At 37.4% G+C, this 72,089-nt stretch overlaps 4 protein-coding genes and 2 long non-coding RNA genes across 11 annotated transcripts in view; 3 read left to right on the forward strand and 3 right to left on the reverse strand.

The window, feature by feature from the left end:
* The first annotated feature begins 6,256 nt into the window (after positions 1 to 6,256).
* On the forward strand, positions 6,257 to 11,364 carry LOC133660658 (uncharacterized). Of its 2 annotated transcripts, XM_062064232.1 has the most exons (9): positions 6,257 to 6,321; positions 6,409 to 6,483; positions 6,551 to 6,922; positions 6,999 to 7,025; positions 7,102 to 7,146; positions 7,219 to 7,327; positions 9,940 to 10,014; positions 10,087 to 10,168; positions 10,244 to 11,364. In XM_062064232.1, exons 2-9 carry the CDS (start codon positions 6,411 to 6,413, stop codon positions 10,328 to 10,330), a joined length of 870 nt encoding a protein of 289 aa, XP_061920216.1. In that variant the 5' UTR covers positions 6,257 to 6,321; positions 6,409 to 6,410; the 3' UTR covers positions 10,331 to 11,364. The 2 variants fall into 2 exon arrangements, with proteins under 2 accessions (XP_061920216.1, XP_061920215.1); XM_062064231.1 differs by having other exon boundaries at positions 6,278 to 6,483.
* A 14,483-nt stretch (positions 11,365 to 25,847) lies between these two features.
* On the reverse strand, positions 25,848 to 47,493 carry LOC133660082 (sialic acid-binding Ig-like lectin 14). 2 transcript variants are annotated; one of them, XM_062063196.1, is made up of 10 exons: positions 47,430 to 47,493; positions 46,991 to 47,353; positions 37,507 to 37,794; positions 30,701 to 30,952; positions 29,500 to 29,754; positions 29,312 to 29,408; positions 27,865 to 27,990; positions 26,383 to 26,460; positions 26,210 to 26,273; positions 25,848 to 26,127 (listed from the first exon to the last, which is right to left on the reverse strand). In XM_062063196.1, the coding sequence occupies exons 1-10, from the start codon at positions 47,479 to 47,481 to the stop codon at positions 26,083 to 26,085; spliced, it is 1,620 nt and encodes a 539-aa protein (XP_061919180.1). In that variant the 5' UTR covers positions 47,482 to 47,493; the 3' UTR covers positions 25,848 to 26,082. The 2 variants fall into 2 exon arrangements, with proteins under 2 accessions (XP_061919180.1, XP_061919181.1); XM_062063197.1 differs by lacking the exon at positions 27,865 to 27,990.
* On the forward strand, positions 28,400 to 31,677 carry LOC133660083 (uncharacterized). Its single transcript, XR_009827770.1, has 3 exons — positions 28,400 to 28,726; positions 29,503 to 29,597; positions 31,290 to 31,677. It is a non-coding gene; the product is annotated as an uncharacterized LOC133660083 (long non-coding RNA).
* A 6,784-nt stretch (positions 47,494 to 54,277) lies between the features above and the next one.
* Positions 54,278 to 63,172, forward strand: LOC133660659 (myelin-associated glycoprotein-like). Of its 3 annotated transcripts, none has more exons than XM_062064233.1 (12): positions 54,278 to 54,354; positions 54,511 to 54,573; positions 56,356 to 56,748; positions 58,500 to 58,796; positions 61,264 to 61,363; positions 61,436 to 61,468; positions 61,540 to 61,572; positions 61,639 to 61,680; positions 62,385 to 62,423; positions 62,487 to 62,552; positions 62,629 to 62,662; positions 62,738 to 63,172. In XM_062064233.1, exons 2-12 carry the CDS (start codon positions 54,546 to 54,548, stop codon positions 62,798 to 62,800), a joined length of 1,128 nt encoding a protein of 375 aa, XP_061920217.1. In that variant the 5' UTR covers positions 54,278 to 54,354; positions 54,511 to 54,545; the 3' UTR covers positions 62,801 to 63,172. The 3 variants fall into 3 exon arrangements, with proteins under 3 accessions (XP_061920217.1, XP_061920219.1, XP_061920220.1); XM_062064235.1 differs by having other exon boundaries at positions 62,635 to 62,662; positions 62,738 to 63,167; XM_062064236.1 differs by lacking the exon at positions 62,385 to 62,423 and having other exon boundaries at positions 62,635 to 62,662; positions 62,738 to 63,170.
* Positions 61,154 to 63,344, reverse strand: LOC133660660 (uncharacterized). The gene is made up of 3 exons (XR_009827861.1): positions 62,741 to 63,344; positions 62,485 to 62,545; positions 61,154 to 61,343 (listed from the first exon to the last, which is right to left on the reverse strand). It is a non-coding gene; the product is annotated as an uncharacterized LOC133660660 (long non-coding RNA).
* Positions 63,345 to 64,808: 1,464 nt separating this feature from the next.
* Positions 64,809 to 72,089, reverse strand: part of LOC133660661 (urokinase plasminogen activator surface receptor-like) — an 18,300-nt gene continuing 11,019 nt past the window's right edge. The window contains exons 4-5 of one of the 2 annotated variants that reach the window (XM_062064237.1): positions 66,209 to 66,319; positions 64,809 to 66,147 (exon numbers count right to left, since the gene is read on the reverse strand). In XM_062064237.1, the coding sequence (XP_061920221.1) occupies positions 65,948 to 66,147; positions 66,209 to 66,319 (311 nt within the window). In that variant the 3' untranslated portion in view covers positions 64,809 to 65,947. The remainder of the gene's footprint in view (positions 66,148 to 66,208; positions 66,320 to 72,089) is intronic. The other variant, XM_062064238.1, reaches the window with a different exon arrangement.

The following is a 72,089-nucleotide window of genomic DNA, read 5'->3' on the forward strand; positions in this document are numbered from 1 at the left end:
CTTCAACTATTTATTTTTTGAGCCAAGGCACAGAAAACAGAAAACATTAAAAAACGAAACTCAGTTGACAATAAAAAGTTGTCGTCGCAATTGTTAATAATAATAATAATAATAGATTTTATTTATAAAAATCACTTTACGTTGAGCAAACAACCTCAAAGTGCCACAGTGTAAAAATAAATACATTAATTAATTTAAAAAAATATATAGTAATAATAATAATAATAATAATAAAATGTAATAAAAATAAATAAAATATAAAACTAGAAACAGCCCAATTGCTAGAACCAGCATGCATATCTATGAAAATCTATAAAAAGGCTTTTTTTAAAAGATGGGTTTTTAAGCCTTTTTTAAAAGCATCCACAGTCTGAGGTGCCCTCAGGTGGTCAGGGAGAGCGTTCCACAGACTGGGAGCAGCGGAGCAGAAAGCCCGATCTCCCATAGTTCGTAGCTTTGTCCTTGGAGGTTGGAGGAGGTTAGCCTGTTTGGAGCGGAGGTGTCGTGTGGAGGATTTGGGGGTGAGCAGTTCTTTAAGGTAGACGGGGGCATATCCATGGAGGCACTGGTGAGTTAGTAGGGAGATTTTGAATTCAATCCTGAGTGGAACAGGAAGCCAGGGAAGGGATTTGAGAGTTTGTGTGATGTGGTCATATTTCCGCACTCTCATCAGGATCCTCGCAGCACTATTTTGTATGTACTGCAGCTTCTGAATGTTCTTGCTGGGGATCCCGACAAGAAGTGCGTTGCAGTAAGTTGGATACAACTTTAAACCATAACCAACCATACATCAATATAACTCTTGTCTCAAAGTAGGTGTACTGTCACGACCTGACACATCATGCCGTGACTTATTTAGATTTTTTTTGCTGTTTTCCTGTGCGTAGTGTTTTAGTTCTTGTCTTGCGCTCCTATTTTAGTGGCTTTTTCCTGTTTTTTTGGTATTTTCCAGTAGCAGTTTCATGTCTTCCTTTGAGCGATATTTCCCACATCTACTTTGGTTTAGCAATCAAGAATATTTCAGTTGTTTTTATCCTTCTTTGTGGGGACATTGATTGTCATGCCATGTTCGGATGCACTTTGTGGACACCGTCTTTGCTCCACTGTAAGTCTTTGCTGTCGTCCAGCATTCTGTTTTTGTTTACTTTGTAGCCAATTCAGTTTTAGTTTCTTTTTGCATAGCCTTCCCTAAGCTTAAATGCCTTTTCTTAGTGGCACTGGCCTTTTGTTTATTTTTGGTTTAAGCATAAGATACCTTTTTACCTGCACACTGCCTCCCGCTGTTTCCGACATCTACAAAGCAATTAGCTACCGGCTGCCACCTACTGATATGGAAGAGTATTACACGGTTACTCTGCCGAGCTCTAAACAGCACTGACACTCAACAACGGCACATAATTTGCAGACTATAATTACTGGTTTCCAAAAAATATTTTTAACCCAAATAGGTAAAATTAGATAATCTCCCACGGTACACCAGACTGTATCTCACGCAGGGACGTGCACATGATTATAGAGGTGCAGGGGCTCAAAGTCAGAAAAGGGCGGGACATTTTTTTTGGTCCTTTACACAATATGGAAATTAATGTAAAATTAAATTTGCTAATAGGAAGCTAACTACTTAGCTGTGTGTCCTTTGTAGGTAAAAGTGATTGCCATTTCTTTTGTGTCAACAAATTATTGTCATAATGAGTTAATTTACATTATCATAGGCTTGGAAGACATGAAAAGCAACAAAACACTGGTTTATTATTAGGCTATTTATTGTTAAAGATAAGCACTTTAATATTGAACATTGAACAGTGCAACGTGAAAAAATACAAAAATAAATACCCAAATGGAAAAAACTTCAAAGTGAAAATCTGTCCTTCTTCCCTTAACTTGATGAAAACACCATCAAGTTGTAACTTTAAACAACTGAAACGCAATACAGGGCCAAAAATATGGACCAGGGGCCAGTAGAGGGCTGTAGGATGGAGGCCACCCATACCCAAATATGCTCCTCAATGTAAATTCAGGGCTTCCATGAAATGCCGTGAAATCAGTGCACAATCAGTAGCCAAACCTTCTGGGGGCCTTAAAGCAGCAACCTTCTGGGGGACATGTCCCTGTAGATGTTGATCACATCATTGTGATTTATTACTACATCTTTTTCAATGGAGAGGAGAAGGAGATCAGACAGCCTTCAAAGGTCTCTGCCTCTCTCTCAGGTGTGACACTTTCTGAGGTCTGTGGTCTTTCTTGAATTCTGGTGCTAGTACTTGGTTTTAGCCATGCATTAAGAGGTCTTCTACCCTTAGCTGCTTCCTGGCGCTCCTTCTCCTTCCTTTTCTGTATCCTTTCTTTTTTTGGCATTGTACTGCAGGCATAATCAACATGAATCAAGTTTAAATATAGATGGTAATATTCCTAACAGATAACCTACATCTTAAATCCCCAGAGTGCTGAAATTATTATTATTATTATTATTATTAATAATAATAATTATAATTATTATTATTATTATTATCATTATCATTATCATTATCATTATCATTATCATTATTATTATTCTTATTATTGTTATTATTATCATTATTATCATTATTATTATTATTATTATGTTGTTAACCCACACAGTAATAGCAAAGTCACAATAAACTTTATATCTAAACCTCTACTGTGAGAGAAATGTGATCTGCCGAAAACACAGTGCGTTTTATTTTGAAAATTAACTCGGTGTTTTATTTTGTATTTTGTACACTACTTCCTGTCCCGCACGATCCGCTCTGCTCTGTGCGGAATTGATGTGCCGTGCTCAATTGATGCGCCGTGCTCCGACGTCCGGCAAAAACAGAAGCTGACACATTGAATAATAGAATAATACAGCGTTTTTCTGAAATATTACCCATATTAGATGCTGAATAGGTGGACGGCGACTAGACCATAACTCACAGGTTCAAGTTGCTCCACTGTCACGTCTCCTCAGGGGCGCAGTAACTTGGCTCTCTCTCCTCTCACTTACTCACTCACTCGCCCTCTCTCTCTCTCTATCTGGCGGAAGCGGCAACCCGGTATTACAAGAAAACGGGGAGTTTTTGTACCGCCGTTTTTTTTGTTGGTTTTTTTTTTACATTCCTGACAGGAATTTATTAATGTTGTTTAAAAAAAACAAAAAAAACACACACACAGGCAGAGGGCACTTTTTAAGACGAGGCAAAAAAGGGCAGGGGCTCAAGCACCCATAGGGCCCTATGTGTGCACGTGCCTGATCTCACGGCACTCTAGTGGTTGAAAAAGATTGAGTTACATTATTTGCATGATGTGCTAAATCTTTCACAAGACACTTGTTGAAAAGCCTGGATATTCAATATTTTACAAAACTGAATTTGTCACGACCATGGACATAGCTTCGGCGACGTGACCCCAAGATGCAGCATATTGATTGATTGATTGATTGAGACTTTTATTAGTAGGTTGCACAGTGAAGTACATATTCCGTACTATTGACCACTAAATGGTAACACCCGAATAAGTTTTTCAACTTGTTTAAGTCGGGGTCCACTTAAATTGATTCATGATACAGATATATACTATCATATATACTACCATCATAATACAGTCATCACACAAGATAATCACATTGAATTATTTACATTATTTACAATCAGGGGTGTGGAGGGGGTGGGGGGTAGGATATGGACAGCAAGTAGTGGACATATAGAGAGAGAGAAAGAAAGAGAGCGAGAGAGAGAGAGATGACAGGCTGGTGGTGAGTAAACATGACATTTAATATAAACAGAAACCCACTCATATAATGAGTGGAGAAAGAACAAAAAATAGTGAATTAAGCGATATGGGCACAAGACCCTGAACTTCTTTTGGAACACAAGAAGCACTCAAAACATGAGGCGGTGCGCACAGCAAACGGACTGAAATAGGAGACTGATTGGTAAAGGGGTACAGGTGGGGCAATCGTTTGCCAGGCAACGACAGGTGTGGGCCCCAGCACTCAGGGGACAGACGGGGGAAGTGAAACTACAAAATAAGAGTACTGGACAGGAACTTAAACACCACACAAACAGGGGAAACACCTATAGAAGTTCAAAACAGTTACAAGGGTGTGACAGAATGATTGTCTATTTATTATTTTTCTTCATTAACATAGTAAACGTTTACATAATTTTAATTACATTGAACATGAAATACAAACTTCCCTCAAACTTGTGAATGCGACATTTACATTTGTTTTATTAATTACCTATTTCATAGGGGTGTGTGAAAAAATTGATTTGAATTCAAATCGCCATTCTCACGTTGTACGATTCAGTATCGATTCTCATTTTTCAAAAATCGATTTTTATTTTTATTTTATTTTTTGTATTTTTTATTTTATTTTATTTTTTATCAATCCAAGAAAACAATACACAGCAATACCATAACAATGCAATCCAATTCCAAAACCAAACCCGACCCAGAACAGCAATAAATAGAGCAATTGAGAGGAGACACAAACACGACACAGAACAATCCAAAAGTAGTGAAACAAAAATTTATATTATCAACAACAGTATCAATATTAGTTACATTTTCAACATAGCAGTGATTAAAAATCCCTCATTGACATTATCATTAGACATTTATAAAAAATAAAAATAAAAAATAAATAAAAATGAACAATAGTGTCACAGTGGCTTACACTTGCATCGCATCTCATAAGCTTGACAACACACTGTGTCCAATATTTTCACAAAGATCAAATAAGTCATATTTTTGGTTCATTTAATAGTTAAAACAAATTTACATTATTGCAATCAGTTGATAAAACATTGTCCTTTACAATTATAAAAGCTGTTTACAAAAATCTACTACTCTGCTTGCATGTCAGCAGACTGGGGTAGATCCTGCTGAAATCCAATGTAATTAATGAATAGAGGAATCGTTTTGAATCGGAAAAATATTGCTTTTGAATCGAGAATCGCGTTGAATCGAAAAAAAAATCGATTCATAATCGAATAGTGACCCCAAGAATCGATATTGAATCGAATCGTGGGACACCCAAAGATTCGCAGCCCTACTATTTCATATTCTATTTTGCAACATATTACAATATTGACAAGTTTTTTAAAAATTATTTCTTAATTAAAATTTTCAATTTTCATTATATAGTTTTAAAATCGACAAATAAAAACAATTACAAGACTTACTATTTTTCTACATTTCTAATTATGTTATTAATTTATTCCCATTATTTTATGTTACACTGTAAAAAAAATTCTGTAAAAAAACGGTCATCTACTGGCAGCTACGGCTGCCAAACGAAAACCATAAAATTAAAGTAAAACATTGTAAACCAAATAATGATCAAAAACATTATAATTACAGAAATTTTCATGAAACGTTTTACGGAAAAATATTGTAATATTACATGAATTTGAAAGTAATTTAAGAAAACAGAAAATGCTATATATAATTAATTTGGTATTTTTCTGTAAAAAAAATAGAAAGATACATAGTTTGTCATGCGCCTTGCATGGCAGCTCCCGCCATCAGTGTGTGAATGTGTGTGTGAATGGGTAAATGTGGAAATACTGTCAAAGCGCTTTGAGTACCTTGAAGGTAGAAAAGCGCTATACAAGTATAACCCATTTATCATTATTTATTTATTACTGGCATATTACTTAAAATAACAGGCGGATTGTTTATTTACAGATAATGTCATCAATTCTACAGTTTTATAAACTATTTAAAAAAAAAAAGAAAAATTACAGTAGAAATTTAGAGTAAATTAACCATAAAAATAGGATTTTTTTTACAGTGTACATTATATTATATTATATCCTTTCCTATCGTGTTATATTATATTGAATTGTATCATACCGTACCGTGTCGTGTCTGTCCTATCCATCTGATCCTATCCTACCCTGACCTGTCCTGTTGTATCCTACCTTATCCTATCCCATCCACTCCTCTAATATCCCATCTTGTCCTGTCCTGTCCCATATTCTATCCTATCTTTGTTAACTTTGGTTGCTTGTTTATACTACCAAATAAGGTTGCATGTTCAAAAATGTGCTGCAGCAGAAACAAACTTCCCATTAAATAAAAACATGTCCGTTGTTTTGACAGTATTGACACATTGTGGAATTCCTATCTATTATTATAGAGAACATCTGCCCTTAACCTTAAAAAGAAAGTGAATGTTTGCTGAACTGTTCCAACTTCCTTATTTCTTCATTCACCACTGCAAAGCAACAGGAAACACCCAAGAATTTAATTTGACTGTTAGGATCTAGCAACACTAACCTCTCCTGGCTCCTCTCTGCAAGTTGGCATTTATTGGTAGGAAGCTAGTATTTGTTGCAAAGTTAAATAAGAAAAATTGTTTTGGTGTAAAAGTAGTGCTCAGTTTGTTCACTTTAACTAAAGGAATGTCTTCAATGGATCATCTGCAACCTTTGATTGAGCTCGCTCTCATTCTGATCCTGGTGTCTAATTCAAAAGGTTTGTGGTGTTTGTTTTGGATTCATTAATGGTGCGCCTACTATCAAATTGTTTTTGTGCTTTCTAGGTGAAACATGGGGTGTGAAAGTCAATAGAAGCTTCACGGTAGAGAATAACAAAATTGTGACCATACCATGCACATTCAGCGTACCGCCACAGGAATACCACGAAAACCTCCAGCTTTTCTGGAAAGTACCACTAAAAAGTACTTTTAATACCTACGACAGGGACGTCAATGCATTTATTTTTCACCCCAATCGCACATTTGTGCTTGAGAAATACAGAGGAAAGACGCAGCTGCTCCCACAGGGAAACAGCAAGAGTTGCACCCTCAGAATCTCAGATTTTATGGACAATCGACTGCATATTTACCTAAGAGTTATTGGAAAGACCAACAACTACACTTTTTATAACAACATGGTCACTATATCACAGTCTGGTAAGTATTAAGGTACAATACTGTCATCGTGGCTTAAAATGTCCTTCAGTGAATTTCCCTACCATTTCTCTCGTAGGCCAAGGAGTCCTAATTGGTAAACCAGGTAAGATTATATGTTGTTTTTAGAACGATGCAACAAAATCATCACTAGGATAGCTTGAAATGTAATTTTTTTGTAGCGAATGTTCTGCCGTCACCCACGACTGCCTTGGAAGGAACAGCACGTAAGTGTATCCATCTGTGTTGGCCTAAAGAATGCATTTGTGACTACTTTATAATGATTACTTTCTTGACAGAACCAATGATATCAGAAACATTGTACCTTGCCATCTTTGTACCAATCGCTGTACTTCTCATCCTTGTTGCAACTGCTGTCGGATTTGTGGTTTGGAGAAAACACACAAGGTGAGCTTACACTGCAGAACAATATTGTTTCATTACACATCAAAGTAAAAAAAAACTTTTTTATGACCATCGGAAGTTTTTAATCGGATCGAATGGCTCTGACTTATGGGGTACCCAGGGGTCAGTTCTGGGACCCCTTTTGATCGGCCTGTATATGCTAACTTTGGGTGTAATTCTACACAAGTTGAATGTTGACTTACTATAGTTATGCAGGCGACACAGTTACCGTAATTTCTGGGCTATATAGCGCCCCTAATTGTAAGCCGCAGCCACCTAATTTTTGAACACATTTGATTTTGTACCATATATTGAGCCGCACACGTCTATAAGCTGCAGGTGTACACATTGAAACATAAAATAGTCCCACAGGTGCTTGTGTTCATTCACAAACTTAATGTGTTCTTTTTTAATGGCTGGGTCGATCTCTTTTGGTTTAGTAGTGGATAATACGCATAACGCGCTAAATGGCTGACTGAATGATCGTGTAAGTGCGTTTAACCTAATGTGAACAATTCCATTGGTCCACCGTGACCCGTTTGGCGATTTAATTGGTCTGATGTGACGAAAAATCCATAAATTAGCAGCAGCGTTCAAAGTGTGGAAAAAAACTAGCGGCTTACAGACCGGAATTACAGTACATTTAGCATTAACCCAATATGACTACAGTTCAATAGATGTATTTAGAACCAATAAATAACTGCATGAACCAAAATATTCAATTAAACCACAACAAAACTGAGGTAATTGTTTTTGGCAGCAAGGAAAAGGGATTGCTATTAGTAAATACCTAGAGCCCCTGTCTTTAACAGTCAAAGACCAAGTCTCAAACTTTCACCAACACAATTGTCTTGCTGTTAAAGAACATATTCTCACATCCCAAACAGACCAGCTGAAGCTCATCCATGTTTTGACTCCAGTAGATTTGACTATTGCAATGGTCTTGTAATGACAGTTATCATTTTGTAATATTTCCTGTCCAGCACTCTTATTTTTCCTTTAACTTCCTGTTTGATTCCATTTGCCACGACTACTCTGGTCTGAACGCTGGCTCCCTCACTTGTTCCCTAATTGGCAATCAGGATGCTTTTTAAGCCAACCCAGTCCTTTACAAGGAGCTCGATCATTTTGGCTAATTGCTTGATTTTTGTGCCTGCAATTTTGTTTTGCTTTTTGCTTTCTACCTACTTTCTACTATTTTTGTTTTATCATTACATACATTTTTATCTGCATTTTACCTGCCGTCTCTGCATTCCAGGGTCATTACCAACAACACCCACTATCAGACCGTGACAGGTTTCCTGACAGGATTCCGTCAAAAATCAATAAACAGCTGAAGCTCTTTTAGAACAGTGCAGCTTGTGTTCATGCCAGAACAAAGAGACCTGAGCAGATTAATCAAACTCTAAAGACTTTACACTGGCTCCCAGTCAGCTATATAATAAAGACTTTAAAGTTGCACAACTGGTCTGTATGTCCCTAAATGGTTTATGTCTGGAATACATCCAATAAATGCTTATGGATTATAAACCCAGTAGGACTCTGAGCTCTGCAGGCTCAGGTCAGATAGTATACAGTAATCCCTTGTTTATCATTGTTAATTGGTTCCAGACATAGCCACGATAAATTCATTTCTGAGAAGTTGGAATCATTAATGATAAATCAAATATTTTCATAGCTAGACCATAAAAAAAATGTTTAAGACAAAATAAAGTTGTCAACATTATGAGTGTCATGACCTTCCATGACATATTTTGACTTTTGTTTATTTTCCTTTGCTTGTTGTTATTTCAAGTCTAGAGCTCTTGTTTTCTTGTTTCCACTTCTCTGGCCTGAAAGCTGCCTGTCTCACCTGTCGCTAATTGGAAATCAGGACACACCTGTCCCTGGTTGCCAATCAGGATGCTTAATACTTCTCTGGACAGGGCATGGTCATCTTTCATTGTTTAGTGGCTATGCTAGAGAGGTATTTGTCTTCTGCGCACTCTCTGGCAGCACTAGTTTTTATTTTGGTGCTAATAAAAAAACTTTTTACATTGACGCTGCCTGCCATCTCTGCATCTGGAGGTCACGTTACAAGCGACGCTACCAGCTCGTCACAATGAGAGCCCTCTAGACATCAGAAAACACCCTTTTGTCACTTATACACTCTTTTAATCCATGTAATAATGCTGCCTGAGGCTGAACCAATCAGTGGCCCTGATACTGAACAGCCTGCTCTGATTGGTTTGGCCTCCTCTAGTGGCCAATAATATTTATTTTTGTATATTTAGCCATTTCTATGCTAGAAAATGCTAGAAAAAAATAAAAAGATGATCTTAAAATATATATATTTGAAGTACAATGTGGCAAGGGAACACTGAATATGTATTTTAGCACAGCTTTACCGACACTGTATTGGTTGTTTTGTGTTCTTACTGTAAAGGGCAAATAATAACAAAGCATTTTTTCTGCGCAAATTGTCCCAGCACAGTTATGATTTAACCCCTAATTGTCGAAACCTTAAAGAAACGTTATTAGTGTAACTTTAAACACCAATTAGAAAAGTATCTGGATCAAAACCAAAATAGGGCAAAATGAAAGGTGGAATGAAAGTACATTGTATTGTTTTCCAGGTCAGCGCCTTTAGTGAGGGAATGCTCTGGATATTATGCAAACTTCAGCAGAGCATCATCAAACCAAACCACAAGGTATGTGCATTGGCAGAAAAAGAAAAAAAAAAGGTGTATGTGAAGTTTTGTAACTCGATTTTCTTTTTCCAGAGAAGAAAATTGCAAAAAAAGCAAAAACGAAAAGCTTCCAGACATGCAGGTTACGGAAGAACCTGTGTACATTAACATGCAGGTAGGACACTTCCTACCTTCAACATTAACGTCTAATTGTCCCGAACTAAAGCTAACATTACTTGTGTCTTTTCAGCACCCAACATATCAACTGGACTCAAGTGTGGATCGAGAAGGGGGTCACAGAGATAGTGTATATGCAAATGTCGACCATTCTGCGTAGCGTAAAGGTTGCAAATTTAGACTTATTGCCAGCAATCCAGAATGTGCAACTTCCCAGACAGCGCTAACAAAGTTTTTGTTGTTGTTGTTGTTTTTTATTGACATTGATGATTTTGTTAAAAAGGTCTTATAGGAGACAAAGATTGGAGCTACAGTCGACACGCATATATCGCTGTTAAAGGGGAACTGCACTTTAAAAAAAAATATGCCCATCATTGACGATCCCTATGTAAGACAAGAACATATATGTTTTTCTTTTTTTATGCATTCTAACTAGTAAATAAATGCGATCAAAAGTCAGCTTACAATGGAGCCCATGGGAATTTCTATATTCTGGCTATAAAGCGCTTTAAAATGTCCAAACACCTCCATTAAGGTTTTATATGCATGATTTAAGTATATATGTAATGTAGTAACGGGCACATTCATAATAATACGTAATATTTACGTATTTTGCCTATCTTAAGCTTACGGCGGCGCATTATTTTCACGAACGCGTCACAACGTTTGCTTTTTCCTTCAACAACAACATTGATTTCTGCTCACCGCAGACTTTATGAGAGCCAACAAACATAATAAAACATCACTTACTGTATAACGTCTGCTGTCATTAGGATGCCGACTGTGAGGATGTTGGCATATTCTTATTTAGATGAAGAATGAATAAAAATCCTCGCGAATGAAAGGGGGGTGGAATCAAGCATCTTTTTGTGTCGTTCTTGCCATTTCCGTGTCTGAATTGACTGTCGAAGTTGACCAACTTCTTGGATTATGTCTTCATACTTTTGCTATACAGGTGAGAGGTACGATTTATAATTCGGAATAAACCTTCATGAGCTCCGAGACGAGAAAGCAGCTCACTTGTTTATACAGCAGCATAGGGAAGTTAGCTCTCTGTGACAATGAGCCGCTAAAAATAGGTTCTTAACGCTCACGCTTATAATAGCAATATCGCTAATACTTAATTACTATATAGGTTACGAAATGTAAATGGCGTATTGTTGGCGGTTTTTGGACGGTTATTTACAGGGTTGTATGGGCAGAATAGACTTCATTGTAAGTAGAGATGTCCGATAATATCGGCCTGCCGATATTATCGGCCGATAAATGCTTTAAAATGTAATATCGGAAATTATCTGTATCGTTTTTTTTATTATCGGTATCGGTTTTTATTTTTATTTATTTTATTTTTTTACTAAATCAACATAAAAAACACAAGATACACTTACAATTAGTGCACCAACCCAAAAAACCTCTCTCCCCCATTTACACTCATTCACACAAAAGGGTTGTTTCTTTCTGTAATTAATATTGTGGTTCCTACATTATATATCAATATATATCAATACAGTCTGTAGGGATACAGTCCGTAAGCACACATGATTGTGCGTGCTGCTGGTCCACTAATAGTACTAACCTTTAACAGCTAATTTTACTAATTTTCATTAATAACTAGTTTCTATGTAACTGCTTTTATATTGTTTTACTTTCTTTTTTATTCAAGAAAATGTTTTTCATTTATTTATCTTATTTTTTTTATTTTTTATTTTTTTAAAGGACCTTATCTTCACCATACCTGGTTGTCCAAATTAGGCATAATAATGTGTTAATTCCACGACTGTATATATCGGTATCGGTATCGGTCGATATCGGTATCGGTAATTAAAGAGTTGGACAATATCGAAATATCGGATATATGCAAAAAGCCATTATCGGACATCCCTAATTATAAGTGGACTTTTATTTACGTTTATCTAAAGGTTAGAATTTTTTTTTTTTTTTTTTTAAACCTAAAACTTGTTCTTGTCACTCATAAAGATTGTGAATTATAGGCAAAATTCACCCCAAAAAGTGCAGTTCCCCTTTAATTTGTTTTGGACATGGCCTGCAATATATTGTCTGCAAAGAAGGAATCACTAAACATAAATCAAATGATTTCACAGCTAGAGCATAAAAAAACAGTTTACTACCTTCTAAATACATTTTTCAACATTATGTGTGCCCTCTGTACAACACCCTTTAGTCATCTTTCATTACAGTATTTCAATCCACAATAGTAATGTTGCCAATCAGTGACCACGATCCTGATTAATTGATCTGATTGGTTTGGTCTCCTCTGGGGGCCAATACTACTGTAATATTGGTTATATAGATTAGTGGTCCCCAACCACCGGGCCACGGCCCGGTACCAGTCCGCGGACCGATTGGTACCAGGCCGCACAAGAAATAATTTTAAAAAAATATATATATATATATATATATATCCATCCATCCATCCATTTCCTACCGCTTATTCCCTTCGGGGTCGCGGGGGGCGCTGGAGCCTATCTCAGCTACAATCGGGCGGAAGGCGGGGTACACCCTGGACAAGTCGCCACCTCATCACAGGGCCAACACAGATAGACAAACAACATTCACACTCACATTCACACACTAGGGCCAATTTAGTGTTGCCAATCAACCTATCCCCAGGTGCATGTCTTTGGAGGTGGGAGGAAGCCGGAGTACCCGGAGGGAACCCACGCAGTCACGGGGAGAACATGCAAACTCCACACAGAAAGATCCCGAGGCCGGGATTGAACTCACGACTACTCAGGACCTTCGTATTGTGAGGCAGACGCACTAACCCCTCTGCCACCGTGTTGCCATATATATATATATTTTTTAAATTAAATCAACATAAAAAACACAATACATACATTATATGTCAATATAGATCAATACAGTCTGCAGGGATACAGTCCGTATGCACACATGATTGTATTTCTTTATGGGGAAAAATAAATAAATAAATAAAACCCCCACCCCCGGTCCGTGGGACAATTTTTCAAGCAGCTACAAAAAGGTTGGGGACCACTGATATAGATGATATACGCTGCGATGAGGTAGCGACTTGTCCTGGGTGTACCCCGCCTACCGCCCGAATGCAGCTGAGATAGGCTCCAGCAACCCCAAAAGGGACAAGCGGTAGAAAATGGATGGATGGATGGATGGATAGATGATATACGATATCGCCCAAAACAAATGTAAAGTATTGAAACAACAAAAGAATAAGTGTTTTTTTACATTTAAGCAGCCTTTGTAACTAGGGCCATTACTAGGATTTGAGAAATATCGAGGTCAATACATGGTGGTCCGAGAGGAACTTTGAAAGGCTGAAATCACGGGTTTTTCCCAGCATCATTAAAATAATTTTACCTTGAGCAACACAATGAACAATCCACTTTTTTAAATTATTATGCTGAAGTTAAGCGTATTAAACAATTTCAACATCATTAAATCATAAATTTGGTGACTTTACGTCAATTCCGACATAAACTTCTGCTTTGAAGTACATGGTAAATGGGTTATACTTGTACAACGCTTTCCTACCTTCAAGGTACTCAAAGCGCTTTGACACTATTTCCACATTCACTCATTCACACACACTGATGGCGGGAGCTGCCATGCAAGGGCCTAACCACGACCCATCAGGAGCAAGGGTGAAGTGTCTTGCTCAAGGACACAACGGACATGACGAGGTTGGCAGAAGGAGGGGATTGAACCAGGAACCCTCAGGTTGCTGGCACGGCCACTCTCCCAACCGCGCCACGCCGTCCCAGTCACGCGCGCCACAAGTGCCACTGGAAGAATCGGGAGAAATGTATCTTAATATTCTCATCAGTGACAGCGAATGACCTGTCCAGGAATACGACCCCACGGATAGCGAAGCTCTATGCACAGCGCGTGTTCTGCGTGTAGAGCAGGTTGGCACCTGGCTGACATGACAGCATTATACCCACACCAATTCACATCAATTTAAATATCAACATTAGTGACATCAGCATAATTTAATGTTAACGTTATGTTGACAGCACATTTCGGATCGGATGATGTTTAAATTAAAAGTGGACTTCATTGTATTACGTTGTTGTCTGGAGTTGTAGCGGCTTCAGCGGTGCATGACCAAAGATCGTATATTGGGAAAGGATGATCTACCGCATTGTGATGTACACAATGTCCCACACAAAGTATTTTTGCTATCAGTCATATCATCTTCTTTAAAAAAAATACAGAGGACATGACCTCGGTGTCCTCAATGGTAATTGTGTCCATGTTTGTAACCCATTCTGAAATGGGTCTATTATCATTTACATACCAAACAATATGTTGTGATATACAGTATATTGTCTTTGCAGGAGGCTGCGATATACAGTATATCGTGGTATAGAGTTTAAGCCATATTGGCCAATCCCTACTGTAGTATTGATATTTTTGGTTTGACTACTCATATCTATGCTTGAAAATTCTTAATTGAGAACCCAAACATTTTAGAATATATATATATAGATATATATATATACTGTATATATATATATATATATATATATATATATATATATATATATATATATATATATATATATATATCAATCAATCAATCAATGTTTATTTATATAGCTCTAAATCACAAGTGTCTCAAAGGGCTGTACAAGCCACAACGACATCCTCGGTACAGAGCCCACATACGGGCAAGGAAAACTCACCCCAGTGGGACGTCAATGTGAATGACTATGAGAAACCTTGGAGAGGACCGCATATGTGGGTAATCCCCCCCTCTAGGGGAGACCGAAAGCAATGGATGTCGAGTGGGTCTGACATAATATTGTGAAAGTCTAACACATCAGCGAGAGTCCAGTCCATAGTGGGGCAAGCAGGAACCATCCCGAGTGGAGACGGGTCAGCAGCGTAGAGATGTCCCCATCTGATGAACAGGCTAGCGGTCCACCCCGGGTTTGGAGCAGAGTAGAAAAGAAAAGAAAAGAAACGGCAGATCAACTGGTCTAAACAGGGAGTCTATTTAAAGGCTAGAGTATACAAATGAGTTTTAAGATGAGACTTATATATATATATATATATATATATATATATATATATATATATATATATATATATATATATATATATATATATATATATATATATATATATATATATATATATATATATATATATATATATATATATATATATATATATATAAATGCTGGAGGGACTTGTTCGCACTAGTTTTCTACAAGGATAGTTTGTCATTTTTATTGGCCTGCAATAGATATGCAATAAAATATATATTTGTTGACGAGATACAATAATGACTTCAATTGGAAATAATGTGTGTTTTATTCTCAAAATGGAACAGTGGAAATAATGGTATCAAAGTGCCTGTTTCACCATTGTTTGCCTTGTGTTTACTGAATTAAAGTGTTAGAATCTACACATGTATTGGTACAAGACAGACCTCTGACTTGGTCATTATGAATTGATCAATATATGACAACCAAAAATGAGTCCAACACATGTAGATAATGTATACTGTACTCTAATAATAAAAAAATTAAACATTTGGCTTTCCTATTGTATAACTCATAAATGATATATTGTGATAGTTCTAGCCTGTCCTTTGCCACAAACAAGCTTAGTCTGCAGTTGTTGGGGTCTGTAAAACCGTCAAAAGTGGAAAGTTATGAGTTTATAGGAAGAAAAGAAGCAATATTGGGAGTCATCTTCTTGTCTTTCTTGTCTTGCACAATGTAGTAGGTTTGCCAACTTACTTCCTGTGTTGTGAGCACACTTCTGCTCCTTTCTTTACTTCAGATGAAAAAATATTGATGCGTAAATATATTTATTTAAGGACCAACTGGATAATTAAAGTCAAAAACTGGATTTAAAAATACTTTATGGACCATGTAGTAGCTGACTAGGAGTTTGTGGTTGACAAAAACATGGACTAAAATAACACATTCAAGATTTCATTTAACAACAGGGGTTGCAAGTAGGAGAATGAATAAATGAAAAGAAGACAAAATCATGAAATGAATAAAAAGTTTCCCTATAACTCTTTGATGTAATTAGGGGTTTGCTAGGAAAGAAAAGACACTACCATACAACATGAAAAGTGATTTTATGTTTTTGTTTTCGCCAAAGGGTGGTGCTACCCTCAATAACCTATGTTTTGTTCATGTCTCTGACTAGAACTTGACATTCAGTGGAATGCTTGTATTTTGAAAAAGTGAAGTGACTCAGAATGTGCTCACACTGAGTCAGTTTTATCAAACTCCGCCTAACCCCGCTTGGCTGCACTCACCAATGTTTCACTTTGTGATATGAAACTCGATTATTGCAGCTTCCTTGACCCCGAGACTTATTTGGATTGTTGTGGTTATTTGGATTAAACAATTGAGTATAATGGCCAAGAAAGAAAATAGTAAGACAAGAGAATGTTACTCGGCAGTGATTATAAAGCGTAAGTAACAGTGGGGTTAGCAACGAGCTGACACAGCTAAAAAAAAGAGTGAATGTGATTGTTTGATAGTCTGCATTAGGGCTGGGCATCGAGCATCAAGCATCGATGGCAACCTGGCTAACATTCCGATTGGAATCGTTCAAATTTTTTCATTGCCATTCCTAGTTTCAATGCTTGACTACAAGAAATAGCTGCCGAACAATGAAAAATAAATAGTCGCTGCCAACGAAGAAGAAAAATCCGCCACCATCGAAGAATAAATATTATTAAAATTATAGGGGATCCATATCACAGAAGAAAACCATACTACAATGCTAAAAACAAATAAAAGAAATACAAGCAGAAAAATATATATAAAATAAATCAAACTTGTATTAAAAAAAAAACACTCCACAATATTGCTCGCCAATGGTTCCACAGACTGGATAAAAGTCTGACAGAACTGCGAGTTGGGTTAGTCAGACCCAACAGACATAATGCCTTTATTTCTTTTACAGAAAAGAGCAATTTGTGTTCTTTTTAAAGTAGGATATAGAGACCACACAAATCCACTCTTCATTAAGGCAGGATTATTAAAACTAAAAGACATTATAGAATTGCATACCCTATTAGTGATGTTTAAAGATAGAAATAAAGTTCTTCAGAAGGACTTACAAAAGTTATTCGTGTTCACATCTGAAGATGAGAATCACAGAAGGCCGTATGATTTTAAACATCCAAGAGCGCTAACAAATTTGAAACAAATGTGCTTGTCTGTTGCTGGTGTGAAAGCATGGAATTCTCTGAAGAAAGACTTAAAAAGTTGCAAGAATATTTTTGAATTTAAAAACAGTTACAAAAAGAGACAACTGGCATTATATCAAACTGATTTTTTTCTTTTCTTTTTTTTCTTTTTCTTTTTTAATGAATTTATTAATCAATCAACAAAACAATACACAACAACACCACAACAATGCAATACAATTCCAAACCCAAACCCGTCCCAGCAACACTAAGAACAATAATAAACAGAGCAATTGAGAGCAATTGAGGACACACACACCTGACATGGAACAATCCAAATGTATTGAAACAAAAATGAACATTATCGACAACCGCATCAATATTAGTAACAATTTCAAAATAGCAGTGATTAAAAATCCCTCATTGATATTATCATTAAAAACATTAATACAAAATAATAAAAATTAGAAATGAACAATAGTGTCACAGTGGCTTACACTTGCATCACATCTCATAAGCTTTACAACACACTGTGTCCAATATTTTCCACAAAGATATAATAAGTCATATTTTGGTTGATTTAATAGTTGAAACAAATTTAAATAATGAATCCCATATTCCAATATATGACTCATTATTGTCTAAACTAAATGCAGTTTGTTCTACTGATATCATCTCCATAGCTTGTGTGTACCAGTCAGTATTAAAGATTAAAGATTGAAGTACCAATGATTGTCACACACACACTAGATGTGGTGTCCATCCCCTTAGGGAGCAGTGGGCAGCAGCGGCGCCGCACCCGGGAATCATTTTGGTGATTTAACCCCCAACTCCAACCCTTGATGCTGAGTGCCAAGCAGGGAGGAAACGGGTCCCATTTTATGAGTTGGACTATCAACATCTATCCATTTTTTAAATATTACCCTTTTTGTTATTATGCATATTGAAAGAAAAGCATTTTTACTCTTTGATGACACGTTACTAAATTGATGTAGATCCCCAAGAATACAAGTTTGCAGTGTCATTGGGATGTTTATATTTAGGAATGTGATTGCTTCTTTTGTTGTTTTCAACCATAACTCTTTTATTCTCTGACATTCCCACAATAAATAAACAAGAGTTCCCTCAGCTGCCCGACACTTCATACATAACTTGCTATCTACTACACCAATTTTAAACAGCTGAGAAGATGTAAAATACAATCTATTCAATATCTTAAATTGAGTCAGCTTATCTTTAATGCTTCTAAAGGGCTTATTGGCATTTTTCCAAATATCATTCCATGATATGTCTCTTTCATCTAAAATGTCTAAGTCCATCATCCATTTCCAAACACATGCATCATTTGCATTTCTAGTGTGGTGTTAATTTATTCTTCCATAAAATAGTTTAATTAATTTCTTAATTGTATCTTGATTAAAAAGTGCATCTTCCAGTTCATGGCTATTTAAGGACATACTTTCAGAGGATATGCATTTATTTACAGCGTGTTTTAAAGAGATAAAATGTAAAAAATGATTTCTGGGTACATTATATTGATCAACTAAATCATTGAACGGTTTAAAAGAGTTTTTGTTAATAATATGATGAGGTTTAGTAATACTACTGTCTTTCCATGTTGTCCATTTAACCACATTTTTATTAATGATAATATTAGGATTGTACCAAAGCGGTTTTACAGATGTCATTGGGTTGATTCCTAGTATTTTCTGGCACAGTTTTAGAATGTTAAAGGTGGCTTCTATTGGGCTCTGCCTCAATTCATTAGGTATTTTTTTAATATAATATAATCTCCCCACATCAATGTCCAAATTCATTAACATATTTTTTTCTATGTTGATCCAGTCCTTATCTGCAGAAAAATGGAATAAGTGGCTTGCTTGTTCACAATCGAAGGAGATATCATAATGTAAGAAATTTGGTAATAGTAGTCCTCCTTTATCTTGTGTACAAAACAACCTTAAGTATGAACATCTGGCCTTCTTTCCACACCATATAAAATGTGATATTATTGTATGTATTTTCTTAAACCAACTTTTATTAATTAGGACAGGCATAATTTTCAGTATATAATTAACTGCTGGCAGCATACTCATTTTTACAATGTTCACCCGACCCCAAAGTGATATTTGGAGACGTGACCAGCGTTCCATTTTGGATTCTATCTTATTTTTTTAATGTTTAAGATTTAGATCTCTACTTGCATAAAGGTTTGGTGTAATATGTAGTCCTAGATATATGATGTATGCCTCTTTCCATTTAATTTTGGAGTTCTGAACCTGTGATTTCTTACAGTGTTTAAGTGGTAATATTTCACATTTGTCCCAATTGACTTTATACCCTGATAAACAGCCATATTCAGTGATGACATTATTGATATAGTGAAGAGAGGAGTTAACATGTGACAGGTAGAGAATTATGTCGTCACAATACATTGATAGCTTATTATACTGAGAGCCAATTTTTATACCATGAATATTATTTTCACTTCTTATTTTTGCAGCTAAGGGTTCAATAACCAAATTAAATAATAATCCAGATGCAGGACATCCCTGTTTTACTCCTCTTTTTAACGAAAAAGGTTCTGAAATATGATTACTGGTTTTGACTGATGCCATGGGTCTTGTATAAAGCATCTTAATCCATTGTATAAAACTATCTCCAAATCCAAATTTTCGTAATGTGCAAAACATTACCAGTTTATGCGGTCAAATGCATTCCCCGCATCAACAGTACATACTGCTGTGGGATAAGGGAGACTTCTAGCATAGTAAATAACATTGAACAATTTCCTTGTATTGTCTGAAGATTGTCGACCTACCATGAAGCCAGTTTGGTCATTATGAATTAATTTTCCTATTACATTTGATAATCGTGTGGCTAAGATTTTTGCCAAGATTTTATCTTCCATATTGGCTAGGGATAAAGGACGATAATTACTGCAATTCAATGGGTCTTTATCTTTTTTATGTATCAATGAGATTTGAGAAAAATTGAAGGTTGGAGAAAACAATTGTTTATTAAATGAAGATTGGTACATTTGTAATAATAGAGGAGACAAATATTCACTGAATATTTGATACAATTCTGTATTGTAGCCATTAGGGCCAGAAGATTTATTTTTTGCAAATTAATTTATAGCTTTTTGAATTTCCATTAATTGTATAGGTTCCTCCAGTGATTTTGTTGTCATGCTCTGATAAGGATGGCAGTTGTATTGCGTTTAAATATGATTGCATAGTCTCTATGCTACAATCTTTCTCAGGCTTATATAAATTTGTATAAAATGTTCTAAACATTTCATTGATTTGCTTGGGATCAACAGAAATACTACCATCTGAAAGTTTAATATTAGATATATGATTTCTAGTCATCTGCTTCTTTAATCTTAACGCAAGGAGCTTTCCAGCTTCCTCGCCGTATTCATGAAACTTTAATTTTGCCCTATTAATTTTATATTCAACCTTCTGCTTTATTATATTATCATATTCCATTATTTGTTTGCAAAGTTTGATCCATGTTTCCTGGTTATACTGTTTGGACAATGTGTCCTGCAATTGTTTGATTCCATTCAAAAATTCATTTTCTTCAGCACGTTGTTTTTTATTCTTAAAGCTTGCAATCCTAATAAGTTCTCCTCTTACACAACATTTAAGTGCTTCCCATATTGTGGAGATGTCAGAGACAGAATCCTGGTTATTTTTAATAAAATCTGAAATAAATTATTTAATTTGTAATTTATTTTCCTCACTATCTAATAAGGAAATATTAATTTTCCATTGTTTGAATTGGAAAGCGACAGGAGGAAAGCTTACGTCGATTTGAATTGGACTATGATCAGAAATAATTATTGGGTGAATTTTAGCCTGCACGTTTTCTACAATTGCCTTAGGAACAAAGAACATATCAATTCTTGAAAATGACTGATGTCTGTTTGAATAGAAAGTGAAATCTTTCTCATATGGATTTAAAGGCCTACTGAAACCCACTACTACCGACCACGCAGTCTGATAGTTTATATATCAATGATGAAATCTTAACATTGCAACACATGCCAATACGGCCGGGTTAACTTATAAAGTGCAATTTTAAATTTCCCACTAAACTTCCGGTTGAAAACGTCTTTGTATGATGACGTATGCGAGTGACGTCACTAGTTAAACGGAAGTATTGGTACACCTTTGAATCCAATACAAAAAAGCTCTGTTTTCATCTAAAAATTCCACAGTATTCTGGACATCTGTGTTGGTGAATCTTTTGCAATTTGTTTAATGAACAATGAAGACTGCAAAGAAGAAAGTTGTAGGTGGGGTCGGTGTATTAGCGGCTGGCTGTAGCAACACAACCAGGAGGACTTTGACTTGGATAGCAGACGCGCTAGCCGACGCTAGCCGCCGACCCCACGGATGATCGGGTAAAGTCCTTTGTCCTTTGTCCACCACGGGTGTTGATGAGCAGATGAGGGCTGGCTGGCGTAGGTGGAGCGCTAATGTTTTTATCATAGCTCTGTGAGGTCCGGTTGCTAAGTTAGCTTCAATGGCGTCGTTAGCAACAGCATTGTTAATCTTCGCCAAGCTGGAAAGCATTAACCGTGTAGTTACATGTCCAGGGTTTAATAGTATTGTTGATTTTTTGTCTATTTTTCCAGTCAGGGGTTTATTTCTTTTGTTTATATCTGCATTTGAGCCCGATGCTATCACGTTAGCTCCGTAGCTAAAGTGTTTCGCCGATGTATTGTCGAGGATATAAAAGTCACTGTGAATGTCCATTTCGCGTTCTCGACTCTCATTTTCAAGAGGATATAGTACCCGAGGTGGTTTAAAATACAAATCCGTGATCCACAATAGAAAAAGGAGAAATTGTGGAATCCAATGAACCCTTGTACCTAAATTACGGTCAGAGCGAAAAAAGATACGTCCTGCACTGCACTATAGTCCTTCACTCTCACTTACCTCATCCACAAATCTTTCATCCTCGCTCAAATTAATGGGGTAATAGTCGCTTTCTCTGTCCGAATCTCTCTCGCTGCTGGTGTAAACAATAGGGAAATGTGAGCAGCACAAGCCTTGCCTGTACTTCCGTTACAGGCAAGGCTTTTTTTTATCAGTGACCAAAAGTTGCGAACTTTATCGTCGATGTTCTCTACTAAATCCTTTCAGCAAAAATATGGCAATATCGCGAAATGATCAAGTATGACACATAGAATGGATCTGCTATCCCCGTTTAAATAAAAAAAATTCATTTCAGTAGGCCTTTAAGGTTCTCCAAATATCTATTAGGTTAAGAGTTTGCATTAATTTCATAAGAGTAAAAACTGATTTCTTGGGTTTAACAATCTTACCAGTTTCATCAATATTTGGATTTATTATTAAATTTAGATCTCCACCCATAATAATATCAGAATCAAAAAAATTCTTAAACAAAAATTAAAAAGTATGTTGGAGTTCGGGTGTTGGTGGAGGGAACAGTGATAAAGTCATCTAAAATAATTTGTTTTAAAAAAGGGGGCAGATAAATACTCTTGCATCTGTTCCTTTCTGATCATGGAAATGTATAAGAAACAAAGAAGAATGAAAGTTTGAACTGTACGTGGCTTGTAAATATGCATTTTCATGAAAGGAATAAAAATAAATGATGATGATGATGATGATGACCCAGTGGCGGGATGTGCGTTTCCCACTTAGGCCTTCAGTGATGTCCGACTTCAAAGATTACCTCTCAAAAAACCATAATTGATATCCCCACATGACCGTTGCTGGAGAAATACTATACAGAAACACATTGGATCACATCAACAGTATACAAAACAGGTTATTTTCTAGCGCATTTGAAAATGTAATAAAATGCATCAGCAATTAAAACATATCTTACCTTGAACTGTCAAAATTAAACTTGCAAAAAACATATTAAAAGTGAAAAAATTAAATATTTGAACTCACAATTAGTAGGACCTATTCAACGCCGTTCCCCATTTCATCGGCAGAACAGCTGAGCTAGCTTTCGGGGTTGGCCGACATGGTCTCACAAGATGTAGTTTATTTTTAAATATCCTTCTTGAAAATGGCCTTGCAAATATATATCTGCCACCTAATCAACATTTTGTTCTCCTTCTCTGCTGTCCCGGTCTGGCTACGGCGCAACACTTCCCGCTTCCTGCTAAATTGAAACTTGTAAATGGATACTCACTTTGGAATGACAAGTGAGTATCCAATCACAGTCTTGTTAACATCAGGCCACTTGGACAGACTACTGTCAACAACTTGTGATCTGATTGACTATCGCAACTGTCTCTTCTCAAATTCATCCGCTAACGGTCCCGATGAGTATCCAATCACAGGACGCGTAAACATCACGTTCAACGTGAGGCCATCTCGAAGGCCTTACTGACAACAACTCGTGATCTGATTGGCTATCGCAACTGTCTATCAACTGTATGTCCCCGATCGCTTACATCGCACAGACGCCAGCATTGTTGATTCTGAAGGCCTCTGGCAGATTTAGTACAGCATGGCAACATAAGCTAGCTGAATTTTGATTGTATACAAACTAAAACTAAAAACAACAGCACTGGAAGGAGCATAATATCCATCCATCCATCCATCCATCCATCCATCCATCCATCTTCTTCCGCTTATCCGAGGTCGGGTCGCGGGGGCAGTAGCCTAAGCAGGTAAGCCCAGACTTCCCTCTCCCCAGCCACTTCCGTCCGGAAGTCGTTTTCCATGGCTTCCCCGAACTCCTCCCATGTCCGAGTTTTTGCCTCCGCGATCGCTGAAGCTGCACACCGCTTGGCCTGTCGGTACCTGTCCGCTGCCTCCGGAGCCCTATGAGCCAAAAGAACATGATAGGACTCCTTCTTCAGCTTGACGGCATCCCTCACCGCCGGTGTCCACCAACGGGTTCTAGGATTACCGCCACGACAGTCACCAACTACCTTGCGGCCTCAGCTCCAATCAGCCGCCTCGACAATAGAGGTGCGGAACATGGTCCACTCGGACTCAATGTCCAGCACCTCCCTCGTGACATGTTCAAAGTAGTTCCGGAGGTGGGAATTGAAACTCTCTCTGACAGGAGACTCTGCCAGACGTTCCCAGCAGACCCTCACAATGCGTTTGGGCCTGCCAGGTCTGTCCGGCATCCTCCCCCACCATCGCAGCCAACTCACCACCAGGTGGTGATCGGTATTAAGCTCCACCCCTCTCTTCACCCGAGTGTCGCAAATCCGATGACACAACTACAAAGTCGATCATGGAACTGCGGCCTAGGGTGTCCTGGTGCCAAGTGCACATATGGACACCCTTATGTTTGAACATGGTGTTTGTTATGGACAATCTGTGACGAGCACAAAAGTCCAATAACAAAACACCACTCCGGTTCAGATCCGGGCGGCCATTCTTCCCAATCACGCCTCTCCAGGTTTCACTGTCGTTGCCAACATGAGCGTTGAAGTCCCCCAGTAGGACTTGGATATATTCCCTCGAGTGTATCCAAAAAGGGTGGGTACTCTGAACTGCTGTTTGGTGCGTAAGCACAAACAACAGTCAGGACCCGTCCCCCCCACCCGAAGGCGGAGGGAAGCTACCCTCTCGTCCACTGGGTTGCACTCCAACGTGCAGGCTTTAATCCAGGGGGCAACAAGAATTGCTACCCCAGCCCATCGCCTCTCACTGAGTGCAACGGCAGTGTGGAAGAGAGTCCAGCCCCTCTCGAGGGAACTGGTTCCAGAGCCCTTGCTGTGCATCAAAGTGAGTCCGACTATCTCCACCTCGCGCACTAGCTCAGGCTCCTTCCCCCCCAGCGAGGTGACATTCCACGTCCCAAGAGGTAGCTTATGTAGCCGAGGATCGGACCGCCAAGTGCCCTGCCTTCGGCTTCCGCCCAGCTCACAACGCACCCGACCTCTATGGCCCCTCCCATGAGTGGTGAGCCCATTGGAGGGGTGAACCATGTTGCCTCTTCGGGCTGTGCCCGGCCACCAGGTGCTCGCCATCGTGCCTGGCTCCAGAAGGGGGCCCCGGTGACCCGCGACTGATATCTCGTATAATAAAATCATGCAAACAATTGCCTTGTATTATTATTAATTATTCCTACATTTAAAACACTTCCTTGTGGTCTACATAACATGAAATGATGATTCTTTGGTCCAAATGTTGCATAGTTGTTTTCCAGTCACTTTCTGACCGTCTCTTCAGGATGCGCCGTTTTGTGGGCGGTTTTATTTACGTGATTCCACTTAGACCGCGACTTTTCCCCGTCAGCCATGTTGTAGTTTTTAGCGCTTCCATGGCAAATCTACTGACATATATAAGTGAGAACTATACGCTGCTTTGTATTAGTAATGGCAACAGCATGTGCATGTAGGAGCCAATCTGCCCCACAACACGAGGATAGAAGAAAAGAAGGAACTACAATGGCGGAGTCGTGCAACGCACTTTGGGTAAATTATTACCATATATGGCGATATCCGCTGATGTCACAATTCGGAAAAACGTCACAAATTAGGACAATGTCCAAACTGCTCGTTTGGAGGAAGTATGAAGGAAGACAAGGTTGTTTTATAAAAATCCCTGCCATGCCTGTATGGTTTGATTTCACCTTTTCGTCACTTATGCAGATTTCAAATACACAAAAATAGGTATATAGAGGTAAATAAGTTCCCCTTTAATTGGGAACGTAAGACAAAAATAATATATTTGCACAAAATAATGTTTTAATGATAATAATGACATCATACTCAAGGGTCCATTTTACAGGTTGGCGTAAATTGCATTGCAGTCTGCAGTCCACTTAACCTGTGAGGAAAATGTTAGTTCATTTGCTGCACAATGATCAAAATAACAGACAGCGTTTCTACATCCTATAACATGTTCACACCTCTCCCAAGTTTCCATAGGTATGATCACTGTACATGCTTGTCTGACAGCACGACGCCTTTTTCCTAAGACGAGAACGAACATTCAGAGACACACACATTGGCTTTGAGAGTTGCAGAAAATGTTAAAATCATCACAAGATGTAACAAAGAATGACACTGAAAGCATTTCTACCTTGCTCCTTTTGTGACAGTTTGAAGGGGAGCCACAGTTTTCTGGGCCTCCGTAGCAGATATGTTGCTTGTTCGCCCACTAGTGGGAAAAAAAAGTAAGTCATTGAGGAACTCCATAACACTGCCAGGATGGGTACTCTTTTACATGTGAACCTGTACGGTAATTTAGGTCCAATACATTTTAGAATATGCTTAAAAAAAATAAAAAATAAAGAATAGCCACAAAAAAATTGGCAATATTTGAAGCGCAACGTTACGATGCTGGTTTGTGCCATAAAACATTTATTTTGCGCTGATTGGGCATTTTAAATTTTACCGGCAATGCTTTGCGGTACTGTTTATTTTATTTTATAATTTTTTTTGATACAGAATGTCCCCTAACCAGCCAATCATATCTTTGCATTCCAGGCCTATTGTGACTGTAAATACTGAGACAGGGAAAAAACGACAAAAACGAAGCACGTAACAGAATGATTCAGCGATACGTAAAAAACAACAAACGAGTGAGGAGATACAGAGAGGGAGAGAAAGGACTGGTTTGTGCCATAAAATGTTTTATTTTGCGCTGATTGGGTATCTTAAATTTTTTTACCGGCAATGCTTTTAAATGCTTTACAGCAGTGGTCCTCAACCTTTTTTGCACCACGGACCGGTTTAATATAGGCATTAATTTCAAGGACCGGCTTTCCACTTGTGGCAGATAAATACAGCAAAAATAAGTGCATGAAAAATACAACTCACTATAACGCTGAATTAGTGGGAGCCCTGGGCTTGTTTCTTTGCAATGAGATGCAGATGGAAATCAGCCTTTGGCTACAATCTGTCACATTTATATTTTATATGTTCATTAATGTACAAAGTTATAATAAATATAACAAATGGCAACTTCCTATGAGTAGTGGTATTGTACATCTATTAACAAGCTTATTGGTGTGTCTAGTGGGACAGGCGAAAGTTAAGTCGGAGAAAATGCAGTCGTTTATAAATTATTTAATGTTTCTCTGCGGCCCGGTAGTAAATGAGTCACGGACCGGTACCGATCCCCGGACCGGTGGTTGGGGACCACTGCTTTACTGTACTGTTTATTTTATTTTATTAATTTTTTTGATACAGAATGTCCACTAAACCAGCCAATCAAATATTGAGACAGGTAAAAACGAGAAAAACGAAGCACGTAACAGAACGATTCAGTGATACGGAAAAACAACAAACGAGTGAGGAGATACGGAGAGGGAGAGAAACGACTGGTTTGTGCCATAAAAAAATGTATTTTACGCTGGTTGGGCATCTTAAATTTTTTTACCGACAATGCTTTTTATATGCTTTACGGTACTGTTTTATTTTATTAATTTTTTTGATACAGAATGTCCACTAACCAGCCCATCAAATACTTAGACAGGGAAAACACGAGAAAAACGAAGCACGTAACAGAACGATTCAGAGTGAGGAGATACAGAGAGGGAGAGAAAGGACTGCTGCTCACTGAGGTGAAGTATGTTTTGAACTTTGCCTCTCTGGATCTTTCTGTGTGGAGTTTGCATGTCCTCCCCGTGACTGCGTGGGTTCCCTCTGTGTACTCCGGCTTCCTCCCACCTCCAAAGACATGCACCTGGGGATAGATTGATTGGCAAACCCTAAAAAGTGGCCCTAGTGTGTGAATGTGAGTGTGAATGTTGTCTGTCTAACTATGTTGGCCCTGCGATGAGGTGGCGACTTGTCCAGGGGGCACCCCGCCTTCCGCCCGATTGTAGCTGAGATAGGCTCCAGCACCCCCCGCGACCCCGAAGGGAATAAGCGGTAGAAAATGGATGGATGGATGGATATTCCAGAAAATGTCGCTTCAGATATAAATTACATCACTTTTTGGCCGTAACTAGAGCTGAAACGATTCCTCTAGTAATTCTCTTCCAAAATATATTTGAGAAACGACGCTGCCTCGAGGCGTCGTTAATTTTTTTTTACGGCATTTTGCCTCGTTTAATAAACAGCAGTCAGCTCACGTTTCGCACGGACTGTTTGGGTGTTGCACAGCGTGTTTGCGTCAGATCATACGCCCCCTGCACTGCACAACACCGCTCTTTTAAAATACGCTGGAGTTTATAAAACGTTTTCGCCGACATAACTCGCAATGGCAGACGCCGCAGAAAGCAGTGGACAAGAGCCATGGCAAAATGAGGGAATTAAGAAGCGACAAAAGTTGTCTAAGGTGTGGGAACACTTCACACTAAAATCGAAGGAAAACGCAGTTGTATGCAAACATTGCAAAGTGGAGCTCGCATTTGCACAAGTTTGATGCTGTAGCACCTGTCGAGAAAGCATCTGATTGAGGGACGTCCATAGGCGAGGTAAGTCATCTATTATCAAAAGTAAACGCAAAAGTTGTGTCAGTAAAATAAATGTTATTCATTATGATAACCAGGATGTGTTCTCTCACTCCCGCAAAGTCCTCAAATGCCGCCAAAAGGTGTTGAAAACTAACAACGCAACCCGAGCTGTCGTGTTCAATTAGCCTTTCATTAGTAACCACGCGAAAGTAGTCGTGCAAAGTTATTCAAGTCATGCAACCACATGCTATTTAGATAGCTTGCACCTTCACCCACTATAGTCTCTGTAGAATGTTATGCGGTCACTCCACACAGCACATAGGGCTGTGAGCGCACCTATTTTTATTAGTACACACACATTGGCACAATCAACCACGGACGCATTTCAGCTGTGCGTGTCAGCCTTCAATTATGAAAACAGGCGTTTAGGAAATAACAGTCAATTAGGCCAAACGCAATAATTGAGGGCACATCTTAACATGTATAATTAAACGTTAATTAAGCAAAAATATGATTCATTTGATTACTTGATTAATTGATCGAGATATTCGATAGAATACTCGAGTACTTAAATATTCCATAGCTGCAGCTCTAGCCATAACTTACCATTTTTTTGCCATCACTATTATGACAATTATCACCATCATCACCCCAACTGCTCCAGCTGCACTGATAATATAAATATAAAGATCTGGCATTTTTCCTGTAAAAAAAACCAAAAAAAACAGACAATAATGTGAAACATTGTGGATCCTACTCATAATTCAAACCAAATGTTCTTCCAAACTGTTTACCAGCTAAAGTGATGTTGACGCTCGCACTGCCTACTCTGTTCTTCACCACACAGTAGACCAAGCCAAAGGAAGGCAAAAGTGTCTGCAGAGTCGCGTTGGTAAGTGGCTTTTGTATCTCTACTTCGGGTTCTGGTAGAGCGGTGCCGTTGGGAAGCAGAAAGTGGACACTGCTGGGGGGGTTGGACTCTGCAATGCACACACACTTGACCATATTTCGCTCTGAGGAACAGGAAGACGCTTTAATATCAGGGGAATCTATAAAAAAAGGAAAGGTTTTTACAACCAGCCCATATTTATCATCGAACGTGTTTATGTACTGCTGTGTTTTTCAACCACTGTGCCGCGGCACACTATTGTGTGATGTTAGGTGATGTAATTTCACCTAATTGGGTTAAAAATATTTTTTGCACACCAGTAGTTATAATCCGCAATTAATGTGCCGTTGTTGAGTGTCTGTACAGCGCAAGTGGCTAATTGCTTTGTAGATGTCAGGAACATGGTTTGTCGTCATCACAATATGCAGACCACAGCGAGAGGCAGTGTGCAGGTAAAAAGGTATCTAATGCTTAAACCAAAAATAAACAAAAGGCGAGTGCCGCTAAAAAAAAGGCATTGAAGCTTAGGGAAGGCTATGCAAAACGAAACTAAAACTGAACTGGCTGCACAGTAAACAAAACACAAAATGCTGGATGACAGCAAAGACTTACAGCGTGCGGAGCAGCAGACGGCGTCCACAAAGTACATCCGTACATGACATGACAATCAACAATGTCCCCACTTAGAAGGATAGCGTCCGCACAACTTAGATAGTCTTGATTGATAAAACAAAGCAGGTGCGGAGAATAGCTCTCAAGGAAGACATGAAACTGCAACAGAAAAATACCAACAAAACAGGAAAAAAAACACCAAAGACAAGAACTAAAACACTACACACAGGAAAACACCAAAAAACTTCAAATAAGTCACAGCGTGATGTGACAGGTCATGACAGTACTTTGAGCCAAGAGCTATAGTGATGCATGGTTGGTTATGGTTTAAATTCATATCCAACAATTGCAAGAATGACTTTTTACTGTCAATATCGGTTACTGAGTTTAGTTTTTTAATGATTTCTGCTTGTGGTGTGCCTCAGGATTTTTTCAATGAAAAGAATGTGCCTCGGCTCAAAAAATGTTGAAAAACACTGCTGTACTGTACGTACATGCCACATCAAGCTGCAATGGCCCTGATTGAGTTTTCCCCATGATGTTGATGGCAGTACAGTAAAGGACGCCTGTGTGTCTGGACACATTAAGCAGATTGAAGGAGGGCCCTCTGTACAGGCGAGCACCCAGGTCGTCGTGCCACTCGTAGCTGTTGGCAGGAGGGTTCGCGTCACAGCTGCATTTCAGGCGCACGTCCTCTCCCTCCTTGACGTCCACTTTGTATTCAACTTTGACATCCACAGGTGCATCTGAAATGAAACACACAGACAGCTGATCGAAACAACACTTTTACTGTCTCAATTCTCCCCATTGCCTTACTTAAAACTAGTGCGAACAAATCCCTCCAGGAATTCTCGATGTTGCGATCTCGGCCATACGCAACAATTTGTCACGGCCAGGGCACATTGCAGGGCAGCTGCAATCATTCACCGGCAATCTACGCACCTGGTGCTAATGAGAGGTCCTTCCTTCAAAAGCCTGCTGAACCTGCTATCTGGCGCGAGAACGTAATCATCTGTTATCGTAGTAAGCATCCCGTGTCTGTCTTCCCTCCCCCATACTTGATCTCTCTCCGTGTCTTCCCAGTTCCCGTGCCTGATCTCCCTTGTGTCTTCCCGCTGTGCTTCCCGTGTCTTCCGTGATCGAGCTGTGTGCCTCGACTCCCTCTTTGGACTTTGGACTGCCTCCCTCGATCCTTGACCCCCGCTTTGGACATGGACCTCTTGATGCCTCTCTCAGCCCCACGGACCTCCCGCTTGTCTCACGGACCTTTTTCTGCCTATCCCCTTTGGACTTGTCCGCTTCCTCACTCAACACTCAGGGTAAACACTCAACAAGTAATTGTAAGTAACATAGTCTCACACCACACACCCGTTTTGGATTAGTCACATTCCATTCTCTTTTTTAGTTTATATACATAGTATTGTTTGTTATTATATATATTTATTAATATATATAATAAATACGTAGAGCAATATTGCCCCCTTGTGGTTCTGTGCCGTCTCACTCCCTCCTGAAACATAACACAATTTACCCAATCCCAGTGAAATATGCGCAACCACGCAACTTTGTCTAATTCCCACAACTTCCCCGCACATTTTGGACAATCAGCGTCATCTTCTCCAATTTGTCTCTGAGCGGCGCTCAAAGGTGCGCATCGACTGTCTAATCAAAATGTATGTGGTTAATGTTTCTTTTGTTGACGAAGCCAGAACAAAAATGTGTAACAATGGGGGCTGTCAAAATTAACCAGTTAACTCGTTTGATTAATCACAAAATATTATCATGACACACTTAGAATAATCGTGCAATATACTTTCATGTTCTCCCCGTGACTGCGTGGGTTCCCTCCGGGTACTCCGGCTTCCTCCCACCTCCAAAGACATGCACCTGGGGATAGGTTGATTGGCAACACTAAATTGGCCCTAGTGTGTGAATGTGAGTGTGAATGTTGTCTGTCTGTCTGTGTTGGCCCTGTGATGAGGTGGCGACTTGTCACCCGAATGCAGCTGAGATAGGCTCCAGCACCCCCTGCGACCTCAAAAGGGACAAGCGGTAGAAAATGGATGGATGGATGGATGTATACTTTAAACCAGGTGTGTCAAACGTAAAGGTTTTATCCAGCCCGCTTGATGAGTTTGCCAAGTATTAAAATGAACTGCTTTTTTTATTAATGAAAGAAACTGCTGTTTTAAATGTGTCCACTGGATGTCACAGTAGCAATTCTGTTAGGCAAGCAAACGGTTTATACCGGGGCCAAGCAAGATGTACACAATAAAGGGTGACTGTGGCTCTTCCTCTTCGACCCACATGAAACTTAAAACCTGCCGTTTTATGTCTTCTGCTTCAAACACATGGTCATTTGGAACCCTTGTTGCCCCAAAATGTCTCTGTCAAACACGAGCAAAGTGAACAACCCTTTTGAATAGTTTTTACCTCCGTTTCTTACGGTTTGTTGAGTTAGCACTGGATTGATACGTGGACATGCCAAAGGAGGTATTTTATAATTATAATAGTTTACATGTTGTGTTTTTTGTTCAATCCCAGAAAGACTGTGACTTAAAGTTTAATCCTGGCTTTGTTGATACACTGAGACGAAGTCCAAGCTCATTGTGTTTTTGAAGCTGCACTAATTTCCTCAGAATTTTCAACCAACTTGAAGTGTTTTGTCCAGAGGATTATTTGTGATTTGTACATTTTTCAGAATGTGCTTGTTCTATTTTTGGCCAAAGTAAAACAAAGAAAACAACCTGGAGTTCTCATTGTCATCCCATTGGGTTGAGTTTTTTCTCGCCCCGATGGGGGATCTGAGCCGAGGATGTCATTGTGGCTTGTGCAGCCCTTTGAGACACTTGTGATTAAGGGCTATATAAATAAACTTTGATTGATTGATGATTGATTGATAGAACACGCAAAGTTGGCCTTTTAAGCTTGTGCGCGGAGTATTACGCCTCTTAAGTGAGTAACATAAGGAGCACAATCCATTTGGAAAAACTCGCTTTGATACCGCTCATTTCTTGGACGCTAATCGCTAGCTAGCTTAAATGCTAACAAGACCCCTTTGATTGATTGATTGAAACTTTTATTAGTAGATTGCACAGTGAAGTACATATTCCATACAATTGACCACTAAATGGTAACTAACACCCGAATACGTTTTTCAACTTGTTTAAGTCGGGGTCCACTTAAATTGATTCATGATACAGATATATACTATTTTCATAATACAGTCATCACACAAGATAATCATCAGAGTATATACATTGAATTATTTACATTATTTACAATCCGGGGTGTTGGATATGGAGGGGGGCGGGGGGGGCGGGGGGAGGTTTAGGATTGGTTGGTATCAACACTTCAGTCATCAACAATTGCATCATCAGAGAAATGGACATTGGAACAGTGTAGGACAGACTTGGTAGGATATGTACAGCAGGTAGTGGACACAGAGAGAGAGATCAGAAAGTATTAGTTGTGGTTATGGCGGTCATTTACGTTAAGGAAGTAGTTTGACATGTACTTCGGTATCAGGGAGATGTAGCGGATTTTATAGACCTTTCCTCATTACAAACAACATCAGTTTAACCTTTCGTATTTAACACTCTAAAACCTTTACAATTAAAACAGAAGAAGATGGACATAGTTAAAAACTCCAATAATAACATAACTGCCAAGGAAAGTATATATTGTGTGTGTGCATTGGTTGTTTATTTAAACTAAAATTTGGTTAAATGATTTCAGTGTTATACATACTTTTTGAGCACATTTAACAATATGGTAATAATAATTATAATTTTGGTCAGAATAACTGTGACGTGAATTTTTTATATCGCTACGTCCCGAGTTGTGTTTGTATTTGTATTGAGTGCATATGCATGCACATACACTAAATGGATTAATGAATAAACCAGTGACGTGCGGTGAGGTTCATGGCTGGTGAGGCACTGACTTCATCACAGTCAGATTTACAAACATATGAACCCTAAAGAGTATCTTATTCACCATTTGATTGGCAGCAGTTAACGGGTTATGTTTAAAAGCTCATACCAGCATTCTTCCCTGCTTGGCACTCAGCATCAAGGGTTGGAATTGGGGGTTAAATCACCGAAAATTATTCCCCGGCGCGGCGCCGCTACTGCCCACTGCTCCCCTCACCTCCTAGGGCAGGGGTGGGCAATTAATTTTCACCGGGGGCCGCATAAGCAACCCGAGCACTGCTGGAGGGCCACACGACAATATTTCAATTAAATTTTGCTCAATATTATTTTTGATATACCATAAGATAAATAATAATGATGATAATAATTAATAATAATAATAATTTCATTTAACCTAACTTAACTTTATACAAAAGCAGATTGCTTTTTAAGGTCACTTTATCCTGCATTATCCAACATTTTTCCCCATCAGATTTGGACAACCATCTGTTGTTAAAAATAGTTTTTAATCATATCTATTCTATATTGTTTTTTATATTGGTTTTATATGTAATTGTTTTTTTCTTTTTATTCAGTCATTGGTGGAGCTAAGGATAATATTTGAATATTGTTTGTAATATTGTTGTGCAGCACTTTGGAAACATTTTGTTATTTAAATGTGCTATATAAATAAAGTGGATTGGATTGTCACACCTGCCAGCTTGTCCCAACACGCATTTACCTCTGTGAACAAGTCATTACCTGTGGTTGTCTCTTTAATTGACTGCATCAGAGCTCTCATCCAAAGTTAGCGAAAAACAGTCCTGTCTCCGGGCATTATCAGCGCAACAAAGTCCAATAAGCACTCCTTAATAAACTCTCCGTCAGAAAACGCCTTACTTTTTCTGGCGCTTTTGTGAGAAATGACGAAACTTGTCCTGACGGCTGCATCTCTGGGGGTGTGAAATATGGCACAAAGTCCTTGTTAGGTTTGCAGTTTTACCATCAACGCATCAGCCTCCCTTGCGCGCGCTTCATCAGACACATCCCGGTATTTTCCCTCGTGTTTCTTCGTGTAGTGGCGATTAAAATGATATTTAAACACAGCAACCTGTGTACCACACATTAAGCACACGGCTTTACCATTAATTTATGTAAAGAAATACTTGGCAGTCCATCTCTTGTTGGAAACACGCCATTCCTCATCAACTTTTCTTTTTTTAGCGTCTCATCACTTGTCTCTATGCACCTTCCCTCACAGGTTCCCTCCGGACATACGGCATAAATAACACATTTCAAAATAAAAGCAGCACAGTTGTATTGCGCGCACGACATAGATGTTTTTTAAACTTTATTTTGTAATTTGTAATTGCGCCGTTCAATTCACTCACAATCGCACACGCGCATACGTCCACACGGAAGTAATACAAATAACGCTTTTCAAAACAAAAGCAGCACTGTTGTATTGCACACTCGACATAGATACTTTTTTAAATTTATTTTGTAATTTATGATTGGCCTCACGCGGGCCGGACAGGGATGCGCAAAGGGCCGGATGCGGCCCGCGGGCCGTACAATGCCCAGGTCTGTCCTAGGGGGTGAGCAAGGGGATGGGTCAAATGCAGAGGACACATTTCACCACACCTAGTGTGTGTGACAATCATTGGTACTTTAACTTAACTTTAACTTTACACGTACAAACTGTAGCACACAAAAAAGCACATTTAATTTAAAAAAAAACTTTATTATGGTCTTACCTTTACTTATAAATGAAGTCCATGCGCAGCTCCTTTTGAACAAAAGCATCGATAACTTGTTTATAGAAGTCTTCCTTATCTTTCTTCAGTTTTAAAAGTCTCTCTGTCTCGATGGAGATGATCCTTTAATTATTACCTCTTGCTTCGATTGAAAGTCCAGTTTAGAAAACTGTTTTATTTTAGATATATAATCCTCTATGTTAATAGTCCAGGCAAGAGGAAACAATAAACGATCGCTGCTAACTGTTGCTGCTTGTTGTCACTTCTTCTGCAGCCGAGTAGTCGCAAGAATGATCTCTGGGAACACTACCGCCCTCTACCACCAGGAGGCGGGATTACTGCGAGCCTCACAATGTGCGTCTTTTGCAGCCGTTTTATGATTGCTCAGCACAAGAAATACTTTACACACATACAGTTATTGACAAAATACACTGTACATTATATACCTCAGCTAACTAAACTATGGAAATGTATAATATAATTCATATAGCAATACGGTCTCACTGCACAGCAGGCCAGCAGTTAGCCGAGTCATTGCGCAATCCATGGTGAGGCTCAACTCAGTGACGTGCCTCAACTGGCTGGTGACTCACCGCAAGTCTCATCTCAATATTTGAACGGTAAATGTGAATATTCAGCGATTTTGAATAAAAATAATCTAAAACTGGTGAAGTTAAATGGAAAATAACTTTATAGTATAATCACTGGATACATATAACAATTTAATTATTTTTTTTTCTTTTTACATTTTTTTTTCTTTCCATGATGGCACGTGAGGCCCCGCCTCACCTGCCTCCCCTGTCTGCACGTCACTGGAATAAACCATGCTAAAGGAATAGGTCTAAGAACACCACTCCACAAAAGAACACTTGATGTAAAAGCCATTTGGTTAGAATTATCATACTCAATAATCCTTATTTTAACGCAGGTGTAGGTTTAGGTGTTTAATAACACAATGTTATAATAAATAAATAAATGATAAATGGGTTATACTTGTATAGCGCTTTTCTACCTTCAAGGTACTCAAAGCGCTTTGACAGTATTTCCACATTCACCCATTCACACACACGTTCACACACTGATGGAGGGAGCTGCCATGCAAGGCGCTAACCAGCACCCATCAGGAGCAAGGGTGAAGTGTCTTGCCCAAGGACACAACGGACGTGACTAGGATGGTAGAAGGTGGGAATTGAACCCCAGTAACCAGCAACCCTCCGATTGCTGGCACAGCCACGCCGTCCCGTCCGTGGCTAAAGTCTTTTAAATGCTTGGATGAAAGGTGGTGACAAAAACACTTGAGTATAATTTTCCACTGAGAGATCAATAAGGTAAATTTGAGTCTTATATTAATAATACACCTACTATTTTTTATTTAACAATAATTTCACGTTTTGTTTATATTTATCATGTTGTAATGTCATTACAACTTGATTACTGTTATTTCTGACATAACGCATCAAAATCTCTGAGGAGTGATTGGGATTTTATGAAATTACTTACAAAAATTAATTATTGCATAATAATCGTGATAATCAGGAATCTATGATTATTAATCAGACTACAATGATACAGTCTTAGTGTTAAAAAAAAAAAATTCACTGGATGCTGCAGCCAAGCAATTATACTTACATTTGATGTTTAGGGGGCGGGATTCTTTCTGTTGCTGTCCTCCCTTGTATGTCACAGAACATTCCACATGCTTGTCCTTGTTGTTTGCATGGGGAGTAAAAGTCAAGGTGGAAGTAGCTTTCCATTGACCATTGGTCAACACTTGTGCTCCATATTGTTGTTGTCCAGAGTGACTCCAGGAGAAGACCGGGGGAGATGCGGGGCATGAGTGTGTGACAGAACAGGATGCAATCATGTTGTTATTGTCCGTTTCTTCCTTCACAGTCATACTGACAGGTCTTAGGTCACCTGGAAAAACATTGAATTCTTAATTTGATTCATAACTTCCATCAAATGACAACATCATAAAATAAGTGTTCTAATGCAGACACTTTATTCATGTTATCACCACTAGGATTTAGACTTCAATGGTGTTTAAAAAAATATATTATTCCTGTAATATAACTTAAAACGTAACATCTGAAATAAGTGAGAGTGTAGCTCATTAATAGATAAACTCCACAAGAATGTGTTTTACTTTTTGATGTTTTATGTAATGCTACCACAGAAGGGCACCAGTGTTGACAGAGGACACGTGTGACGATAACCATAGAACAAGAAATGGAAGTTAATGTGATTAAACATTGGAAAGGGGCTTACAGTTCAGTACAATACCAGCAACTTAAATAGGACATCATGTTTTAACTGAAAAGACAGTAGTGTAAATATAATGTACTTTAAAACATCTCGCCTAAGGACTATAGCATATAAATAATAGGAGTTAAAAAGTGGAGGAATGATCTGGAATAAAATCTCATTTTAATGTAGGTGCAATCCTACCGGTGAAAAAATGCACATGGAGGCATCTGAAAATAATATCTCTTATTTGTTTTAATGATATTTTAAATGTAAAGGCAATGCAAATGCAGAGTAAATATTGTTGAGTGCCTATATTTCTATTAATGCTGCTGCAATTCATTTTTTATAATTAGAAAAATCACAATTGGCATTTTTGAATAATTGTGATTAATCACAGTAAATTACTTGCATGCCGAGTATATATTAACAAAAAAAATACCCCGATATTTTGACACAAAAACAATTTTTGACATAAAAATACTTTTTTTTTATAATGTTTTACTTGAATGCACATTATTAATTTGCTCACAAATTGATAACAGTTTGACTCACTGATGTATTAACAACCCACACTGCCTTTTGGGTAAACATCCACATTAAGGGTAAAAAAGCATGCACCTTATTCTGTAAATAATCAGTCTTTATATATGATTCATTGATTAATATATTTTTTCTGATTAATCACATGGGTTAATGAATTAGATTTGGCTGCTCTAAAATATATAGTTTCTGTTTTGACCAGGCACTTCCTATATATATATATATATATATATATATATATATATATATATATATATATATATATATATATATATATATATATATATATATATATATATATATATATATATATATATATATATATATATAAACGTTTGTTTGTATATATATATATATATATATATATATATATATATATATATATATATATATATATATATATATATATATATATATATATATATATATATATATATATATATATATATATATATATATATATATATATTTCACCCGTTGGTGATTTTTTTGAAATTTTTCCAATAAATTGAATTCAATTGAATTGAAAATTAGACTATTTATTTGATGTACAGTACAGGCCAAAAGTTTGGACACACCTTCATATTCAATGTGTTCTCTTTATTTTCATGACTATTGTCACTGAAGGCATCAAAACTATGAATGAACACATGTGGAGTTATGTACTTAACAAAAAAAGGTGAAATAACTGAAAACAAGTTTTATATTCTAGTTTCTTCAAAATAGCCACCCTTTGCTCTGATTACTTTTTCGCACACTCTTGGGATTCTCTCGATGCGCTTCAAGAGGTAGTCACCTGAAATGGTTTTCCCTTCACAGGTGTGCTTGAAGCTCATCGAGAGAATGCCAAGAGTGTGCAAAGCAGTAATCAGAGCAAAGGGTGACTATTTTGAAGAAACTAAAATATAAAACATGTTTTCAGTTATTTCAACTTTGCCAATTTCGCTTGGAATTAATTTGTAATTTGTTTGTCTTGCAGCGACAAACATTAGCACTACATCGACAGAGGAGGGCAAGCACTGTCGTCAATGTTGTCAACAAAAGCACCACACATGCATTTGCAAAAGGGACAGCCGGCGAATATAAGCCACCTGACATCAGTGAAGACAAAGTCTGACAAGAAGAAGTCATGCCAAAAAGGACACACTAACTGTACTACACCAACAAGAGCAACATGTTGCAACTTCTGGCTGATGCTGGATTCATTTTGCTTGCTGGAGACCATTAGACATCTAAAAGGAGTCACAACTCCAAACGTTTGTACTTGGGGTCACATTGTACCAAATAAAAAGATCAGCGCTGTCATCTAAAAAAGGGAAACGAGCTTGTTTGTTTAAACAACTGGTTGAAAGAAGAGTATAAATGCAGATATAAATGGTGCACAATGTTAAGTTGTTTATGAGTGCGTTTACTATGTATACCTTATTTGCTATATTATTGCAATTACTTTCAAAATGTGCACTTAAATCTTAAACTATACTGTCACCATGTTTTCAGCAAATCAATGACTTTCAGTGAGTAAAATGTTTAAAAAAAAAAAAAAACATTCCTGAATGACATTCTGACAATACAATTGCATTTGTGTCCAAATATTGGGGTATTTTCTTAAGCACATTTTAACTATAGAAGCAAGTAATAAATTGTTATTAATCATGATTATTCACAATTCAAGAGTTTGATTAATCTGATTAAAATTAACACCCTGCCAGCCCTAACATATATACATATGTATGTATATATATATATATATATATATATATATATATATATATATATATATATATATATATATATATATATATATATATATATATATATATATATATATATATATCAATCATCAATCAATCAATGTTTATTTATATAGCCCTAAATCACAAGTGTCTCAAAGGGCTGTACAAGCCACAACGACATCCTCGGTACAGAGCCCACATACGGGCAAGGAAAAACTCACCCCAGTGGGACGTCGGTGAATGACTATGAGAAACCTTGGAGAGGACCGCATATGTGGGTAACCCCCCCCCTCTAGGGGAGACCGAAAGCAACGGATGTCGAGTGGGTCTGACATAACATTGTGAAAGTCCAGTCCACAGTGGATCCAACACATCAGCGGGAGTCCAGTCCACAGCGGGGCCAACAGGAAACCATCCCGAGCGGAGATGGGTCAGCAGCGCAGAGATGTCCCCAACCGATGCACAGGCTAGTGGTCCACCCGGGGTCCCGGCTCTGGACAGCCAGCACTTCATCCATGGCCACCGGACCTATGCAACTCCCCCTCGCAAGGGACAGGGGAGAAGAGGAGAGAAGAAAAGAAACGGCAGATCAACTGGTCTAAAAAAAGGGGGGGTCTATTTAAAGGCTAGATTATACAAATGAGTTTTAAGATGGGACTTGAATGCTTCTACTGAGGTAGCATCTCTAACTGTTACCGGGAGGGCATTCCAGAGTACTGGAGCCCGAATAGAAAACGCTCTATAGCCCGCAGACTTTTTTTTGGCTCTGGGAATCACTAATAAGCCGGAGTTCTTTGAACGCAGATTTCTTGTCGGGACATATGGTACAATACAATCGGCGAGATAGGCTGGAGCTAAACCGTGTAATATTTTATACGTAAGTAGTAAAACCTTAAAGTCGCATCTTAAGTGCACAGGAAGCCAGTGCAAGTGAGCCAGTATAGGCGTAATATGATCAAACTTTCTTGTTTTTGTCAAAAGCCTTGCAGCCGCATTTTGTACCAACTGTAATCTTTTAATGCTAGACATAGGGAGGCCCGAAAATAATACGTTACAGTAATCGAGACGAGACGTAACGAACGCATGAATAATGATCTCAGCGTCGCTAGTGGACAAGATGGAACGAATTTTAGCGATATTACGGAGATGAAAGAAGGCCGTTTTAGTAACACTCTTAATGTGTGACTCAAACGAGAGAGTTGGGTCGAAGATAATACCCAGATTCTTTACCGAGTCTCCTTGTTTAATTGTTTGGTTGTCAAATGTTAAGGTGGTATTATTAAATAGATGTTGGTGTCTAGCAGGACCGATAATCAGCATTTCCGTTTTCTTAGCGTTGAGTTGCAAAAAGTTAGCGGACATCCATTGTTTAATTTCATTAAGACACGCCTCCAGCTGACTACAGTCCGGCGTGTTGGTCAGCTTTAGGGGCATGTAGAGTTGAGTGTCATCAGCATAACAGTGAAAGCTAACACCGTACTTGCGTATGATGTCACCCAGCGGCAGCATGTAAATACTAAAGAGTGCAGGGCCAAGAACCGAACCCTGGGGAACTCCGCACGTTACCTTGACATAGTCCGAGGTCACATTGTTATGGGAGACGCACTGCATCCTGTCAGTAAGATAAGAGTTAAACCAAGACAAGGCTAAGTCTGACATACCAATACGTGTTTTGATACGCTCTAATAAAATATTATGATCGACGGTATCGAAAGCGGCGCTAAGATCAAGAAGCAGCAACATAGATGACGCATCAGAATCCATCGTTAGCAATAGATCATTAGTCATTTTTGCGAGGGCTGTCTCCGTAGAGTGATTTGCCCTGAAACCGGATTGAAAAGGTTCACAGAGATTGTTAGTCACTAAGTGTTCATTTAGCTGCTGTGCAACAGTTTTTTCGAGAATTTTGGAAATAAACGGAAGGTGGGAGACCGGTCGGTAGTTTACCATGAGGTCAGGATCGAGGTTAGGTCTTTTGAGCAGAGGATGAATAACCGCTTTTTTGAATGCTAGGGGAACAGTGCCGGAGGAAAGTGATAAGTTTATAATATTTAACACTGATGGACCTAATAATACAAACAGTTCCTTGATAAGTTTCCCAGGAAGTGGGTCAAGTAAACATGTTGTTTGTTTTATCCCACTTACACGCTGTAATAATTCCTCTAATGTTATTTCATCAAAAATAGAGAGACTATTTTGGAGGGCAGTGTCCGTCGTATATACAGTCGTATTTGTGTTAATAGAGCCCAGTTGTAGCTGGGATGCGTTGTCTTTAATCTCCTTTCTAATGAGTTCAATTTTCTTATTAAAGAAATTCATAAAATCATCTGCCGAGTGGGTGGAGCTACTGGGAGGAGTCCCTTGTTGGGTTAGCGATGCTACTGTACTAAACAGAAATTTAGGATCGTTTTTGTTGAGGCGGATGAGATTTGAGTAGTATTTAGCTTTAGCTAAGGTAAGCATGCGTTTATAAGTTATTAAACTATCACTCCATGCTTGATGGAAAACCTCAAGTTTAGTCGCGCGCCATTTGCGTTCCAGTTTTCTACATGATAATTTATGAGCTCTAATTTCTTCTGTAAACCATGGGGTGCGCCTTTTAGGGGCCCTTTTTTGCTTTAGCGGTGCTATACTATCAATAATTTCGCGCAAGGCATCGTCAAAGTTGTTAGTGAGTTTATCAATAGAGCCGACATAATTTGGGAATGGTGCTATTACCGAAGGCAGTAGGTCAGCAAGAGTCATCGTTGTGGCAGCATTAATGTTGCGGCCGCTATAGCAGTTATTATTATTATTAGCTTGTTGACAAAGAGTCAAAACTTCAAATTTTATAAGGTAATGATCGGACATTACTTTAGTATATGGAAGTATCATAACTTTGGAGGTGGTGACACCCCTGACAAGCACTAGATCTATTGTATTACCGTTGCGATGCGTGGGTTCATGTATTATTTGTGTAAGACCACAGCTATCAATTATGGTTTGGAGCGCCACGCACTGAGGGTCCGATGGGGTATTCATATGGATATTAAAGTCCCCCATTATGATTATATTGTCGGCGTGCGTCACTAGATCAGCAACGAACTCTGAGAATTCCCTGATAAAGTCCGAATAGGGCCCAGGGGGGCGGTAGATAACAGCCAGGTCGAGAGGTAGCGGTGTGACAGACCTCATAGTAAGCACCTCAAACGATTTATATTTATTATTTAGGTTAGGGGTAAGGTTGAAATTTTCATTGTATATTAGTGCGACACCCCCTCCCCTTTTAAGAGGGCGGGCAACATGCGCATTCGTATAGTTAGGAGGAGATGCCTCATTGAGCGCAAAAAATTCGTCCGGTTTGAGCCAGGTTTCGCTAAGACCAATGACGTTAAGATTGTTGTCTCTAATGACCTCATTAACCAATAACGCCTTGGGAGACAATGATCTTATGTTTAAAAAGCCCATATTATAGGTATTGGGCTGTTTTGACGAGTTTTTGTTAAGATTATCCGTAGTGGCAATATTAACAATGTTGCGTTTATTATGCGTAGTGCACTTTAAATAGTTTCGACCATATCTAGGAATTGATATGACGGGAATTTTCCGATTGTTTGCTTGGTGCTGCAATAGACTGGACATATCATAATTTGCCACCTCAGTAGAATGCATGTCCACCTCTGACACAGACACAACAGAAAAAACATTATGTGAATTGTGTATTATTCTAAGAGAATTGCTATGCGTACATGTATTATCCAGCCTGGCGCTGGCTAGTTCTAGCTTAACTGACTCCTCACCCGGACTAACAGACATTGTAATTGCCTGTGACCGGGCTTGCTCTAGTGTAGTCAGTCAAGTGAGACTTAAATAGTAGTCTATGTTTCTAGACAGGATGATGGCGCCTTCCTGGTTAGGGTGAAGGCCGTCTCTCATCAGCAAGCCTGGTTTGCCCCAGAAAGAGGGCCAGTTATCAATAAACGTTAGTCCCTGCGTCCTACAGTAGCTAGCCAACCACTTGTTAAGCGAGACTAATCTGCTATATCTCTCATCATTGCCTCTCGCAGGCAGGGGGCCAGAGACAATTACTCGATGCCTGGACATCTTTCTGGCGAGATCACAAGTCCTGGCTATGTTTCTCTTTGTAATCTCTGACTGTCTCATTCTAGTGTCATTGGAGCCAACGTGTACAACTATATATATATATATATATATATATATATATATATATATATATATATATATATATATATATATATATATATATATATATATATATATATATATATATATATATTATTGTATGTATGTCACATATTAGTTATATTTACTATGACCAAGAAAGATTAAATATTTGAAATCATAGAGTATATATATATTCTGTATATGTATATATATATATATATATATATATATGTGTGTGTGTGTGTGTGTGTGTGTGTGTGTGTGTGTGTATATATATGTATATATATATATATATATATATATATATATATATATATATATATATATATATATATATATATATATATATATATATATCAGTGGCGTGCAGTCACTAGAGGCAGGGGAGGCGGGGCCTCACCTGCCATCATGGAAAGAAAAAAAATGTAAAAAGAAAAAAAAAAAATTAAATTGTTATATGTATCCAGTGATTATACTAAAGTTATTTTCCATTTAACTTCACCAGTTTTAGATTATTTTTATTTTTATTTTCACATTTTCCGTTCAAATACTGAGAAGAGACGGTGCGGTGATCAGCAGCCAGTTGAGGCACGTCACTGATTTGTGCCTCAACATGGATTGTGCACAATGACTCGGCTAACTGCTGAGCTGCTGTGCAGTGAGACTGTATTGCTATATGAATTATATCAGCTAACTAAACTATGGCATAGTTTAGTTAGCTGAGGTATATAATGTACATTGTATTTTGTCAACAACTGTATGTGTGTAACGTATTTCTTGTGCTGAGCATTCATAAATCTGCTGCAAAAGACGTACTGGTTGAGGCTCGCAGTAATCCGGCCTCCTGGTGGTAGAGGAAGGTAGTGATCCCAGAGATCATTCCTCGGCCTCAGAAGAAAAATTAAAAAAAAAAAAAAAAAGTTTGCAAGCGATTGTTTATTTCCTCTCGCCTGGACTTTTATTAAAAACATGGAGGATTACATATGTAAAATAAAACAGTTTTCTAAGCTGGACTTTCAATGGAAGCAGGAGGTAATAATGAAAGGTAGACCAACGCCGGAGCTAAAAGGTTTGCTTTTGACTTCGGGACAGAAGACCCGTTCTTTTCAAACGGCGTGGTAAACACGCAAAGCCTGGCTGTGTGGATGTCCAGCAAGAAAGGTAAGACCATAATAATGTTTTTTTTATTAAATGTGCTTTTTTGTGTGCTACAGTTGTGTAAAGAATGCTGGTATGAGCTTTTAAACATAACCCGTTAACTGCTGCCAATCACATGGTGAATAAGATACTATTTAGGGTTCATATGTTTGTAAATCTGACTGTGATGATGCAGTGCCTCACCAGACATTAACCTCACCGCACCGCACTGATATATATATATATATATATATATATATATATATATATATATATATATATATATATATATATATATATATATATATATATATATATATATATATATATATATATATATATATATATATATATATATATATACACAGTATATATATATATATATATATATATATATATATATATATATATATATATATATATATATATATATATATATATATATATATATATATATATATATACTGTGTATATATATATATATATATATATATATATATGTGTGTGTGTGTGTGTGTGTGTGTGTGTGTGTGTGTGTGTGTGTGTGTGTGTGTGTGTGTATATATACAAACCCCATTTCCATATGAGTTGGGAAATTGTGTTAGATGTAAATATAAACGGAATACAATGATTTACAAATCCTTTTCAACCCATATTCAATTGAATGCACTACAAAGACAAGATATTTTATGTTCAAACTCATAAACTTTTTTTTTTTTTTTGCAAATAATAATTAACTTAGAATTTCATGGCTGCAACACGTGCCAAAGTAGTTGGGAAAGGGCATGTTCACCACTGTGTTACATGGCCTTTCCTTTTAACAGCACTCAGTAAACATTTGGGAACTGAGGACTGAGTGTATGTTGTGTTTGTTAAAAGTTTATTTTTACTCCAAAAAAATCCAAATACTATTAAATATCTAAAATAAAGGATTTTTTTTTTAAATTTACTAACAATATTTATCTTATATATTGATGGTTATATACCTAACAAACCATGTCATCAAAATCCTCTCCCAACATACATAAATATTCAGGAATTATTTTGGTTTAAAATCTACTGGTTAAAAAGTAACAGCCACATCATGTCTGACAGCCTGCTTCATGTTTATCAGGAGGCATAAAAAATAACTCAAGGATTTGTTAAGTTCACAGAGTCAGTTACCATGGTAACTGTGAGTTTGACTTACCTTTCTTTTTTGGAACGGAAAACCCTGCTTTTTGTAATACCCACTTTACTGCACAATATGATTTGAACGCAAATCAAAAAGTAAAACAAACATGCTTACTTACGTATCATTTGGATGGAAACAGTGTTGCCAGTGTAAGAAAACATTTGAAAGTCTTGCATTTCGATCCTGAAATGAAAAGGCCCTTTGTCGCTTTGTCGAAGAGGGTCAATATTTAAGGAGCAGTTCTTGGCTCCTACGTCACCCAACATCTCCGTTCGACCGTTGTACTCCCGTAATACTGCTTTTCCAGCAGAGTGGTACACCAGGTGATTTCCTTCATTGTACCAAAGCCCAGTGAATTCCCTGACTGGCGTTCTTGGACTTGGAAAGTTGAATGAGCACGGAATGACCACACAAGATCCAGGGAGTCCTCGGACTGAAGATGGCAAGTCAATGGTCCAGGGAGATGCGTCATCACACACCACTGAAACTCAAAACGCAAATGCTCATTTTTGTCAATTGTGGAGAAACAAAAGAAGACATAAATAACGAGACCATACCTTTGCATGAAAGAAAGACAAATAAATAAGTGCTATAGACAATATCCATCATGTCCTCTTGTGATGTGACTTGCAAATAAAGTGTCAGATACTTCCTGTGACAGCCAGCACAACCCCCCAAGTGTGAAGGATGACTATTGCGCAGTCAACACAACCACAGTGCAGACCATCTTCACCTTTCTGTTTCACTTGTCTCAGTTCATAGATTTTGGAAACAAAATATTACATCATCTACAGTAGAGGGGGATTCTAATAAATTATACCTTTAGTGGATTGGACATGACTGTTTTGCAAAAATCTATAGAGCATAAAATAGAAGAGAAAATATCTTCCTCTTACAGACTTCTTGTGTCGATTCGAGCTAAAATATACACTTTCAACGGGGTACTGTGTGATCCATGATTGTTTTTATTAACCACATGCAGTATTATAATGATGTCACCACTGCGTGCACACTCTTGGTCTCAGTTCCATTTTGAACAAACGGAAAACATTTTATTTTAGTCACTGTGACTTCCTCAATTGTGTTCTGTGGATTAAAGTATTCCCTTTAACAACATGAATCACCACAGGTCATCCAAATTACGAACCATATCTATAACCACAGCAGGACTTCAAATTCTTCATGAATGCCAAAATAAAACGTGTCCAACATAAATCTGCTCATACACCTGTTTTGCTTTTGTGTGTGAAGCAGTGGCAAAGGGGGGAAATGCGATGACAACTATAGAATGAAACGTATTGTGACACAGGAAAAGGTCCAAATACTGTTAAACCTTTGGTTTCACACAGCCCACGTTTAGTATGATTTGTTTTCAGTAAACTCTTCACCAGTTTTTTGGATATTCGGCCCAAGTTATCAACAGCCAAACATTTTGTGTAACAAACTTGTCCCAATACCTGTGTATCATTCCTGCTAAAACCAGTGACTTTTTTTTATTGAATACAAATGCAAGTATTCCACTATAGGGCCGAAGAAAGTTGCAAGTGCCAGGACATTGACAAAGCAGGTGAAAAATTGAATTCTAGAAAAAACTTGTAGCAGACTATGAAGGTGGAGTCCGCATGGTTTTGCCCTCCCCTCCTCCATCCCCACTCATCGCGGTCTTCGACAACAATAAAGTGATGTCATATGTTCATTTATCAATTTCATGCTTGCGGCGTACCCCAGGGATCAATACTGAAACCAAAGTTGTTCAATCTGTATACAAATGACATTTGTAAAGTTTCAAAGGACTGAAAGGTTTTACTATTTGCAGACGATACAACCACTTTATTGTCCAGGAGAGATAACAGAGAAGTTAATACAAATAACAACAGAAGAAATGAACAAATTACAAAGATGGTTTGACCAAAACGGACCTTTGAATCTCAGTAAAACTAAAATAATGATATTCGGTAACAATAGAAGAGAAAGTCAAAGACAAATACAAATAGAGTAGATATTGACGGAGTAAAATTACATGACTAGTGTAATAATAGATCAAATAAACTGTAACTCATAAGGTGGCAAGAAATACTTCAAAAATTAATAAAGCTAAATATGTAACGCAAAAGAAACTCCATATTCTCCACTGCTTGCTAGTGTTACCATATCTGAGTTACTAATAACTACAAAAGTACACTTAATTTACTAGCAGTCTTACAAAAAAGGTCAGTTAGGATAATACATAATGTTGCTTATAGAGAACACGCAAAGCTTTTAATATATATTTATATAGAATTTCAATAATTTGGTGCATTTGCAAACAGATCAAATTATGTACAAAGCAAACTATAACCTGCTACCCAAGAATGAAACGATTATTTTCAAAAGAAGTGGAGAAATATAACCTCAGGGAAAAATGGTACCTAAAACATTTGTATGCACGTACAACATCTTAAACCTTCAGTATGTCAGTATGTGGAATTAAATCATGGAATAGATTAAGCAAATACATTAAACATGTATTAATATGATCAGGTATAAGATAAACATCTTGACTTTTATCGAAAATACAAAAATACACGCCTTGCTTCTTCCCACGCCTTTTGGACGGTTGATCGCTTGAGCAAAATGTGTGCTTGTGATTTTTTGACATTTTTTCAATAAATTGAATTAAATTAAATTGAATTGAAAATGAGACTATTTATTTGATGTACAGTACAGGCCAAAAGTTTGGACACACCTTCATATTCAATGTTCTATTTACATTGTAGATTGTCACTTAAGGCCTCAAAACTATGAATGAACACATGTGGAGTTATGTACTTAACAAAAAAAGGTGAAATAACTGAAAACATGTTTTATATTCCAGTTTCTTCAAAGTAGCCACCCTTTGCTCTGATTACTTTTTCTCACACTCTTGGCATTCTCTCGATGAGCTTCAAGAGGTAGTCACCTGAAATGGTTTTCACTTCACAGGTGTGCTTGAAGCTGATCGAGAGAATGCCAAGAGTGTGCAAAGCAGAAATCAGAGCAAAGGGTGGCTATTTTGAAGAAACTAGAACATAAAACATGTTTTCAGTTATTTCACTTGTTTTTGTTAAGTACATAACTCCACATGTGTTCATTCATAGTTTTGATGCCTTCAGTGACAATCTACAATGTGAATAGTCATGAAAATAAAGAAAACCCATTGAATGAGGAGAAGGTGTGTCCAAACTTTTGGCCTGTACTGTACGTCATTAAGTGAATCATAACTTACGTAACGGTTTATTCCTGAGCACTTTATTGATTATTTGCGCATTTTATCCATTTCGTATTTGTATGTTACAGATTGAGTACAGGAAGTGAACAAAGAAAAGTGTTAGAAATCGCTAATAAACAGAAAAGTGGTAGGATTTAATCAACTCTGCTTCTGCCTACTCCTTTTCAGACATTTTAAACGGGAAATATGTGATGTCCCATATTGTAACTGCATGCATCTTTCAAATAAAATAACACTGCAACACTGAAACACTGAAAATGTTCATTTCCCCTCGGGGATTAATAAAGTCTTTCTGATTCTGATTCTGATTCTGACCATAACCTTTACTCTTTTCTGTGTCTTCCACATTGTTTCTGCATGAAACACTTGAATTCTGAGAAAGGGGTTTTGATTCTTTGGACTTACATTATTTATTTTGGGAAAAGTGTCGGTCTTTAATGCACCTTTTGGAAGCCATCCAAAGTAACCGCAAACTACATTGATTGACAGTCCCATTATAATGTGTTTAAGAGCAAGTGGCGGTGCAAATGTACAGTTTTCTTGGCATGAATACAAGGGATACACTGCATGTAAATAAAACACATTGTCATTTTTCCAAAGTCATTTATTTGACCACAGTATTCCCATGCTTGTACAGTTTCAATTCCTATATTTGATATGAACATTTTGAAAAACAAATGATTATATCCTCTATCGGATGATGAGGATTTCCTCACAACAGTTGCGTACAATGCACAAAACTTAGATTAAAATAAATATATAAAGCCAACTTTGCTTCTTCGCTTTCATTTTGACTAAAGACAAGTGTTAGATCTCCACGCAGGCCGCCTTCCTGTTCAATGTTTCACACACGCTTTCTTTCCTGTCAACAACCTGAAGTCGTGTCACGGATCGGCAACAAAAGCAGGGTTCAGTTTTTCACCGCCGTTGGCATAACAAGCGTCCTTCTCCTGCAGAGCCAGGTGAACGTAATGAACGCCACCAGTCCAGGTGAGCTTCTTCACTGACAGACGTTGCTTTGTTTTGACGCTCCACAGATCCTCGTCGTATTGCGTCAAGAAATCCTCTAGTTTGACTCGGTCTTCTTTCGGCCGTCTCCAAGGTCGACCCTTTGAACTAGAAGTGATGAAGTCGGCGGAGGCTAGGTTACCCATGACAGGAACACCACCGGATCTGAGAAGGACAATTAGGACGTATTAATACAAAATGTTTATATTCATCAACAAAACAATGTTAGGAAAGAAAAGTATTGCAGAAAATGTCCTTGCTCACCTGGCTTGACTTGTCAATGCTAAACTCGAGGATGGAGGATGTTCCTTTTCCCATTTTAAGGTCCACCTGAAGGCATCATCGTCTAGATGGTTTTGACTGAGGGAGATTCATCATGGCTGTAACAATACAAGTTCATCACTGCTGATTAAAGGACTTCCATTCATGCTTTGTCGCTTGTGTTAATCAAGCAGCCAATCAATCAACCACTCAAAAACACTCTTTACATTTTGGATAATCTGCTTCATTTACATGAATTACTTAAGAGATCATTAGATTGAGAGATTTGAAAACTGTATCAATCCTAGAGGGCAGTACAGTACACAAGATACACGAGGAAATACAAACTAATGCAAAACATACGTAATAATTAAAAAATGAAAGGCTTATGTCAAGTGTTGTATGTTGTTGTAATTCAGCCATGTCCAAAATGTGGCCCCCATCTCATTACAAAAAAAATAGCCTTCAATATATTCTAAAAACTAAATAAATGAATTATTAATGAAATGTAATAACTTGCTTTTGCTTTGTCACACAATAAGATGATGATGTTTTGTACGGATAGCTTATCTTGAATTGACCCACATTGGATTACTTTTACCATCAAAAAAAAAAAAAAAATTAAAAAATAAATAAATATATATATATATATATATATATATATATATATATATATATATATATATATATATATATATATATATATATATATATATATATATATATATATATATATATATATATATATATATATATATATATATATATATATAAAGTGGCCCCCAGCCTCCATTTTATGTGTATGGGACCTCAGTGAATTTTAATAATAAAAATTAACCCTTGATCAATGTAGGGTTCTAACCCTTCTCTATGAAAAATAAATAAATGAAATTAAAACATCTGTTAAATTTATTGTGTTTCCAATTTTAACTTTCAGAAAAAAAATCATTACAGTCCTCAATGTTGGTGTTGATCAGGTGATTTGAGTAGGAGTAGAAGCTGAAATTTCACCTGGGAGTTTTTACAAGTGTATGTATGTGTATGTGTATGTATGTACCATACACATACACATACATACACTTGTATATACATATATATATATATATATATATATATATATATATATATATATATATATATATATATATATATATATATATATATTTATACACACACATATATACTGTATATTGGGAACTTTTTAATAATGTATTTATATATGTTATCTATATATACTGTGTATATATATATATATATATATATATATATATATACATATATATATATATATATATATACACACATATATATATACACACATATTATATACGATTAATTGATTAATATATTTTTTCTGATTAATCACATGAGCTAATGCTTTACATTTGGCTGCCCTAATATATATATTTTCTGTTTTGACCAGGCACTTCATATATATATATATATATATATATATATATATATATATATATATATATATATATATATATATATATATATATATATATATATATATATATATATATATAAGACTTGTGTGAAGTCAATAAGTCCGTCCATTCTTCTACCTCAGTGGTGGATATGGACAGAAACACTTAAATATTCAAACACAGTGTTACTGTTCAAACTGTGTGTAATGTTACAGTGGACAAAAATAATAAATATATAATATATTTGATAAAGAACCTCTGCCTTGTTTTAATAAATATTTAAGCCTATTATGCTACTGTGTTTTAATTTTGGTCATTAAGGTGGTACTTGTAGAGCCAAGTGTTTACTGAGGTGGTACTTGATGATACATTTTAAGAACCACTGTTCTATCTCATTTTAGTTTAATGAGCACTGTAAAAATTATCTTTTTTGTCCATGTGTCTACTGTATCAAAATTGCTGTCATGATTTATCGATCTATTTAAGGCTGTACCCAAACTCAAATATTCCACACTGCAACTTATTTTTTAAACATTGCATATTTTGCATTTTTCCATTATGAAAAAAAACACTTATTTTTGACCCCCAAAAAAGCCATAGAACATTAAAATAAAACATTTAAAAAAAAGAAAGAATAATAACACAAAATTGTCTATGCATTTTTTTTTTTTTAAAGATTTTAAGCTTTGAAAGAATGCATTTAAAAAATAAATGTATTGCTGACTTGCTGGACTTTTCAAACTAATTTGCATGCACAAGGTTTTTAACAACACAAATCCCCGAAAAATGTGTATTTGAGTATGTTAAAGCACTAAATAAGCAGATGTGGTTACAGTTAGTAATAATAAATAATATAATTATAGAAAAAATTTGTGAAGTCAATTGATTTTTTTTTTCTTCAGATGAATCATACTTTTTATATTTGGAATTATCATGATTAACCGCAGGTTATTATTCACTTGCATAACTTAAACAAAAAAAAAGAGCCCAATATATCGACACAAATATCATTTAATTGTTAGAATATTACATTCACAGTAATCACAGATTAAAAGTATGTGTACACCTCAAACTAAAAGAAGGGGGAAAAAACAACGGAACCAAATCCAAATCAGATTTAGTTTATTTCAATGCCAGCCTGGAAAGACTGATCCATTTAAGGCTGACATCATCAAAATATGCTGATCAATAACTAATAATAACACACACTGGAAAATACAACACTTAAGTATAAACTATAGTTCATATAGTTTTTCAGCTTATACACAGAACCAGATAGTATATATGAGAAAGACTAACACACACTGTTTGAGTTTAATATGATTTTATAATGACACAGAAAAAGTATTGATGTTTTGATCAAAGGTGTTTCCAATCACCTTATGTCAGGACCAAGAAGTGAAACCAGCGTTCATTTGCATCTCTACTTCTCGCTTCACTGACCAAGATGAAGTAACAATCTTAGCTTGACAGTTAAGAGTTTGGTTGAAGGAAGAAAAGAAGTAACAATTGCTGGATAAGCAGGAGGTTTAGCAGGTAAATATTTATTGAACATATTGAATAATTGACATGGTTAAGACTGAACGGTATATTAATAAGGTTTCGCTCAGATTTGAGTACATATAAGTCAATACAAATTGGTCTAACTGTATAGATTTCAGTTTTGTGGTGTGTGTTTTATTGTTCTTGCAGCTGGATACACAAGAGCCCATCGGAAGGGAAGGACAATGATGTTTTTATTGGTGCTGTTGGCAGGTAACCATGTCTTCCATTTTCTAGTACCCAACGAGGGCCAACAAGGCTCTGGTTATGTTCCTAGGTGGGGCTCATGTTACGAACAAGCTCCTAAGTCGAATTTTAGCGTTAGTCAAAACTTAAAGCAAAATGAACATTGAAGTCTCTCACACTAAAATACAATAATACAACAACAACTGCAAGAATTAACCCTCAGGGGACAAAGGCTGACTGTTTTGTCCTTTTAGTACATTTTTGCTCTATTTTGGCCGTCTTTTTTTGTTTGTTACAGTAATTCATTATACATGGTTTTTCCCAAGATGTTTTTTCCATGTTACATTTTAAAATGTTCAATTCTTTGACACACTGGAAGTTATTCTACAATAACTCCAAGACAAACAGGACATAAAAGTATTTAACTTTTTCAAAGGGCATAAAAACATTCTGATTTCATTTTTATTTTTGAACTTTTTTTGCTCAAACCTCTCAATCAACTTTAACACCAAACAAACATTTAATGTTGTTTTTATTATAATTATGGCTTCAGCCCTATTTATTTTTATTTTTATTTTTATTTTTATTTTTATTTTTATTTTTATTTTTATTTTTATTTTTATTTTTATTTTTATTTTTATTTTTATTTTTATTTTTATTTTTATTTTTATTTTTATTTTTATTTTTATTTTTATTTTTATTTTTATTTTTATTTTTATTTTTATTAATCTCTTTATCTTTCCACATTGTTCACATTTATTAGGCCCTTAAAATGCATGAAGACTCACCAATTTTTGCAGGAGGAACTGCCCTTTTTTTTGGGAATTTTGCCTATTATCCACAATCATTTAGAAAGACATGAGGATGGATGGATTTTTTTTTAATGCATTCTAAATATTAAATAAACGTAAATAAACGTCCACTTACAGCGGAGCCAATGGGAGCTCCTCTATTCCGCCCATTAATCAAATAAATAACCATTCAAAAAGTGCCAACAATACTCCATTTACATTTTGTGACTTGAATATTAACCAAGTATTACTGATATTTTTATTATAAGCGCTAACGCAGACAGACTATTTATAGCGGTGACTTAATCACTTCCGTGTGTCCCTATGTTTACATCCTCGAGTGGTTTGCTGCTTCCTCGCTTCCCTGCTCCCTGTAAGTTTATTGTAGATCATAAATCATGCATCTCACCTGGAACATAGAAGGCGGAGGATATAATCCAACAAGTACGTAAACCAGTTCTTGTAATAAACTATCACACTTCACTTTCTCTGATCTTATGCTCAGAAGACATCATGAAGTGCCAAACGTTCACTAAAAAACAAAGTTAGTGTTACGTGCGGGTGTTGTGGATCCCAAAAAATGCAGAGACGGTAGCCTTCAGCAGAAAGTCTTCCTCTTTATTGTGAGGGAAAACACAAAAAGGCAGCAAACAAAAGGCGATTGTGGCAAAAACAAACACACCAGGAGAATACTACAAAGGAAAACCAAAGTACGAAAATGAAGGATGCTAGGCAAGGCAAGGCAAGGCAAGGCTAGGTAATACTGTAATTCTCAAGCAGGTTTTTAGCTAATGCATGCTAGCAGTTTGTTTGTCAATGCGTTTTTAAGGCTGATATCAACACTTTACGTAAACGCTCAAACACTTCAATCCATCAAAATGATACCAAGAACATCTACTGTATGAAGATCTTCAGCTGCAGTGAGAAAACATAATTTATTTGGATTTATTCCAGGACTCAAGAGATTAAATCCTATCAATAAAGACTGTTATGTGTCAATTCTTCCATCTTCTTTCAGCGTCTCATGGGGCTTTTGGTGGCGAATGGAAAGCCAGCGTTGTGCAGAACATTGATGCCCTGGTCTCTTCCTGTGTGGTTTTACCCTGTTCATTCAGCCATCCCAAAGAACCCCTCCCCACCTCTAGACTCAGAGGGATATGGCATCGCTCAAGTCAATGGGACCAACGCATCTACCACAATGACAATACCAAGGTTCTGGAAAACTTTCGCGGTCGCACTCGGTTGTTGGGACAGTTGGGTCAAGGTAACTGCAGCCTGGAAATCACTCCCATCCAGGACTCTGACTACGGATCGTTCTGTTTTCGCATCGAACTGGCACGGACCGGGGGCGACGCGGCCACACCTGATCAATTCTCCTTTCACGAAGACTGCGTGACCTTGAAAATGCTATGTAAGTCGTCAGAAATGTCACAAATCTACAAGGCTATTGTAACGTTTTTAGGTTACAGCAATACCTCAAATTTTGTACACCCCCTTTTTGTGTAATTAAGGATGGGGACCAAATTTTAGTACCTGTCGATACTACCTGGCACTGATTGGCGTAAAATCAAACAATGCCATATTTCGATAGCTTTATTGCTTGTGACGTCATGTCGGATTGCAGTCTAAACACCAGCTCAAACACTTGGCAAGGAAACAAGCAGTCAAGCAGCACTGAGCCAAACTGCCTCTAGGTGATGTAGCAATTTTCAATGCCAACAAAGCGAGTATGCCTGATAGAAAACGCTGGAACGCACAGTAAGGCTCCACGTTTCCAAAATGTGCTGGCTTAATGCTAATTTACATTGGATTTGCCATAGACATGCCACTGATTGGCATTAGCAATTCAACATCTTCAAATTTAGCAATGAATACTACAACTAAGATGCACGTTTCAATTAAACAGCTGGTGTGTAATAAGTACAATACCTACAGTATAAACACTTTGTATGTCACAACATAAGACAAGACTGGCACATTCAGCTTCATGGCAAAGACACCGTAGCCTATACACCACTGCAAGGGTAGGAATCATTATTTATGAATATAGATATTTTAATAGCTAGAGTATAAATAAAAAAAATAATAAAATACAAAAAAATAAGTAAATGAAAACCTCTTTACAACCTTATAAAAAAAGTTTCTTGTCCAGGGTGTACCCTGCCTTCGGTCCGAGTGCAGCTCGGATGAGCTGCTGCACCGAAAATGGATGGATGGAACATAATGAAAGCCCTCTAGGCACGAAATGTAGTCCCCTTTACACTCTTTTAATCCAGTATGGTCATGGTGCCTTAGGTTGAGCCAATCAGTGGCTCGCATACTGAATAGCATGCTCTGATTGGTTCACTGGCCAATACTTCATTTCATTTTTTTATTCATTTATTTCAGGCAATGGCATAAAAAAAATAAATAAAAAAAAGTACAAGGTAGACAACACATAATAACATAAATTAATATAGTGCAAAAGGTCATGTAAGCAGGATGGTCCAGTTTTGCCTGAAAGGGAGTGGGAAGAAGATAATTTATTTAATCCCACCCCCAGTACTATACTACTGTAGTATTGATATGTTTCTTTCATTTAACCATGTTTATGTCGAAAAACTGTAGGATCTGCTTTAAAAAAATAATACATAGTCCGAAAAAACTGGGATGTTGTGAAACCGCAACATTTGGAGCTATGTATGCTTCAACAAAATATTACATCAAAACAGTTTTTTGTATACCGTCTCAGTTTTGGTAAAACATTTTGCGCAAACACACTAGTTTCTGTGCTTTTCTTTTTTTTTTTTGGATTGAGTACAACTTCTAAATAGCCCACCATGAGGCTAAAGAAAGTTGAGTTCCAGCACTTTGACAAAGAAGGTGAGAAGCACTATTGAGTTCAACAAGGAACTCACAGCTAAGTCCGAGTGGCTCCAACAAGAGTCATTAATAAAAGTAAAAAGTGATTTAACATGTATTCATAAATATGTATCTCACGTTGTTTTATGCACATAAAACTATTATTCCCTATAGAATGTGTGCCTTGTTTATATTTATAGGTGTCTTTTGGGGAAACCACTATTTATTTTGACAAGCAGACAGTGTTCAATCCTACTAGTTTTCCATGTGTCCCCCTATGTTTATATTGATATTGATCATCTATGTTTGATTCATTTGTAGCTGATCCTCCAAAACCCACTTTGAGTCACGGGAACGCGGCCATCCAAGGCCGTCCTTACGTTGTCAGCTGCTCTGTGAGACACACGTGTCCCACGCATGCGCCCACGCTCACGTGGAGCAGGGGCACCCCTCTCGACGTCACCACCATCAACAGAGAAGTTCATCTGGGTTTTTGGGAGGTTCAGTCCATTCTGACCATCGTTCCCGAGGCCACAGACGACCACGCTGACGTCACTTGCACTGCCAGGTTTTACAGCAGGAGGACCACCTCCGACACTTTTACTCTCTTTGTGAAACGTGAGTGGAAGCATTTACAATCTTTCTTATTTTCTATAGTTTTTTAAAATTAATGTATTATTTTTATTTTATTTCCTATACTTTTTAAAACATTATTTTAAATTGTATTATTTAATTTGGTATTTTTTCTTATTTTCTATTGCTTACATACGAAAATGTATTCTGCTGACTTATAGTCATTTCAAATGATTGGTTCGGGGCTCAAACTTTATGAACGGTACAGGTAATGTTCGAAACAACATTTTAACATCCATAAGTAGTAAAAAGAAAAATACACTAAAACGAATCGCCCCTTGAAGACAGACACATAACGGAATAGAAACAGGAAGGCGTGTACAGAGAAATACTGTCACCTAGTGGCGCTTTATAGGTATTACTGGAATAAACACATTTAAAATTGCAAAATTGATAATATTGCAAACATTTAAAAAAACATTTTAAAAAAGTGGAATGAGGTGAAATCTAACAAGAAAAAGTTACAATGTTGACACAAAGCTGCCATGCAGGCTGTTTTTTTTCTTTTGTCTTTGTTTATTTTTCTTTTTTTTGCCATTGCTAAAAAAAAGACTAAAAATCTATGTTATAATGAATTATTAGTTAAAAAATATCACTTTAAAATGTTTTATGTGGAAAAAATATTGCATATATTGTGTGGTTGCCATATAAAAACATCAACGTTTTATTCAACAAAAGAGCATAAAACAAACAAAATAATAGCTCAAACGTAAAATCGACAGATATATCTGAAGTTGATCTCGTAATTTAAGTGTTAAAAGTAAAAACAATCTAATAAAATAAATATCACTTTATGAGTGGGGGACCTTTTGGATCCCAAATATATTTAGTAGGATTTTATTTAACTTTTCACTGTGATTACTCAAAAATATTAAAGAATTAAAATCAATGGTGTCCTGCATTATTGATCTTTTAAGGCTCTAATTACTAAATACTGCATATTTCAGTTTTACTATAAAAAACAAAGTTGTCTTTGACAGAAAACCTTTTTTTTTTTTTTACTATATATCAACCTCAAGTTGATATAGAGATTTACTGTAAGCGTTAAATAAAAAATAATAATAATAATTTGACTTATTTTTAACAGTTTAATGAGTGAGACCCTTTATAGTCCCCGGGAGCCCTAAAGGTTAAAAAAAAAAATCCATATATTTTGTTAAGGTTTGAAAATGAAAAATATCAAAATGGCCACCGTATGCTTACATTTTTCCGTGTACGGCCCTCAGTGGAAAGAGTTTGGACACCCCTGCCTTAGTTATATCTTTTTTTATCATTTGGGCTATTTAACTGTGAGAAACCTTTGCAGGAGGTCATTAAAAACAGCAGAGCGCTTCTGTAATTGACAAAATAAATAAATAAAAATCAAATGTCCACTGTAGAGGACGCTGGTTCTCCGAAATAGACAAAATTGAACCAATAGTGGAGGGACAAGTCCGCCCCCGGTCCTTAGCTTTTTAGAGAGGTGGGCCCCCAAACAACTTGAATATCCTTGCTTTAGAGCAGGGGTGTCAAACTTATTTTAGCGGAGGAAAATCTGTGCACACGCGGGCCGGACTATTAAAATCATGGCATTAAAACTAAAAAATAAAGACAATTTCAGATTGTTTTCTTTGTCTTACTTTGGCCAAAAACAGAACAAACACATTCTGAAAATATTACAATAAAAATATAGAAAAAAATACCGGCAGCGGTAAAGTTTAGATCCATGAAGCAAAGAAGAAAGTGAATGAATGTTTATAATTGAATACATTTACATATGCATGAAAATGTGTTTTCTTTTGTGTTTTATGAATTAAGTAACGTTTATGACAACCTTTTTCCAAAACACAATATAGAATGTTGAAAAAAAAGTTAAAGTACCAATGATTGTCACACACTAGGTGTGGTGAAATGTGTCCTCTGCATTTGACCCATCCCCTTGATCACCCCCTGGGAGGTGAGGGGAGCAGTGAGCAGCAGCGGTGCCGCGCCCGGGAATCATTTTTTGTGATTTAACCCCCAATTCCAACCCTTGATGCTGAGTGCCAAGCAGGGAGGTAATGGGTCCCATTTTGAGATATAACAGGATAATGCATACATTTATCATTTGTTTTCAAAAAGTGGGACCCCAAAAATATACTGTGGGACCCCATTTTTATGACCTGATAGGGTCCCCGGGACCCCATTTTGAAAATTCCTAGCACCAAAACACTGATGGAGTATTGGTGCGTGCAAACAGCAGCAGGTAGCTGTGGCCTGCGGGCCGGATCTAATACTAATCAAATATCATCCCGGGGGCCACAGATCATTCATTCGCGGGCCTTGACTTTAACACACAGGCTTTAGAGACATGTTTTCTCAGAAAATGTTTATTTCATGTTGGAATTTGAACATTTTTGTGTGTATGCTGACTTTGCAATTTGAAATGTGTAAAAGCTGTGTGTAGATTAAAAGAATAAAACTGTATTTTCAGGCAGAGAAAGCTACGACCACATCATCATTCCTACAATAGCTGTGCTTGGGACCATTCTGATCTTCTCAGGAGTCTGCATGCTGATGGTGAAAAAATACAAGTGAGTCTTTTCAAAAGTAACGAAGATGTCGTCTTTCAAAAAATAAACATTTCTCTCCTCAATCTGCTTTAGGGGACGCATTGCAGAACTTCAAAACCAGGACAGGTGAGCATTGATCAGGTTCCGTTGGTGACACTAACATTAATGTTTGATGGTGTTCACTCTTTCACAATTAGCGTGTGGAGTCGGATGTCCAGGATGTCTCGCAGGTAAGACACTTCATTTTGTGATTTAAAAAAAAATATGTATCTTGTTTAAAATCTTTATACTTTCAGGATTCAGTCTACACATTTGCAACCAGTCAGTGCTAATCCAAGGTAACGTGCATTGATTGATTGATTGAAAGTTTTATTAGTAGATTGCACAGTACAGTACATATTCTGTACAATTAACCACTAAATGGTAACACCCCAATAGGTTTTTCAACTTGTTTAAGTCGCGGTCCACGTTAATCAATTCATGGTAACTTGATCACACACACAGTTCCTAGTAGAGCAGACAGGAAATACAGATGTGATTTATATGTTTAAAATTAGGCCTCATTTAAATAGTTTCTGTTCTATATTCTGAGAATGAGTCATAATTGTGTCAAGGAAATGTTTTTTCTTTATCCAGTTAGAAAAATAACTTGCGCACCATTTCAAGTTAGTTTCTTAATACACAAAGCAAAAACTAGTTGGATCTTACCGTGATACTGCACAGACAAAAACAAATATGACATTTAACATTTCGACAACGCAATGTTATACACAAGCAAGGTAGCTCAAAATGTTTTACTGACAAATTCAATTACAAAAAGGACAAAATCATGAATATGAACACAATCACCATAATAATAATAATCAATAATTAAAAGGAAATAATTTAGATACAATTATTTCAGTTGTTGTATACACTGTTAATAAGTATTTTAAGCCTGAAATTGGAACATTGCCAAAGTTGAGGCCTGCAGTCAAATATCAAAAAATATGTTTTTAATTAACTTTTAGAATATAACTATTAACAACACCTTCCAATACAGGAGGCCAAGAGAAGAGTCTGAAGTGGCTCTGAATAACTTGTAAGTTAAGAAAAGTATGTTATCATTGTGATTATACTGCAGTAAAGTCACATCTACTTACAGGCCCAGTAGTTCCAGATGTAAAGTTGGACCAAAGTTCTGCAAACCCTTTATGCCAGCCCCTGGAAGGTAACCTTCTTTTACAAAAATGATCAACATTCAGCAATCTAAATGCTAATTAATTTTGTTTTGTTATGTTGTGGAGTAACAGCCTGCCTAAAGACAACATTTACATTGAGGTATTTGTAGCAATAGCATATTCCTAATAGGTGACATGGTTAATATTTTGGACAATAACAAGTCTTTCATCACAGGACCTGTCAGATGCTGACGATTATGAAAACACAGCAGGCCTCAGCGTGCACCGGAACTGCTGAAGAAAAGGAAGCAAGTCAAGTATTTGCAGTGTGTACTTGAATCAGTTTAATGTAGTAGTTATAGAAATAGTTATTGTTGCTGTTTTTTGGAACAATCGAATAATGACAAAAAAAAAGTTGTTGATAGAAAGTCAGTAAATAGGAACATGGGGGGCAAGGGGGTGTTAAAAAGTAAATCCACAATAAAAAGGAGAGGAACAAAACCTGACACATTCTAAGTATTGTGATTTGCATTTATATTATTTTAGAACATTTTACTGAAAGGGAAACTGCACTTTTTTTTTTGTGATAAAAATATTGCGGTGAGGAAATAAGTTCCGGTTATGCATAACATGCCTAAAATACAGTAAATATTGAACATATTACATGTTATCTATGTGTCCGTTACTACGTTATATGTACACTTGCAGTGTGTATAATAAAACGTTGATAAGAGGGTTTTGAAGTTATTTTAGATGGCTTTGAAGGCTACTACGGTGACTCCCATTAGCCACATCTTGAAGGCGTTTTTTTATAAATTTTAGAAATGTCATCAACAACAAAAAACACGTCTTTAAAAAAAAACAAAAAACAAGACATGTGTGTTCTTGTTGCTCATAATGACAGTGAACGACAGGCAACATTTTTTTTTAAAGTGCAGTTCCCCATACATATATGTATGTATGTATGTACCCGGTATGTATATATGTGTGTGTGTGTGTATACATATATATAAAATATATATGTATGCATATACTGTATGTACTGTATATGTATGCATATGTATGTATGTATATATATATGCATATACATATAAACCAGGGGCGCTCACACATTTTCCGCAGGTGAGCTACTTTTCAAATGAACAAGTCGAGGTGATCTACCTACTACTACTACTTTAAACTGTTTTTAACTTTTTAACTGCTTTTTATCTAACAAATTGTTTTTAGGGTAATTTCTATTTGCTTTTTCAATGTGTATTTTACTTCTGTTTTAAATGTTATTTTTTAGTCTGTCCTTTGCCTGTATTTCTTTGTGGTGTACAGCCCTTTGTTCTTCAACTGTGGTTGTTTTTAAAGGGCTTTATAAATAAAGTTAGTATGGTATGGTACCTCATATATAATATATATATAATATATATATATATATATATATATATATATATATATATATATATATATATATATATATATATATATATATATATATATATATATATATATATATATCAGTGACATGCAATCACTGGAGGCAGGTGAGGCGGGGCCTCACGTGCCATCATGGAAAGAAAAAAAATTTAAAAAGAAAAAATATATATTAAATTGGTATATGTATCCAGTGATTATACTATAAAGTTATTTTCCATTTAACTTCGCCAGTTTTAGATTATTTTTATTCAAAATCGCTGAATTTTCACATTTGCCGTTCAAATACTGAGAAGAGACTTGCGGTGATCAGCAGCCAGTTGAGGCACGTCACTGCGTTGAGCCTCAACATGGATTGCGGACTCGGCTAACTGCTGGCCTGCTGTGCAGTGACACCGTATTGCTATATGAACTATATTATACATTTCCATAGTTTAGTTAGCTGAGGTATATAATGTACAGTGTATTTTGTCAACAACTGTATGTGTGTAAAGTATTTCTTGTGCTGAGCAATCATAAAACTGCTGGGAAGACGCACTGGCTGAGGCTCGCAGTAATCCCGCCTCCTGGTGGTAGAGAATGAACCCCCGCCGTAGAATGCACCCCCTGACGGGAGTGTTATATCAACTAAAGCCCACACTTAAACTTTCCACGTGCAAGATTGAATCTATTTAAAAAAGTTATTTAATAAGAAGCCAAAAAGTGCAAAAACAATAATGTTCGTGTTGGAGGAGTTGTGAATGACTGCAGGGCCACAACATTAGGTACACCTGCAGACTGCAGCACGGATTTCATATTTCATTCATTCACAACTCCTCCAACATGAACATTATTGTTTTTGCACTTTTTGGCTTCTTATTGAGCTGCTGCATTTTTTGGTTGGGTTGTTTATTTCTTTTGAGTAACTTCTACATTTCTAAAAGGGGTGGAATGTAATAGAGTGATCTATGTTTGTCTGTTTCCATCTCCTGGTTAATGTTGGCTATAGCGTACTGGGGTTACTTTTTGGTTGGCCAACGATTTACGTGGTGTTGCGCACCTGATGTCAAGTGTGTTGAGTCTGTTCTGAAGTCTACAGTAAAGAGACGTATTTCATCACCTCGCCTGGTTATTGCCTCCAACCCAATATATTACATAAAGGTAAGACCATAATAACGTTTTTTTTAATTAAATGTGCTTTTTTTGTGTGCTACAGTTTGTATGTGTAAAGTTAAAGTTAAGTTAAAGTACCAATGATTGTCACACACACACTAGGTGTAATGAAATGTGTCCTCTGCATTTGACCCATCCCCTTGATCACCCCCTGCGAGGTGAGGGGAGCAGCGGGCAGCAGCGGCGCCGCGCCCGGGAATAATTTTTGGTGATTTAACCCCCAATTCCAACCCCTGATGCTGAGTGCCAAGCAGGGGAGAATGCTGGCATGAGCTTTTAAACATAACCCGTTAACTGCTGCCAATCAAATGGTGAATAAGATACTCTTTAGGGTTCATATGAATGAACACATGTGGAGTTATGTACTTAACAAAAAAAGGTGAAATAACTGAAAACATGTTTTATATTCAAGTCTCTTCAAAATAGCCACCCTTTGCTCTGATTACGTTTTTTTGCACACTCTTGGCATTCTCTCGATGAGCTTCAAGCACACTTGTGAAGTGAAAACCATTTCAGGTGACTACCTCTTGAAGCTCATTGGTTAGAGGGGTTAAGGCAGTTCTTCTCAATTATTTTCTGTTACACCTCCCCTATGAAGACAAAAACCTTTTACACACCCCCACTCTCTTTAACCTACAAAACAAAAATGGATAAAAGCAATTTGTGCCGATTTATTTAATCAAAATGAGGAAGTCAGGATTAATGGCTACAATGGGTATGTATTGTAATGTACAGCTTTTCGAAGCGGGTTTTGAAGCGGGTTTCTGCATGATATTGATCAAACATTTTCCCCGGGAACACACGTGCCATCCCTGGCATCGCACCGCACACCCCCCATGGGGGTTCGTCATACTATTTGAGAAGAACTGTGTTAAGATAACATCGCCAAAGACAGCAGTGGTGTGAGCAATATTAGAAGGCCAGCTCTTGGTGCATGACCAGCACTGTTGCAGTAGTCGCCATCACAGCAGGTGACCTTTGCTCCTATGAGCGCTGACACGTGTTGATTGTTGGAGCACATTTGCTTGGAGGCACAACCTTTCATGGTTCTTCTCTGGCCATTGACATCCACTGAGAAAGAAGGTAAATTCATGTTTTTTTTTGTTTTTTTAAATGCAAGTTTGTCACTTACAAGTCGCTGAGATGCAATAGTGCTCGTTGCCTAGACAGTCTAAAGAGGTGTCGCAGTGCAGCCCGTTACAGCTGAAACATTTTTTACCATTGGACCTGGACTTACTGACATCTGTAAGACAGACTCAAGTAGTTATCTCAAACACACACACACACACACACACACACACACACACACACACACACACACACACACACACACACACACACACACACACACACACACACGCACACACACACACACATATTACATATACATGTATACACATACAGTATATACATATACACATATACTGTATACGAGGGCTGCCAAACGATTAGAATATTTAATCGCGATTAATCGCATTTTGTTCATAGCTAGCTCAAAAGTAATCCCGATAATCACAGATAGGTATACATCTTCATCATTAATAGGTGTACCCTAGACAGATCATATTCAGGGGTGGTGGCTTCATATTGCTGCATGACAATGTGTTAACCTTCTCTAATCATTAATAAAATGTCATCTTGAGCCTGTTAATCATTCTGAAATTGAGGACTCGACCAGAACATGTTATAAAATAATTTACACAATATTTCAGCCCCCCCCCCCCCCACACACACACACACACACACACCCCCAACCGCAATATTCCTTAACTGATGTACGAGCATTTCCTAATGTGCAAATATCACATAACATTACAAATATATATCTGACAAACCTTGATTGTAATGTAAGACATTTTTTGTTTATTGTCAGGGTTTCCCCTAAATAGCCAAAATAACTGTGGCGAGGAGGGGGGTCGTCAATATGACGTCATCGCATGATTTGCTATGATGCATATATGCTTTAAAAAGGCAAAAAAAAATTGAAAATACATTTAGAACAAATCTGTTGTTAAGTGTATTAACATATATTTGTTTCTTAAATAATATCGTTTTGTGCTATTTTTAAATTGTTGCTGCTTATTGTACAATGTACTTTGTTGAGATTTTTTTTTTCGAGATTTCTCCAATCCTTTTAGTCACTTTTTGTCTGTCATAAAAACCACTGGCGATAAATCTAGCATCTATTTTTGGTGCTTTTGGCGACTGCACTCATGTTTAGATTCTGTCGCACCATGTCCGTGACAAAAAGCGAGCAGAGAGCCTGACGTCACACTTGCTTCGCGTTGATGGAAGCCTTTCTCTCATTGAAAACCGCCAGTGTCTTCTTAAATTGTGAAGATCGCTGACCGCGGGTATATCTCGAATATATTAAAGTACTCATATGAAGGAGAGAACTCATCAAGGAGAAACCCTAAATGTAGTAAAACCGGATGTATAGTGTAGCGCTTTTGTTTTGAAGCCGGAAAAGTGTGTGATTGGTTTGAGAAAGTGTCTTGACATGTTTTGATGTCGGATCAACTGTTTGCAATAAAAAAAAGTCTCTTTTCGACATCCTGTGACCGTCTTTCATTTCTGTTGAGCTTTTATATCATCTTACTAACTTATCATCTTACTAACTAAATCAGTCACAGTAACAATTTAAGTGTTATGTTATCACTGCACCTACACCCTATTCTGAAAACGGAAGTGAAGCACCAGCAGGTGTTTGCTGCAATGATGTCGCCTCTTCTCACAGTGAAAAATAGTCCTTTCTTGTTGGGAGAACATCTTGCCATGGTGTTGAACCTTATATGGCTTTCTCCCACCTCCAAAGACATGCACCTGGGTTGATTGGCAACACTAAATTGGCTCTAGTGTGTGAATGTGAGTGTGAATGTTGTCTGTCTATCTGTGTTGGCCCTGCGATGAGGTGGCGACTTGTCCAGGGTGTACCCCGCCCACCGACCGAAAGCAGCTGAGATAGGCTCGAGCACCCCCTGCGACCCCGAAAGAGACAAGCGGTAGAAAATGGATGGATGGATCATTTTCTTCTAGTACTGTTCCCCTAGCATTAAAAACAGTCGTTATTCACCCTCTGCTCAAAAGACCTAACCTCGATTCTGACCTCATGGTAAACTGCCGGCGGGTGTCCCACCTTCCCTTTATCTTGAAAATCCTTGAAATAATTGTTGCACAGCAGCTAAATGAACACTTAGCGTCTAACAATCTTGTGAACTATTTCAATCTGGTTTCATGGCAAATCACTCTACGGAGACAGCCCTCGCAAAAAGTGACCAATGATCTATTGCTAACAATGGATACTGATGCGTCATCCATGTTGCTGTTACTTGATCTCAGTACTGCTTTTGATACCGTCGATCATAACATTCTTTGAGCACGTATCAAAACACATATTGGTATGTCAGACTTAGCCTTTTTTTGGTTTAACTCCTATCTTACTGACAGAATGCAGTGTCTCCCATAACATTGTGACCTCGGAATATGTTATGGTAACGTGCGGAGTTCCACAGGGTTCGGTTCTTGGCCCTGCACTCTTCAGTATCTATATGCTGCTGCTAGATGACATCATACGCAAATATGGCGTTAGCTTTCACTGTGATGCTGATGACACCCAACTCTACATGCCCCTAAAGCTGACCAACACGCCAGATTGTAGTCACCTGGAGGTGTGTCTAAATGAAATCAAACAATGGATGTCCAGCAACGTTTTGCATCTTAACCCTAAGAATGTAGATTATCGGTCCCGCTACACACTGGCCCTTATTTAATAATACAACCTTAACATTTCAGAATCAGAATCAGAATCAGAAATACTTTATTAATCCCAGAGGGGAAATTTGACAACAAAACAAGTATAGAAAGTGACTTGGTAAAGTATTACTGTCTTGCTGGAGTCACACATCAAGAGTGTTACTAAAACAGCCTTCTTTCATCTCCGTAATATTGCTAAAATTCATCCCATTTTGTCCACCACCCACGCTGAGCTCATTATTCATGCGTTCATTACGTCTCGTCTCGATTACTGTAACGTATTATTTTCGGGTCTCCCTATGTCTACCATTTAAAAAAAGATTACAGTTGGTACAAAATGCGGCTGCTAGACTTGACAAGGTCAAGAAAGTTTGATCATATTACGCCTATACTGGCTAACCTGCACTGGCTTCCTGTGCACTTAAGATGCGACTTTAAGGTTTTACTACTTACGTATAAAATACTAAACGGTCTAGCTCCATCTTATCTTGCTGATTGTATTGTACCATATGTCCCGGCAAGAAATCTGCATTCTAAGAACTCCGGCTTATTAGTAATTCCCAGAGCCCAAACAAAGTCTGCGGGCTATAGAGCGTTTTCTATTCGGGCTCCAGTACTCTGGAATGCCCTACCGGTAACAGTTAAGAGATGCTACCTCTGTAGAAGCATTTAAGTGCCATCTTAAAACTCATGTATACACCATAGCCTTTAAATAGGACCCTTTTTAGATAATTTAATCTGCCGTCTCTCTTTTCTGCTCTGCCCCCCGCAGATCAGCTTCCACGAAGGAGGCGCTAGGTGTTCCAAGTTGGGACCCGGGATGGACCACTGCTTTATGCATCGGTTGGTGATGTCTCTGCGCTGCTGACTTGTCTACATGCAAGAGGATCCACTGCTGGCCTCACTATGAACTGGACTCTCACGTTATTAATCATATCCACCTAGCATCCATTGCACCGGTCACCCAAGGGGGGGTCACTTCCAAAAGTTTCTTGTTGTCCCCATTGGGTTGAGTTTTTTTCTTGCCCTGATGTGTGTGTGTGTGTGTGTATATATATATATATATATATATATATATATATATATATATATATATATATATATATATATATATATATATATATATATATATATATATATATATATATATACACACACAAACATACAGTAAAGGCCAAAAGTTTGGAAGCACCTTCTCCTCATTCAATGCGTTTTCTTTATTTTCATGACTATTTACATTGTAGATTGTCACAGAAGGCATCAAAACTATGAATGAACACATTTGTAGTTATGTACTTAACAAAAAAAGGTGAAATAACTGAAAACATGTTTTATATTCTAGTTTCTTCAAAATAGCCACCCTTTGCTCTGATTACTCTTTTGCACACTCTTGGCATTCTCTCGATGAGCTTCAAGCGCACCTGTGAAGTGAAAGTCATTTTAGGGGACTTCCTCTTGAAGCTCATCGAGAGAATGCCAAGAGTGTGCGAAAAAGTAATCAAAACAAAGGGGGGCTTTTGTGAAGAAACTAGAATATAATCAATCAATCAATCAATCAATCAATATAGAATATAAAACATGTTTTCAGTTATTTCACCTTTTACTGTTAAGTACATAACTCCACATGTGTTCATTCATAGTTTTGATGCCTTCAGTGACAATCTACAATGTAAATAGACATGAAAATTGTCATGTCTGTGTTCATGTTTTTGTTTGGCCATGTGCTGTTTTGTTTTTTGGACACTTCCTTAGTTCCTGGTTTCACTTCCTGGTTTTGTTTGTCACCATAGCAACCATTAGTTTCACCTGTTCCACGTTTGGACTCACACACACCTGTCTCACGTTTTCACATTGTCATGTCATGCACCTGTTCACAGTTAGTCACGCACCTGTTTTCACTTTTCATGTCACTATATAGGCTTTTCTGTTTCTGTTGTTCGTCCTGGCGACATCACACATTCATGCCATGTTCACAGTTTCTTGTCACGTAAGTTTTTGTTTAAATGTTCATAGTTCTCCGCCATTGTGCGCGCCTTTTGTTTTTTCCTAGTGAAGTTTTTTTTACCTCCGCTGTGAGCGCCTTTTGTTTGTACCCTTTTGTTTGTACTTTGTAGTTTATAGTTATAATTAAACTATGTCTTTACCTGCACGCCACGTCCGTTCCATTTCTTTTGCACCACGGGAGAGCAAACCACGCCATAGACCCAGTTTTGACAGATCTGTCATGTCTGTGTTCATGTTTTTGTTTGGCCATGTGCTGTTTTGTTTTTTGGACACTTCCTTAGTTCCTGGTTTCACTTCCTGGTTTTGTTTGTCACCATAGCAACCATTAGTTTCACCTGTTCCACGTTTGGACTCACACACACCTGTCTCACGTTTTCACATTGTCATGTCATGCACCTGTTCACAGTTAGTCACGCACCTGTTTTCACTTTTCATGTCACTATATAGGCTTTTCTGTTTCTGTTGTTCGTCCTGGCGACATCACACATTCATGCCATGTTCACAGTTTCTTGTCACGTAAGTTTTTGTTTAAATGTTCATAGTAGTGATGGGTTGATGAGGCCTCATGAAGCGTTTCGACACATTGCAAAACTGTATTGATACTGTGTCGATACTGTGTCACTAAATACTGACATCTGCTGGACATTAAAAATCCCTACAGGCAACCTATGGACCGACTCAACTGACACTGATTTTATGACCTAGTATATACAATAATATAAACCAAGTCATTGTATTTCATTTAGGATTATTTAATATCTTCATTTAAATAGAAATATATTTTTATCTTTTTTAGATACAGTCAAATAATGTGAACATGTATCATGACTAGGATGGTAGAAGGTGGGGATTGAACCCCAGTAACCGATTGCTGGCACGGCCACTCTACCAACTTCGCCACGCCGTCATTCCTGTACCTTCTCTAGTAACAGTAGTGATGGGTCCTGCAACACAGATGCATCGGCGCATGCGTCGAGCTCATAGAGCGAAACCCTGTGTCGGTGCGCGTACCGCTTTTAGAAAGTCACGTGACCGATCATGAGCTGCTTTGGTCACGTGACCGATACGCGAACTGTATCGCACTGACGCCCCCTCTGTGCCCTGTGAGCAACATTCCCTCTAAGGTGCGCGCCTGCGCAATTGCGCACTGCTCAAGCGTCCTCCGCGCACACCGTGCGCCGCACAGCCAATATATGCCGCGCACCAAATCAAACCCATCTGAATTCTAAACAAAATAAACACATTTATTCTGTGTA

The sequence above is a fragment of the Entelurus aequoreus genome, linkage group LG11, assembly GCF_033978785.1.
Source record: "Entelurus aequoreus isolate RoL-2023_Sb linkage group LG11, RoL_Eaeq_v1.1, whole genome shotgun sequence".
In the NCBI taxonomy this organism is placed as follows: domain Eukaryota; kingdom Metazoa; phylum Chordata; class Actinopteri; order Syngnathiformes; family Syngnathidae; genus Entelurus; species Entelurus aequoreus.

Excerpts from the sequence above, each read along its gene's own strand:
- LOC133660082 (XM_062063196.1), bottom strand. The coding sequence starts at position 47,481 with ATGATGGATATTGTCTATAGCACTTATTTATTTGTCTTTCTTTCATGC. Across the intron at positions 47,354-47,429 it reads TGTCTTTCTTTCATGCAAAG|TGGTGTGTGATGACGCATCT; the intron begins GTATGGTCTCGT and ends TTTGAGTTTCAG. Across the intron at positions 37,795-46,990 it reads TGTTTCCATCCAAATGATAC|GTGACCTAAGACCTGTCAGT; the intron begins GTAAGTAAGCAT and ends ATGTTTTTCCAG.
- LOC133660658 (XM_062064232.1), top strand. The coding sequence starts at position 6,411 with ATGTCTTCAATGGATCATCTGCAACCTTTGATTGAGCTCGCTCTCATT. Across the intron at positions 6,484-6,550 it reads CCTGGTGTCTAATTCAAAAG|GTGAAACATGGGGTGTGAAA; the intron begins GTTTGTGGTGTT and ends TGTGCTTTCTAG. Across the intron at positions 7,328-9,939 it reads GTTTGGAGAAAACACACAAG|GTCAGCGCCTTTAGTGAGGG; the intron begins GTGAGCTTACAC and ends ATTGTTTTCCAG.
- LOC133660659 (XM_062064233.1), top strand. The coding sequence starts at position 54,546 with ATGATGTTTTTATTGGTGCTGTTGGCAG. Across the intron at positions 58,797-61,263 it reads TTTTACTCTCTTTGTGAAAC|GCAGAGAAAGCTACGACCAC; the intron begins GTGAGTGGAAGC and ends CTGTATTTTCAG. Across the intron at positions 62,663-62,737 it reads AAGACAACATTTACATTGAG|GACCTGTCAGATGCTGACGA; the intron begins GTATTTGTAGCA and ends CTTTCATCACAG.